Genomic DNA, 72,089 nt, shown 5'->3' with positions numbered 1-72,089 from the left:
ACAACAAGATCTTGATCAGATGGACCAATGGGCTGAGAAGTGGCAGATGGAGTTTAATTCAGATAAATGCGAGGTGCTGCATTTTGGGAAAGCAAATCTTAGCAGCACTTATACGCTTAACGGTAAGGTCCTCGGGAGTATTGCTGAACAAAGAGACCTTGGAGTGCAGGTTCATAGCTCCTTGAAAGTGGAGTCGCAGGTACATAGGATAGTGAAGAAGGCGTTTGATATGCTTTCCTTTATTGGTCAGAGTATTGAGTACAAGAGTTGGGAGGTCATGTTGCGGCTGTACAGGACATTGGTTAGGCCACTGTTGGAATATTGCATGCAATTCTGGTCTCCTTCCTGTCGGAAAGATGTTGTGAAATTTGAAAGGGTTCAGAAAAGATTTACAAGGATGTTGCCAAGGTTGTGGAATCTGAGCTACAGGGAGAGGCTGAACAGGCTGGGGCTGTTTTCCCTGGAGCGTCGGAGGCTGAGGGGTGACCTTTTAGAGGTTTCCAAAATTATGAGGGGCATGGATAGGATAAATAGACAAAGTCTTTTCCCTGGGGTCGGGGTGTCCAGAACTAGAGGGCATAGGTTTAGGGTGAGAGGGGAAAGATATAAAAGAGACCTAAGGGGCAACTTTTTCATGCAGAGGGTGGTACATGTATGGAATGAGCTGCTAGGGGATGTGGTGGAGGCTGGTACAATTGCAACATTTAAGAGGCATTTGGATGGGTATATGAATAGGAAGGGTTTGGAGGGAGCTGGCAGGTGGGACTAGATTGGGTTGTTATATCTGGCCGGCATGGACGGGTTGGACCGAAGGGTCTGTTTCCATGCTGTACGTCTTTATGACTCTAGTTCTGGACTCCCCCACCCCAGGGAAAAGACTTTGTCTGTTTATCCTATCCATGCTCCTCATGAGTTTACAAACTTGTGTAAGGTCACCCGTCAGCCTCCGACGCTCCAGGGAAAACAGCCCCAGCCTGTTCAGCCACTCCCTATAGCTGGAGAGAAAGTAAGGAGTGTGAGCATTGGGTAAGGAGAGAGGTAAGAAAAGGCCTTAAGTATTGTCAGCAGAGCAAGATGAGCTGATTGGTGAGGTGGAGAGTGGTTTCTTTTGTTGAGATCAGGAATAAATGTTAACATTATTTTTGATGAATTCAGTTATTGTTCAGTAAAGCAAGACAGAGCAGGGCAGTGAAGCATGTGGAAGCTCAACAACAAATGTTTTTATCCTGGAGAATGGATTTGCAGTGCACATTACCGTGATGTATGGTGACTCTGAGAACCTGGTAGGGAGTACAATGTGGTGACTAACTAGAGAGAGGCTGCAGAGGAGATCTACAAGGATCTCGTAATGGAATGTAGCTATGACGAGAGATTATATAGGAGGGAGCTTGCTTTCAGGAGACCGAGAGATTTAATTCAGAGATCTGAAGTTATGAGAGGCTAGAACAAAGTGAATTGGAAGGATTTTTTTTTAGCAGAGGTCAATAAGCAGGAGTTACAGATTTAAAGTAATTTAGAGGAAGATTAGAGGGGGTTTGGAGTTCATTACCAAAAGGGTTGTAGACATAGAAGCCTTTACTGCTTTTTCAAACACATTTGGAAAAGGGATGTGCTGTCACTTCCAGCACTATGGGGTTAGGCCTGATTGCTCTGGATGGAATACATACAGTGGGGCAACTGGGTCTTCCTTTGTGCTACAGCTCTTCTATGAAAGGATAAAGGCCTCTGTTTGAAAGTCCTACATTACAGCGATGTTTAATGAAGTATTTCAGTGTCTGGAAAGCACCTTTTATGACATCTGTGAACCATGAGGTTATAGAAATCCGCGTTGTTAGTGCACAGTCGACACTGCACCACCAGATGTCCTCACTGTGCTTTACAAACCTTGTTGTAAGAGGCCAATAGGAGAAACAGCAGAATGGAGACAAATGGTGGAGATCAGAAACAAAGGATATGCTTGTCAATCTTCTAAGTCATCTGGCTCCTCCTTTTAACAGCAGATAGCCCATTTGTGCTCTTCAGTGTTAAATGATCCTTCTTCCTCCAATAAAAGTAAAATGTTGTAGATGCTGGAAATTTGAAATGAAGACAGGAAGTGCTGCAGAAACTCAGGAGGTCCGTGGAGAGAAAAATAATGTTTTGAGTCCGGTATGACTCATATATTGTCCTCCCCTCCCCTGTCAACATTCCATAGGGACCACTCCCACCATGGTCCACTCTGGTCCACTCTCCCATCACTACTCACTCCCTCACTCTCCAATGACACTTTCCCATATAATTCCAGGTGTATCACTTGCCCATTCACCTCCCCCCTCCTCTCTGTCCAAGGCTCTAAACACACCTTCCAGGTGAAGCAGCACTTTACCTGCCCTCCACACCATCTAGTCTACTGCATTTGCTACTTACAAGGTGGTCTCCTCTACATTGGCAAGGTGACTAGGTGACTGCTTTTTGGAATACCTCTGCTTTGACCATAGGAATCTAAGAACTAGGAAAGGAATAGGCCATTCAGCCCTTAGAGCCCATGCTACCATTTAATACGATCATGGCTGATTGTATTCCGGTCTGAACTGCACTCCCTTGCCTGTCCCCCTTAGCCCTTCATCCAGCTTTTCATCAGAAATGCATCTATTTCTTTCTGGGATCTGTTGATTGACTCTCCCCCCACTGCACTCTGGGGCAGTGAGTTCCACAGATTCCCAACCCTCTGAGAGAAGGAGTTTCTCCTCATCTCAGTTTTGAACCTACTTCCTCCTGCTCTGTACCTATGACCTGTTGTTTGAGTCTGTGCCACAAGGTGGAGCATCTGTCCCACATCCACCTGATCAATCCTCTCAGCATTTTGTATACCTCGATCAGATTCTCTCTCATTTTTCTGAACTCCAGCGAGTACAAACTCAAGCTATTTACTTGCTCCTCGTACGACAGCCCTTTCATTCCTGGAATCGAACTGGTGAACCTCCTCTGAGCTGCCTCCACATTTTTCCTCAAGTAAGGAGACCAAAACTGGACACAGTACTCAGGTTTGGTCACACCAATGTTGGAGAGTGTGGTGCTGGAAAAGCACAGCCAGTCAGGCAGCATCTGAGGAGCAGGAGAATCGACGTTTCAAGCAAAAGCACTTCTTCAGGAATGTTGCAGGGTGGGGGCGGGAGGTGAAAGAGGGCAGAGAGATAAATATGAGGGTGGGGAGTAGAGCTGGGGGGGAAGGTGGCTGGGAAGGTGATAGGTCGATGGAGAAAGTGTAAACTGCAGATGCTAGAGATCAGAGTCGAGAGTGTGTTCCTGGAAAAGCACAGCAGGTCAGGCAGCATCCTAGGAGCAGGAGAATCGACGTTTCGGGCATAAGCCCTTCATCAGGAATGTTGGTCATGGGGGCTGAGATAGGTGGATGGAGGTGGTCTCACCAATGCCTGATATAATTGTAACAACACTGTCTGTATTTAGGTACAAGGTTTTTAAATAGGTTCTACTGATTTGTCTTTTAATATTTTCTTGTACACTACACTTTCCACAATCTTCAGCCTTAGTTATTAGTTTCTGAGCCTCATTGCCTTCATTTACTCCAAAATTCTACTCACACTTCGATCTTTTATGATTCCTTCCCTCACCATGGTGTTTAGACTGGCCTTGCCTCGCCTATTAACCTACAAATGGACCTCACCACCAGTGATATATTTCCCTCCCCACCCCTATCTGCTTTCTGCAAAGACCGTTCCCTCCGTGACTACCTGGTCAGGTCCACGCCCCCCAACAACCCACCCTCCCATCCTGGCACCTTCACTGGGCGACCGCAGGAATTGCAAAACCTCTGCCCACACCTCCTCCCTCACCTCCATCCAAGGCCCCAAAGGAGCCTTCCACACCATCAAAGTTTTACCTGCACATCCACTAATATCATTTATTGTATCCGTTGCTCCCGATGCGGTCTCCTCTATACTGGGAAGACTGGACGCCTCCTCGCAGAGTGCTTTAGGGAACATCTCTGGGACACCCGTACCAATCAACCCCATCGCTCCGTGGCCCAACATTTCAATCCCCCTCCCACTCTGCCGAGGACATGCAGGTCCTGGGCCTCCTCCACTGCCACTTCCTCACCACCTGATGCCTGGAGGAAGAACGCCTCATCTTCTGCCTCGGAACACTTCAACCCCAGGGCATCAGTGTGGACTTCACCAGTTTCCTCATTTCCCTTCCCCCACCTCACCCCAGTTCCAACCTTCCAGCTCAGCACTGTCCCCATGACCTGTCCTACCTGTTCATCTCCCTTCCCACCTATCTGCTCCACCTTCCACTCTGACCTATCACCTTTACTCCTTCCTCCATCTACCTATTGCACTCTCAGCTACCTTCTCCCCAGCCCCACTTATCTCCCATTTATCTCTCCACCCGCAAGGCTCCCAGCCTCATTCCTGATGAAGGGCTCCTCCCCGAAATATCGATTCACCTGCTCATCGGATGCTGCCTGACCTGCTGTGCTTTTCCAGCACCACTCTAATCTTGCTTATTAACCTACTAACCTTTATCTTCTGGTCACATTCTGACCTGGTGCTTTGGTTCCCACTCCCTTGCCTTATTAGATCAAATCCATTGGGATGACCCTCACCTCGCAGCTGCTTGCTATTTCAATATACAATCTTAAGTCCCGTGCTAACGGTTCAATTCCCGCCTCAGGCGACTGACTGTGTGGAGTTTGCACGTTCTCCCCGTGTCTGCGTGGGTTTCCTCCGGGTGCTCCGGTTTCCTCCCACAGTCCAAAGATGTGCGGGTCAGGTGAATTGGCCATGCTAAATTGCCTGTAGTCTTAGGTAAGGGGTATATGTAGGGGTATGGGTGGGTTGCGCTTCGGCGGGTCAGTGTGGACTTGTTGGGCCGAAGGGCCTGTTTCCACACTGTAAATAATCTAATCTAACATTTCAGTCCTCCACCTTCTGCAATGTTCCAAGGAACCTCAGTCCAATCTGGATGAACAGCATCTCCTTTCAGCTGAGGTACTTTACTGAATTCAGGACTTAGCATTGAGTGGAACAATTTCAGAATCTGACCGCTGTACTCATTTTTTTTTCCATTACTCACTCCAGCACAACTATGTCTTGTTGGCTTCCCTCTCTGCACCGTGAACCTATTTTCTACTTTTCACACCTTCACCTCAATCTATTTTCTGCATCTATCACCTCTTTGCCAGCAGCATAGCAGCCTTTATCTTTTGTATCTTTCAGTATCTGTTCCACTCACTGTCCCTCTCCCTCTTCCATTTGCATAAAAACTGTAAATTTTTATATGCTCTCAGTTCTAAAGGAGAATCGTTCCTGTGCCTGTTAAGCCCTTCAACCCTCATGTACACAAAAATGACACAGTTTTAGAGACCCCACTCTTTTTTAATCTCTATTGTACATGAGGGCTATAACCTCTCTCCAGGCACAAAGCAAAGGAAAATCCTAGAATGTTACTGCCCAGAATGAGGTCATTTGGCCCATCATACCTCTGCAAGCTCTTTGAGAAGGATATCCAACTTAGTACTATATCTCTTGTCCTTCTTTACTGAATACTATTATGTTTGTGTTGTAAGGAGAGGCTGGATAGTTTGGGACTTTTCTCCCTGGAGTATAGGAGACTGAAGAATGACCTTATACAGGTCTATAAAATCAGGAGAGGCATAAATTAGGTAAATAAGCCAGCAGCTATTGGGTTGAATGGTGGCTCAATGCTGCCACACAACGCTAGGGACGCAGATTCGATTCCAGCCTCAGACGACTGTCTGTGTAGAGTTTGCACATTCTCCCCGTGTCTGTGTAGGTTTCCTCCAGGTGCTCTGGTTTCCTCCCACAATCCAAAGGTGTACAGGTTAGGTGAATTGGCCATGCTAAAATTGCCCGTAGTGTTCAGGGATATGTGGGTTAGGTGCATTAGCCAGGGGAAAATGTAGGGGAATGGGTTTGAGTGGTATACTGTATGGAGGGTTGGGGTGGACCTGTTGAGCTGAATGGATTCTGGATCAGTGGTGCTGGAAGAGCACAGCAGTTCAGGCAGATTCCAATGAGCAGCGAAATCGATGTTTCGGGCAAAAGCCCTTGAGCTGAATGGCCTATTTCCACACTGAAGGAATTCTATGATCTATTCTAGCTTTTCCCATGGTAGAGGAGTCTAAATCTAGAGGGCAAAGGTTTAAAGTGAGAGGGGAGAGACACAAAAAGGCCCAAAAGGCAATTTTTTGTCACATAAGGAGTGCTGAGTGTCTGGAACAGGCTGCCTGGGGTAGTGGTGGAGGTGACTACAATGTTGTCATTTAAAAAACATTTGGACAGGTACATGGATACAGGGGTAGGTGCGGAGGGATATGGACCAAACACAGGCCAATGGGACTAGACTTATTGTGAAAACTGGGTGGCATGGACAAGTTGGGCTGAAGGGCCTGTTTCCATGCTGTAATCCGTTATGACTATAAAAGGGTGACACGGTGGATCAGTGGTTAGCACTGCTGCCTCACAGCACCAGGAATCTGGTTTTGAATCCAGCCTCAGGCGACCGTCTGTGTGGATTTTGCACATTCTCCCTGTGGTCTGTGTTGGTTTCTTCCCACAATCCAAAGATGTGCAGGTCAGGTGAATTGGCCATGCTATGTTGTCCACAGTGTTAGGCTTATTAGTCAGAGGGGAATGGGTCTGGGTGGGTTACTCTTCAGAGGGTCAGTGTGGACTGGTTGGGCCGAAGGGCCTGTTTCCACATTGCAGGGAATCTAATCTAAATTATCAATCTGGCTTTGATCTAATCAACTTTTGGAAGTCATTGCTGAAACAGCCTCAGTCAATGAAGGAACAGACCCAGGGCGATGGAGTTGACTCTTGACTACCCGCTGAGATGAGCAATAAATTCTGGTCTAACCAGTGGTGCCCTCAGCCTGTGAGTGAATTACAAAAGATCACCAGTGAGATACAGCCTTCAGACTTCAAGAGGATGAGACAGAGATTATTGGACTTCTTCACTGTTTTGAGATTGGCTGACTGACCAGTGAGAAAGCAGCCCATTACACAGTCATTAAAAAGTTGAATTGAAAGCAGCATATTATTGCCATCCCTTAAAGATACAGTGGCTGCAAGAAAATAATGGCTCAGCAAAGTGCTTGCTTGAGATAATGGAGCTGTTACCGCAAAACCACATATCTCTCCAGGTGTTTTATTCTGGCACCAAAAAGATGTCAAGTCATTGGAGGCAGAGCAGGAGAGATTTGCTTGAATTATATGAGACGGGTCATGGAAATTCAGTTCAGTGAAGAAACTGGGGAAGCTGGGCTTGCTGTCTCTGAGTCTTTAAGGGAGATACGATAGAGGGGTTCAAAATCAAAGGGGTTTGCGTGAACAGCAGGGATAGTAACCAGGATACACAGACTTAAGGTGAAGTGCTAAAGGACTGGGGGTGGGACATTTTCTGCAGCAAAGTGGGTTGTTGTTTGGAGCGCTGAGTTTGAAAGGTGGAAACAGTCTCGACAGTAACTTTCAAAAAAGAAATAATTAACTACTTCAAGGGAAAACAATTACAATGTTGTAGGGCAAAGGGACTAATTGGAAAGCTGTTATGATGTGGTAATCCAGACGACCATTTACTGCATCATTTATAAATGAGCAGATCATTGAACATAGAATCCTACACACAGAGACAGGCCCTTTGGCCCAAACTGGTCCGTGCTGACCAAAATGTCCATCACACTAACCCCATTTCCCTGCACTTGGCCCATATCCTCTAGTCCTTTCCTATCCATGGATTTGTCCAAATGCCTTTTAAATGTTGTTAATGTACCCACCTCAATCACTTCCGCTGGCAGCTCATTCCATATGTGTACCACCCTCTGGGTAAAAAAGTTGCCCCTCAGCTTCCCATTTATTCTTTCCCCTCTAACCTTAAACTGATGCCCTCTAGTCCTTGATTCCCCAACCCTGGGAAAAAGGCTGAGTGTATCCACCCTAATAACATCATTTATTTAATGGGAATATGAAATGACGAGGATCATTTTCCTTCCCCTCCAAGGTTAGGTTTGAAATCTTTGCAGTTTGAACAATTGGACTGTGATTCTTCTTTCAGTGTGACTGGGTCAAGATCCTGGAATTCCCACCCTAAGTGCATTGTGGGCCGACCTACAGCACATGGACTGTAGTGATTTAAGAAGGCAGCTCACCCCCACCCAAGGGACAACTTGAGACGGGCAATAAATGGTGAGCCCAACCAGTGTTGGCCATGTCCCATGATTGAATAAACAAAAGGACAATGAATGCTTTGACTTAAAGATAACATGAACAAATGAATAAGGAGCAGGATTATACCATTGGTGCTCCAGCCTGCTCCACCATGCATGCAACCACAGACCTGTTTCCATTTCCTTCCTTAACAAAAATGTATCCACCTCTGTCTTAAAAAATATCCAATGGCTCAATCTCCACAGCCTTCTGTAGCAGAATTCCAAACTAGCACAACCCTCTGACAGAGAAAAAAAGTTCTCAGTATCTCTGTCCTAAAAGCGAATTTTTAACGAGTGTTTCTTATTTTTGGACTCACCTACACGATGGAAGATCATTGTGGTGTCCACCTTAAGGAGAACATCCAGGGTCGCCGATGTCCGAAGGGAAGTTGGACTAGACCCGAAACATTAGCCTTGTTGTTCTCTCTACAGAGGCTGCTCAATCCTGCCTGCAATCTGTGTTTATTTCAGATTTACAGAAAAAGCAGCATTTGGCTTCCATTCAGGGTCTTACACAATTACACACTTAATGTACACTTATATACTGAATCTTATCAAGTTACCTCTCAGACTCCTCTCAACTCCATATGAAATAAAACCCAGGAGTAAAAAGTGAGGTCTGCAGATGCTGGAGATCAGAGCTCAAAATGTGTTGCTGGTTAAAGCACAGCAGGTCAGGCAGCATCCAAGGAACAGGAAATTCGATGTTCCAAAACGTCGAATTTCCTGTTCCTTGGATGCTGCCTGGCCTGCTGTGCTTTAACCAGCTACACATTTTCAGCCATGAAAGAAACCCAGCTTATCTAGCATTTTGTCAGAAGACAATGTCAAGCAGCTGACCAGATTAGATTAGATTCCCTGCAATGTGAAAACATGCCATTTGGCCCAACAAGTCCACACTGACCCTCCGAAGAGTAACACACCCAGACCTATTTCCCTCTGACTAATGCATCTAACACTATGGGCAATTTAGCATGGCCAATTCACCTGACCTGCACATCTTTGGACTGTGGGAGGAAACCGGAGCCCGGAGGAAACCCACGCAGACACGGGGAGAATGTGCAAACTCCACACAGTCGCCCGAGGCTGGAATTGAACCTGGGTCCCTGGCACTATGAGGCAGCAGTGTCAACCACCAAGTCACTGTGCTGACCAAAATAACAGCTTTTAGGCAGCACCACATCTCCAAACCTCTCCCTCCACCCAGTCCTACAGCCACACTGCACTGTCCCATGCAACAGCAGAAGGTGTAACACCTGTCCCTTTACCTTACCCCTCCTCACTATCCAAGGCCCCAAACACACCTTCCAGCTGAAGTAGCGCTTTTCCTGCCCTCCACACCATCTAGTCCACGGCATTCGCTGCTCACAATGTGGTCTCCTCTACACTGGGGAAACAAAGCATAGACTGGGTGACTGCTTCACAGAATGTCCACGTTCTGGCTGCAAAACAGACCCTGGGCTTCCAGCTGCCTGCCACTTTAACATCCCTCCCTGTTTCCTGGCCAACATCAGGCTTGCTGCAGTGCTCTAGTGAAGCTCGGTACATGCTGGAAGAATAGCATCTCATTTTTCCACTTGGGGACCCTGCAGCCTGCTGGAGCCAACATCAAGTTCAACAATTTTCAGGCCCCAGCTTTCCCGGTCCTTACCCCAAACGTCTCACACCAGCCCTTGTTATCCCATGGTCTGCCCTTGTTATCCCATGGTCTGCCCTTGTTATCCCATGGTCTGCCATTACATACAAGTTGCTAGTCACTAACCGTCCCCATTAATAGTTGTTCACCCTCCCAGCCTGATCTTTATTCACTCCTTTGTCTGTACAACTGTCTTCTCTCTCTTTGGGCTCTAACCCTACCTATCGATAGAACATAGAACATGACAGCACAATATAGGCCCTTCGGCCCTCGATGTTGTGCCGTGCTGTGAAACCAATTTGAAGCCCATCTATCCTACACTATCCCATTCTGGTCCATATGACTATCCAATGACCATTTAAAGGTGGTGAGTCTACTACTGTTGCAAGCAGGGCGTTCCATTACCTTACTACTCTCTAAGTAAAGAAACTACCTTTGACAACTGTCCTATATCCATCACCCCTCAATTTAAAGCTATGTCCCCTCGTGTTAGCTATCACTATCTGAGGAAAAAGGCTCTCACTGTTCACCCGATCTAGCCCTCTGATTATGTTATATGTCACAACTAACTCACCTCTCAATCTTCTTCTCTCCAATGAAAACAGCCTCTGTTCCCTCAGCCTTTCCTTGTAAGACCTTCCCTCCATAGCAGACAACACCCCAGTAAAGCTCCTCTGAATCCTTTCCAAAGCTTCCACATCCTTCCTATAATGCGGTGACCAGAACTGTATGCAATACTCCTAGTGGGGCCGCATCAGAGTTTTGTACAGCTGCAACATGACCTCATGGTTCCAAAACTTAATCCCTCTACCTATAAAAGCTAACTCACCACATGCCTTCTTAACAGCCCTATCAACCTGGATGGGAACTTTGAGAGATCTATGTACATGGACACCAACATCTCTCTGCTTATCTACACTGCCAAGAATTTTACCATTAGCCCAGTACCCTGCATTGTTGTTAGTCCTTCCAAAGTGAATCACCTCACACTTTTCCACACTTTAATGTCATCCGCAAATTTACTAGCCCATCTTTCTATGCCCTCGTCTATATCATTTATAAAAATGACAAACATTAGTGGACCCAGAACAGATCCTTGCAGTACACCACTAGTAACTGAACTCCAGGATGAATATTTCCCACCAACCACCCCTCTCTGTCTTCTTTCAGCTAGCCAATTTCTGATCCAAACTGCTAAATCACTCTCAATTCCATGCCTCCATATTTTGTGCATTAGCTGACCATGGGGAACCTTATCAAACCCCTTACTGAAATCCATATACACCACATTAACCACTTTACCCTCATCCACCTGTTTGGTCACCTTCTCAAAGGACTCAATAAGGTTAGTGAGGCACAACCTATCCTTCACAAAACCATGTTGACTATCCCTAATCAACTTATTTCTCTCTAGATGATTATAAATCCTATCTCTTATAACCTTTTCCAACACTTTACCCAAACCGAAGTAAGGCTCACTGGGCTATAATTACCAGGATTATCACGACTCCCCTTCTTGAATAACATTTGCTATCCTCCAGTCTTCTGGTACTATTCCTATAGACAATGATGACATAAAGATCAAAGCCAAAGGCTTGGCAATCTCCTCCCTGGCGTCCCAGAGAATCCTAGGATAAATCCCATCTGGCCCAGGGGACTTATCTATTTTCACACTTTCCAAAATTGCTAACACCTCATCCTTGTGAATCTCAATCCCACTTTGTCTAGTAGCCTGTTTCTCAGTATTCTCCTTGACAACTTTATCTTATTCCTCAGTGAATACTGATGAAAAATATTCATTTAGTGTTTCCCCTAACTCCTCTGACTCCACGCACAACTTCCCACTACTGTCCTTGACTAACCCTAATCCTAATCCTAACCCTAATCCTACTCTAGTCATGGAGTTGGGAGGCCATGTTGCGGCTGTACAGGACATTGGTTAGGCCACTGTTGGAATATTGTGTGCAATTCTGGTCTCCTTCCTATTGAAAGGATGTTGTGAAATTTGAAAGGGTTCAGAAAAGATTTACAAGGATGTTGCCAGGGTTGGGGGATCTGAGCTACACTGAGAGGCTGAACAGGTTGGGGCTGTTTTCCCTGGAGCGCTGGAGGCTGAGGGTGAACTTATAGAGGTTTCCAAAATTATGAGGGGCATAGATAGGATAAATAGACAAAGTCTTTTCCCTGGGGTCGGGGAGTCCATAACTAGAGGGCAAAGGTTTAGGGTGAGAGGGGAAAGATATAAAAGAGTCTTAAGGGGCAACTTTTTCACGCAGAGGGTGGTACATGTATGGAATGAGCTGCCAGTGGATGTGGTGGAGGCTGGTACAATTACAACATTTAAGAGGCATTTGGATGGGTATATGAATAGGAAGGGTTTGGAGGGATATGAGCCGGGTGCTGGCAGGTGGGACTAGATTGGGTTGGGATATCTGGTCGGCGTGGACAGGTTGGACCAAAGGGTCTGTTTCCATGCTGTACAGTTCTATAACTCTATGACTCTAATTGCCTTTCCCCTGGCTGTAACTCTTGCTCTGTGGTATATGCCTATCCCTTTCTATTACTAAAGTAAACACAACTGAATAGTGGTCACTATCACCAACATGCTCACCTACCTCCAAATCTAACACCTGGCCGGGTTCATTACCCAGTACCAAATCCAATGTGGCCTCGCTCCTTGTTGGCCTGTCTACATTCTGTCTCAGGAAACTGTGTCTAAAGTTTTGAACTATAGTACCCCCAGTCAATATTTAGAAAATCAAAGTCCCCTATAACAACTACCCTGTCACTCTCACTGCTATCGAGGATCATCTTTGCTATCCTTTCCTCTATATTTCTGGAACTATTTGGAGGCCTATAGAAACCTCCCAACAGGGTGACCTCTCCTTTCCTGTTTCTAATCTTAGCCCATAGTACCTCAGTTGATGAGTCCTCAAATGTCCTTTCTGCCACTGTAATACTGTCCTTGATGAACAATGCCTCACTTCCCCCTCCTTTACTATCTTTTCTGTTTTGACTGAAACATCTAAATCCCGAAACCTGCAACAACCATTCCTGTCCCTATCCTACCCATGTATCTGAAATGACCACATTATCGAAATCCCAGGTACCAACCCATGCTGCAAGTTCAAAATTGATTACTCCTTACCCCCTCCCCCCACCCTTTCTAACATTATTCCAGCTGCCATCAGTTTTGAGGAAAGATCACTGGACCTGAAATGCTAACTCTGATTTCTCCTCCCACAGAGGCTGCCAGACCTGCTGAGCTTTTCCAGCAACTTCTGTTTTTGGTTTGTGCAGCTAATTGGGTCATGGTGAATGGTGAGATCTATCAGTTCCTGGATGCTGAAGCAGCCAATTGTTGCTCTGTCCTAAATCAGCCTTTACCTTGATCATGACACATTGAATCCATCATTACAAACTAATGGACAGTGTACTCAGCATGTGAATATATTGGTATTTACTCCACAATCTGAGCTCATGTTGGAATTGTGTGATGCTTCTTCCTCCTAACTCTCTCTTTACCCCAACTCTGAACTTGTTTCAAACCTGTTCAAGCTCTAACTTCTTTTGGTCCTGACCCAAAGGTCATTCTGTCTGAAACATGAGCTCTGTTTTTCTCCCTCCACAGGTACTGCACACGTGTTCAGAGCGTTCTCTGTTTTATTAAACATTAAAGTATCACAGTCTCTGAGATATTGTTGGCCTGCAGTTCCCTGGTCCTAATAACGTTCTCTTTCCTCCGCAAGGTGGCAAGTGAGATATCTCTGCGTGCTGTCTCATTCACAAAACAATACAGGATTGGATCCAGGATGCAGTTGAAGCAAATGAGAGCCACTGATAGTCGATAAGGGATGAAGATGTGTTGTACAACGTTGCAGTCCTTCTCCATGATGCTTCGGACCAACAACGTGGCATGGTAGGGGAAGAAGCAGATGGTGAACCCCACTGTAATGCTCAGCATCAGTTTTACTGCCCTTCTCTTCTCATGGTGCAGGGTGGAGACACTGTTCCTCACCGAGTTGTAAATGCTGCAGTAGAAGATGAAGATCAGAGCAAACGGGAGCAGGAATCCAAAGGCAATCCTGAAATAGTTGAGATTTGCTTTCCAAGGCTCAATGGGGTAGATATCGTAGCACAACTTGTGACTTTTGGAATTGTTGGAAATCTCTGGTTTCATCAACAGTTCAAGATTGAAAGCTGATTGGCTGAGCCAGGCAACACAGCTAATTGTGATTGCTGTCCTAATTGTGCGGAATCTGGTCATTCTCAGGGGATGAACAATGCCGAGATACCGATCAAAGGAGATACAGCACAGGAAGGTGGAGCTCGCATATAAATTGGTGTGGGTCAAAAAGGAGCAGATCTGACACATGGTAGCTCCAGCCCTCCAGTTGTCATCATGCAGAGTGAAATCAATCCAGAAAGGCAGGGTTAGTATGTAGAGTAGATCAGCTACAGTTAGATTGAAGAGGTATATTCCCAGTTCATTCTTGCGTCTCACTTGCTTATAGGCTGCGTACAGGGCAATGCAGTTTATGGGCAGGCCCAGGATGAACACCAAGACATAGACAATTGAAAATAACCATTGGTCGAAGGAATATTGAATGGTGCATGTGTCATTCTATTGATAAAATCAAGAAAAGAGTGAGTGAGAGATGAAGGAGAGAGAGAGATATACACATATACTCAACAGGAAACCCACAGGAAACTCACCCAACTAGCACTTCCTCATTCTGGTAAAAACAATGACTGTAGATGCTGAAAACCAGATTCTGGATCAGTGGTGCTGGAAGAGCACAGCAGTTCAGGCAGCATCTGAGGAGCAGCGAAATTGACGTTTCGGGCAAAAGCCCTTCATCAGGAATAAAGGCAGAGAGCCTGAAGGGTGGAGAGATAAGCTAGAGGAGGGTGGGGGTGGGAAGAAAGTAGCATTGAGTACAATAGGTGAGTGGGGGAGGGAATGAAGGTGATAGGTCAGGGAAGAGGGTGGAGTGGTTAGGTGGAAAAGGAGATAGGCAGGTAGGACAAGTCCGGAAAAGTCATGGGGACAGTGCTGAGCTGGAAGTTTGGAACTAGGGTGAGGTGGGGGAAGGGGAAATGAGGAAACTGGTGAAGTCCACATTGATGCCCAGGGGTTGAAGTGTTCCAAGGCAGAAGATGAGGTGTTCTTCCTCCAGGCATCGGGTGGTGAGGGAGCGGCGGTGAAGGAGGCCCAGGACCTCCATGTCCTCGGCAGAGTGGGAGGGGGAGTTGAAATGTTGGGCCACAGGGCGGTGTGGTTAATTGGTGCGTGTGTCCCAGAGATATTCCCTAAAGTGCTCTGCTAGGTGACGTCCAGTCTCCCCAATGTAGAGGAGACTGCATCAGGAGCAACGGATACAATAAATGATATTGGTGGATGTGCAGGTAAAACTTTGATGGATGTGGAAGGCTTCTTTAGGGCCTTGGGTGCAAGTGAGGGAGGAGGTGTGGGCACAGGTTTTACAGTTCCTGCGGTGGCAGGGGAAGGTGCCAGGATGGAAGGGTGGGTTGAAGGGGGGCGTGGACCTGACCAGGTAGTCACGGAGGGAACAGTCTTCGTGGAAGGCGGAAAGGGGTGGGGAGGGAAATATATCCCTGGTGGTGGGGTCTTTTTGGAGGTGGCGGAAAAGTCGGCGGATGATTTGGTTTATGCGAAGGTTTGTAGGGTGGAAGGTGAGCCCCAGGGGCATTCTGTCCTTGTTACGGTTGGAGGGGTTGTGTCTGAGGGTGGAGGTGCGGGATGTGGACGAGATGCATTGGAGGGCATCTTTAACCACGTGGGAAAGGAAATTGCAGTCTCTAAAGAAGGAGGCCATCTGGTGTGTTCTGTGGTGGAACTGGTCTTCCTAGGATCAGATACGACGGAGGCAGAGGAATTGGGAATACAGGATGGCATTTTTGCAAGAGATAGGGTGGGAAGAGGTGTAATCCAGGTAGCTGTAGGAGTCGGTGGGTTTGTAAAAAAATGTCGGTATCAAGTCGGTCGTCATTAATGGAGATGGAGAGGTCCAGGAAGGGGAGGGAGATGTCAGAGATGGTCCAGGTAAATTTAAGGTCAGGGTGGAATGTGTTGGTGAAATTGATGAATTGCTCAACCTCCTCGCGAGAGACGAGTTGGGGGCCAATGCAGTCATCAATGTAGCGGAGGAAGAGGTGGGGAGTGGTGTTGGTGTAATTATGGAAGATCGACTTTTCTACATAGCCAACAAAGAGACAGGCATAGCTGGGGCCCATACGTGTGCCCATGGCTACCCCTTGGTCTGGAGGAAGTGGGAGGATTCGAAGGAGAAATTGTTAAGGGTGAGGACCAGTTTGGCCAAACGAATGAGAGTGTCTGTGGAAGGGTACTGTTGGGGACGTCGGGAGAGGAAGAAACGGAGGGCTTGGAGGCCGTGGTCATGGCAGATGGAGGTGTAGAGGGATTGGATATCCATAGTGAAGATGAGGCGTTGGGGGCCGGGGAACCGGAAGTCTTGGAGGAGGTGGAGGGCGTGGGTGGTGTCTCGAACATATGAGGGGAGTCCCTGGACTGGGGGGATAGGAGAGTGTCGAGGTAGGTAGAGATGAGTTCACTGGGGCAGGAGCAGGCTGAGACAATGGGTTGGCCAGGGTGGTCAGGCTTGTGGATCTTGGGAAGGAGGTAGAACCGGGCAGTGCGGGGTTCCCGGACTATGGGATTGGAAGCTGTGGGTGGGAGATCTCCTGAGGTGATGAGGCTTTGTATGGTCTGGGAGATGATGGTTTGGTGATGGGGTGGTGGGGTCGCGGTCGAGGGGGTGGTAGAAAGAGGTGTCCTCGAGTTGGCGTTTGGCTTCAGCGGTGTAGAGGTCAGTGCGCCAGACTACCATTGCATCCCCTTTATCCGCTGGCTTGATGGTGAGGTCAGGATTGGAGCAGAGGGATTGGAGGGCTGCGCATTGTGAAGGTGAGAGGTTGGAGTGGGGGGAGGGGCGTAGACAGGTTGAGGTGGTTAATGTCCCGGCAGCAGTTGGAAATGAAGAGGTCAAGGGCAGGTACTAGGCCAGCGCGGGGTGTCCAGGTGGATGCAGTGTGTTGGAGGTGGGCGAAGGGGTCCTCGGAAGGTGGGCGGGAATCCTGATTGTGAAAGTAAGCTCGGGGGCTGAGGTGACGGAAGAATTGTTCAACGCCACGGCGTGTATTAAATTCATTGATGCGTGGACGGAGGGGGATGAAGGTGAGTCCTTTGCTGAGGACTGATCATTCATCCTCAGTGAGGGGGAGGTCTGGAGGGATGGTGAAAACTCGGCAGGGCTGGGAGCTGGGATCTGGTGTGGGTGTGGAGCTGGGAGTGGGGGCGGAGCCTGTAACTGGAGTGGGTGTGATGGTGGGGGGAAGGGGGGTGGAGTCATGAGCAGGGGTAGTGTTCCCCTCGGGGTTCTGGGGGGTGGGGATAGTGACAGTGGGGTCTGTGGGGGGCGTGTCAGCAGAATGCAAGCACTTCCTCATGTCTAAGTACAGACACTTATCTGAGTAATCCAGCATGGGACCAATGCTTATGCCTGAAATGTCGACTCCCCTACTCGTCGGATGCTGCCTGACCGGCTTTGCTTTTCCAGCACCACACTCTCGACTCTGTTCTTCAGCATCTGCAGTCCACACTTTCTCAAAGAGACCTTGGAGTGCAGATTCATAGTTCCTTGAACATGGAGTCGCAGGTAGATAGGATAGTGAAGAAGGCGTTTGGTATGCTTTCTTTTATTGGTAAGAGTATTGAGTACAGGAGTGGGGAGGTCATGTTGCGGCTGTACAGGACATTGGTTAGGCCACTGTTGGAATATTGAGTGCAATTCTGGTCTCCTTCCTATCGGAAAGATGTTGTGAAACTTGAAAGGGTTCAGAAAAGATTTACAAGGATGTTGCCAGGGTTGGAGGATCTGAGCTACACTGAGAGGCTGAACAGGCTGGGGCTGTTTTCCCTGGAGTGTCGGAGGCTGAGGGGTGACCTTATTTACAAAATTATGAGGGGCATGGATAGGATAAATAGGCAAAGTGTTGTGGCTGTAAAGGCTACATCAGTTGGACCACTATTGGAATACTGCATTCAATTCTGGCCACCCTGCTACAAGAAAAATGTTATGAAACTTGAAAGGGTTCAGAAAAGGATGTTGCCAGGGTTGGAGGTTTGAGCTACAGGGAGAGGCTGAACAGGCTGGGGCTGTTTTACCCGAGCGTAGTAGGCTGACGGGTAACCTCATATAGGTTTACAACATCACGAGGAGTTTGGATAGGATAAATAGACAAGGTCTTTTTCCCAGGGTAGGGGAGTCAAAGTTAGAGGGCATGGGTTTAGAGTGAGAGGGGAAAGATTTAAAAGGAACCTAAGGGGCAACTTTTTCATGCAGGGAATGGTGCATGCATGGAATGAGCTGCCAGAGGAAGTGGTGGAGGCTGGTACAGTTACAACATTTAAAAGGCATCTGGATGGGTATATGAAAAGGAAGGGTTTGGAGGAATATGGGCCAGGTGCTGGCAGGTGGGACTAGATTGGGTTGGGATATCTGGTCGGCTTGGACGAGTTGGACCAAAGGGTCTGTTTCCATGCTGTACATCTCCATGACTTTGTGACTACTTGCTTGACACCAAACTCATAACAATAAGATCACAAGAAATGAGAGCTGATGTAGGCCATTCAGCCTATCAAAGGAACTGCTGAATTTGGAAGAAGACTTCCAGGAGAACAGTGGCAATGCTTTATTTTAGGAATGTCCTCTTAACATTCCCGATGAAGTAAAATATCACGGTAACTCATGAGAGATCCTAGCTTGTGACAGATTAAAATGGAGAAGAATAATTTGAGAAAATATCAAAGATATTATGAAAATTTGTTTGGGAACCTGAATTGCCAATGTCGAGGGATTGGAGAGAACACACAAGCCTCCCAATAGCTCATCCACATGTCCTTTCAATCACCAGCTAAACCAAACGTGCCAAATCCTACATTGGGAGAAGGTGAGGACTGCTGATGCTGGAAATCAGAGTCAAAGAGTGTGGTGCTGGAAAAACACAGCAGGCCAGGCAGCATCCGAGGGGCAGGAGAGTCGACGTTTCAGGATTCCTGATGAAATCCTACGTTAGGTATACCTGCCATTTCAGACCCATCAAACTGCAATGGAACAAGTCATCCTTGAACACAATGGATTATTTTCAAAAGAAAAATAAATTGGATAGGAATTGTTGCTAGAAATGACCAACTAACACTTCACACATTCAAATGACTCCTCTGTGGATAGCTGATGAATTATTCAAGTTGTTTTAAATAGTTTAACTGTTCTAATGAAAATATAGAGAAATGTTTTACAAACATAACCAACATGCATCTCCCTCAATACCAACAGTAATTTGTCGCTTTATATTTTAAAAGATGTATAAGATGCTTCGTGTACAGATTGGTATCAGAAATAGAAATGATGTTGAGGTGTGATAACTTATCAGATTCAGTACTATGAATTTCTTTAGATAGTAGTTATCAGTACATCAGTCAAAAGATTCAAAAAAGTCATGTCTATCTGCAGTACAAAGTCATAACTGCCAGAAGGGAAATGAAAGGATTTTAACTCAATGACAGCAAACAAACAGCGATATATTTCCAAGTCAGCAGCATATTTGAATGGCTTGGGAAGGAACACCAGGGAGTGGTGTTGCATGTATCTGCTGCCCTTGTCCTTCCCGGTGCGAGGAGTCTCTGGTTTGGAAGGTGCTATCAAAAGAGCCTCAGGGAGTTGTTGCAGTGAGTCTTGCAGGGAGCACACGCTGCTACTACTGAATGTCAGTGTTGGAGGAAGTGGGTGTTTGTGGATGTGGTGCCAGTCAAGCGGCTGCTTTGTCCTGGATGGTGTCAAATTTCTTGATTGCTGTTGGAGCTGCACCCATCCAGGCAAGTGGGGAGTATTCCATCACACTCCTGACTTGAGACTTATAGGTAAGAACGCCAATATTTCACGCCTTGTGTTATAACTGTTATTTGCTGCTTGTTAGTCCAAGCCTGACTATTGCCAGGTCTTGCTCTATTAGGACATGGACATCAGTTCAGGCAGCATCCGAGGAGCAGTAAAATCGACGTTTCGGGCAAAAGCCCTTCTAGATGAAGGGCTTTTGCCCGAAACGTTGATTTTACTGCTCCTCGGATGCTGCCTGAACTGCTGTGCTTTTCCAGCACCACTAATCCAGAATCTGGTTTCCATCATCTGCAGTCATTGTTTTTATCCATTAGGACATGGTCTGCTTCAGCATCTGAGAAGTCATGAACGTTGCTGAACGTTGTGCAATCATTAGTGAACACTCTGAATTCTTTCTTATTGATGGAACAAAGGTAATTAATGAAAAGAGCCATAGGGAAAGGTTGAACAGGCTGGGGCTGTTTTCCCTGCAGCGTTGGAGGCTGAGGGGTGACCTTTTGGAGGCTCATAAAATCATGAGGGGTATGGATACGGTAAATAGACAAGAACATTTTCCCAGGATAAGGGAGTCCAAAGCTAGAGGGTATAGTTTTAGAGTGAGAGTGGCAAGATACAAAAGGGACCCAAGAGGGAGGTTTTTTGCGCAGAGGGTGGTGCGTTTATGGAATGAGCTGCCAGAGGAAGTGGTGGAGGCTGGTACAATTACAGCATTTAAAAGGCATCTTGATGGGTACACGAATAGGAAGGGTTTAGAGGGATATGGGCTGGGTGCTGGCAAATGGGACTAGATTAGGTTAGGACATCTGGGTGGATGGGCAAGTTAGATCGAGGGTTCGGTTTCCGTGCTGTACATCTCTATGACTGGAGACAGCTGCACCTTGGACATTACTCTGAGGAACTCCTATCATGATATCCTTGGATTGAGATGATTGACCTCCAACAATCATAATCATCTTCCTTTTGTGCTAAGCAGTACTGTACTGTACTACTTCGGCCCTCGATGTTGCACTGACCTGTCATACCAATCTGAAGCCCATTTAACCTACACTATTCCATGTACGTCCATATGCTTGTCCAATGACGACTTAAATGTACTTAAACTTGGCGAATCTACTAGCGTTGCAGGCAAAGCATTCCATACCCTTACTACTCTCTGAGTGAAGAAACTACCCCTGCCATCTGTCCTATATCTATCACCCCTCAATTTAAAGCTATGCCCCCTCGTGCTCGCCATCACCATACTTGGAAAAAGGCTCTCCCTGTCCACCCTATCTAACCCTGTGATTATCTTATATGTCTATTAAGTCACCTCTCAACCTCTTTCTCTCTAACGAAAACTGCATCAAGTCCCTTAGCCTTTCCTCGTAAGACCTTCCCTCCATATCAGGCAACATCCTGGTAAATCTCCTCTGCACCTTTTCCAAAGCTTCCACATCCTTCTTATAATGCGGTGACCAGAACTGTACACAATACTCCAAGTGCGGCCGCACCAGAGTTTTGTACAGCTGTAGCATAACCTCATGGCTCCGGAACTCGATCCCTCTTTTAATAAAAGCTAAAACACTGTATGCCTTCTTAACAACCCTGTCAACCTGGGGGGCAACTTTCAAGGATCTGTGTATATGGACACCGAGATCTCTCTGCTCATCTACACTACCAAAAATCTTACCATTAGCCCAGTACTTTGCATTCCAGTTACTCTGCCCAAAGTGAATCACCTCACACTGGCCACCATTAAACTCCATTTGCCACCTCTCAGCCCAGCTCTGCTGCTTATCCATGTCTCTCTATAACCTACAACATCCTTCGTCACTATCCACAACTCCACCGACCTTAGTGTCATCTGCAAATTTACTAACCCACCCTTCTATGGCCTCATCCAGGTCATTTATAAAAATGACGAACAGCAGTGGACCCAACACTGACCTTTGCAGTACACCACTTGTAACTGGACTCCAGAATGAACATTTCCCATCAACCACCATCCTCTGTCTTCTTTCAGCAACCCAATTACTGACCCAAACTGCTATATCTCCCACAATTCTGGATTAGTGCATTCTGCATCCAAGGTGCAGCCTGAACTGCTGTGCTCTTCCAGCACCACTAATCCAGAATCTGGTTTCCAGCATCTGCAGTCATTGTTTTTACCTTATATCTCCCACAATCCCATTCCTCCGCATTTTGTACAATAGCCTAATGTGGGGAACCTTATCGAACGCCTTGCTGAAATCCATATACACCACATCAACCGGTTTACTCTCATCTACCTGTTTAGTCACCTTCTCAAAGAACTCAACAAGGTTTGTGGGGCACAACCTAGCCTTCACAAAACTGTGCTGACTATCCCTAATCAAATTATTCTTTTCTAGATGATTGTAAATCCTATCTCTTATAACCTTTGCCAACACTTTACCAACAACTGAAGTAAGGCTCACTGGTCTATAATTACCAGGATTGTCTCTACTCCCCTTCTTGAACAGGGGAACCACATTTGCTATCCTCCGGTCTTCAGGCACTATTCCTGTAGAAAATGACAATTTAAAGATCAATGCCAAAGGCTCAGCAATCTCCATCCTGGCTTCCCAGAGGATCCTAGGATAAATCCCATCCGGCCCAGGGGACTTATCTATTTTCACACTCTGCAGGATCTCTAATACCTCTTCCTTGTGAACCTCAAACCCACCCAGTCTCGTAGCTTGTATCTCAGTATTCTCCTCGACAACATTTTCATTTTCTAGAGTGAATACTGTTGAAAAATATTCATTTAGTGCTTCTCCTATCTCCTCTGACTCCACACACAACTTCCCACTACTATCCTTGGTTGGCCCTAATCTTACTCTCGTCATTCTTTTATTCCTTAAATACTTATAGAAAGCCTTAGGGTTAACCCTGATCCTATCCGCCAACAATTTCTCATGTCTCCTCCTGGCTCTTCTGAGCTCTGTCTTTAGGTCTTTCCTGGCTACCTTGTAACCCTCAAGTGCCCTAACTGAGCCTTCACATCTCATCCTAACATAAGTTTTCTTCTTCCTCTTGACCAGACATTCCACTTCCTTTGTAAACCGCAGCTCCCACACTCTACAGCTTCCTCCCTGCCTGACAGGTACATACTTATCTAGGACACACAGGAGCTTTTCCTTGAATAAGCTCCACATTTCTAATGTACCCATCCCCTCCAGTTTCCTTCCCCATCCTATGCTTCCTAAACCTTGCCTAATCGCATCGTAATTGCCTTTCCCCCAGCTGTAACTCTTGCTCGGTGGAGTACACCTATCCCTTTCTATCACTAAAGTAAACATAACAGAATTGTGATCGCTATCACCAAAATGCTCACCTACTTCCAAGTCTAACATCTGGTTGGGCTCATTACCCAGTACCAAATCTAATGGGGCTTCGCCCCTTGTTGGCCTGTCTACATACTGTGTCAGGAAGCCCTCCTGCACACACTGGACAAAAACTGACCCATCTATAGTACTCGTACTATAGTGTTCCCAGTCAATATTTGGAATCGAGAATCATCTTTGCTATCCTTTCCTCTACATCTCTGGAACTATTCAGAAGCCTATAGAAAACTCCCAACAGGGTGACCTCTCCTTTCCTGTTTCTAACCTCAGCCCATACTACCTCAGTTGACGAGTCCCCAAACATCCTTTCTGCAACTGTAATATTGTCCTTAATCAACAATGCCACACTCCTCCCCTTTTACCATCTTCTCTGTTCTTACTGAAACGTCATGACTCCAACCAGTTGGGAATTTTACCCTGGACTCTCACTAACTCCAGTTTTGCTATGGCTGCTTGATGCCATATTTGGTCAAATTTATATTGAGGTCAAGGACAGCCACTATCACTGTGTTTACACCAAGACTCAGGTGAGGTTAGAAACTAAGTGGCCCTGGCGGAACCCAAACTGGGGGTCACTGAGCAGGTTATAGCTGAGCAGGTGCTGCTTGATAGCACTGTTAGTGACCCCTTCCATCACTTTACTGATGAGCGAGAGTAGACTGATTGGGCAGTAGTCTCCCACATTAAATTTGTCCTGCTTTGTGTGAACAGGACAAATCTGAGCCATTTTCTGCATTGCTTCACTACTGCAAAATTTCTGAATGACAAACAGAAAATGCTGAAAGTGGTAATCCTGTTTTACACACAGACACAGACATACCCACATACAAACACATACACTCACCCCACACACATACAGGCACACACACACCACCCTCCCACAAGGAGAACCTGTCCAATATTCGTGATTGAGTTAACATCACTAAAATAGATGATCTGATCATGTTCTAGAAGGACAAGGGCAGCAGATAAATGGGAACACCATCAACTGCAAGTTCTCCAAGTCACTCACCATCCTGTGATGATGCTGTGGCTTTAAGAGTTTTTTTCTCTGTTAAAATAGAGGCTTTAAGACAGAGGCACCAACCTGTCCAGTTAGAAAGCCAATGAATGAAACAGCTTGTGAGGTCTTGGGTTTTTTTTAAAGTTGTAACAATAGGATGTGGTCAAACTCCCATGGAACCAGGATCTTTAGTTTAGCTTTCAGCAGTTACTGTTGGGGTCATGAAGAAGTGGAAACTATTTTTCCCCTCTCTTGGTTAGAGTCAAAAGCTGGGGGCTCTCTGCCTGTTACAGGAGTTGCATGTGAGACAACCTGTTATCTGAATTTGCCGTTTACCAAGGGTATGTTTATGGGATGTTACTATATTGGATTAGTTAATAGTTACTGTATCTGGTATTCTGTTATGTTTTCCATAGAGTCGTTATCACTATTCCTTCTTTCTTTTGTTGTATTTTAACTATAATGGATGAATAAAGTGTGTTTTGCTTTAAATCTGATTTGACCCTAGAACACTGTGGGAAGCTAGGGAAGTGATTGCTGGGCCTCTTACTGAGATACTTGTATCATTGGTAGTCACAGGCGAGGTGATGAAAGACTGGAGGTTGACTAACTTGGTGCCACTGTTTAAGAAAGGTGATAAGGATAAGCCAGGGAACTATAGACCAGTGAGCCTGACATCAGTGGTGGGCAAGTTGTTGGAAGGAATCCTGAGGGACAGGATGTGCATTTATTTGGAAAGGCCGGGACTGAATAGGGATAGTCAACATGGCTTTGAGTGTGGGAAATCATGTTTCACAAACTTGATTAACTTTTTTGAAGAAGTAACAAAGAGAATAGATAAGGGCAGAGCGATGGATGTGATCTATATGGACTTCAGTAAGGCGTTCGACAAGGTTCCCCATGGGACACTGGTTAGCAAGGTTAGATCTCATAGAATACAGAGAGAACTAGCCATTTGGATACAGAACTGGCTCAAAGGTAGAAGACAGAGGGTGGTGGTGGAGGGTTGTTTTTCAGACTGGAGACCTGTGACCAGTGGAGTGCCACAAGGATCGGTGCAGGGTCCACTGCTTTTCATCACTTTTTTACTTTCTTTCTCCCCCACACTACTGCCTAACTGCAGTAGTGCTTATATTTTTCCCCAGCACCCATCTGGTGTGTGTGCAGGTGTGAGACACAATGAAAGACAGCAAGTGTACAAATCTTTATTCAATTTCCACCACCAGGAAGAAAGGAAACTTTCTGGAGTGGCCAGTGACAAGCGGTGCCCTTCACAACAAAGAGCAATGCTGCGTGATCAAAACAGTGAAGGGGGGGAGGGGGCAGGGACTAATACAAAATAGAATTGGAGGGGGAAATAATACACTCCACTCCCTATGGTGCCTACCTCTCCCTGAACAGCTCAAGGGTGTTGGTGGACACCGCATGCTCCTTTTCCAGGGACACCCGGGCTCGGATATAGCCGTGGAAGAGGGGCAGGCAGTCGGCCCTAATGACCCCCACCACAGCCCGCTGCCTGGACCTGTTTATGGCCAGTTTGGTCAGGCCCAGGAGCAGAACTTTTTGTCATTTATATACATGATTCAGAGGTGAGCATAAGAGGTAGAGTTAATAAGTTTGTAGATGACACCAAAATTGGAGGTGTAGTGAATAGCAAAGAAGGTTATCTCAGATTACAACGGAATCAATTCAGATGGGCCAATGGGCTGAGAAATGACAGATGGAGTTTAATTCAGATAAATGCGAGTGCTGCATTTTGGGAAAGCAAATCTTAGCAGGATTTTTACATTTAATGGTAAGGTCCTGGGGACTGTTGCTGAACGAAGAGACCTTGGAGTGCAGGTTCGTAGCTCCTTGAAAGTGGAGTTGCAGGTAGATAAGATAGTGAAGAAGGTGTTTGGTATGCTTTCCTTTATTGGTCAGAGTATTGAGTACAGGAGTTGGGAGGTCATGTTGTGCTGTACAGGACATTGGTTAGGCCACTGTTGGAATATTGCATGCAATTCTGGTCTCCTTCCTATCGGAAAGATGTTGTGAAACGTGCAAGTGTTCAAAAAAGATTTACAAGGATGTTGCTAGGATTGGAGGATTTGAGCTATAGGAAAAGGCTGAATAGGCTGGGGCTGTTTTCTCTGGAGCATTGGAGTCTGAGGGTGACCTTATTGAGTTTATAAAATCATGAGGGGAATGGATAGGGTAAATAGACAAAGTCTTTTCTCTGGGGTGGGAGAGTCCATAAATAAAGGGCATAGGTTTAGGGTGAGAGGGAAAAGATATAAAAGAATCCTAAGGGGCTACTTTTTCACGCTGAGGGTGGTACATGTATGGAATGAGCTGCCAGAGGAAGTGATGGAGGCTGGTACAATTGCAACATTTAAGAGGCAGGTGGGATTTGATTGGGTCAGGATATCTGGGCAGCATGGACAAGTTGGACTGAAAGGTCTGTTTCCATGCTGTTTGTCTCTTTGACTCTAATTGCATTGCATCTGAAACATGTTACATTTATCTTTAAAATAGGAAAAAGACAGGGTCCAATTTGGTCTGGCTCATAACCATCATGACTTGGAAATATATCGCTGCTTCTTCAGTCTCACTAGATCAGAATCCTGGAATTCCTTCCCTCAGGGCATTGTGGGTCTACCTACAGCACACAGACTGCAGTGTGAAGAAGTGAACATGTGAATAAAAAAATCATGATCACATTACTGATTCTTTTTTATTTATTCATGGGGTGTGGGTGTCACTGGCTGGGCCCACCATTTACTGCCCGTCCCTAGTTGCCCCTTGAGAAGGTGGGGGTGAGCTGCCTTCTTGAACCGCTGCAGTCCATGTGCTGTAGGTAGACCCACAATGCCTTGAGGGAGGGAATTCCAGGATTTTAACCATGAGATCATGTTGTGTTCAATTTGCAATTGGCTGTCGTATGGTACATTAGAACAGTGCCTACACTTCAATGAACACTGCTTTATCATCTAGAATACTCCAAAAAAGATGGTATTAAAATGCAAGTTGCTCAATTGTTGACTTTCACATTCACCCAATACTTCTTCAGAGTAATTAAAAATACAAAGCACTTGTTTATTTTATTCCCCCAACTAATTTTCAGGAAGTGGGTGTTGCTGGCAAAACGAGCACATTTTATTGCACATTCCCCAAAAGTCCTTGAGAAGGTGCTGGTGAGCTGTCTTTCTGAACTACTGTAATGTACAATAGGTTGTTGTTAGGCAGAGAAATGAAAGATTATCGAATGTCAATGCGAATGTGGAATTCAAACTACAGACGGATCAGCTAGGTTAGTATCGAATGGCAAAGCAAACTCAATGATCTAATAGTCTATTTCTAGAGGGATTAATAGAGTTTTGAAGTACAAAAGTAGGAAGGTTATGTTCTTCATGTATAAGACACTTGTACAGCCTCAGCTGGCATATAGTGTACTTTATTGGTGCTGCTTCACAAACTAAACCCCTTTTGTTAAGAGAAAACTTCTCTTTTGAACAAATGCCTGACTCTTTGAAATGAAGCCAAATGGTCACTGGTCTGTCTTTTCTGTCAGTTGCAAACTCAACAGAACAAACTTTCTATCAATTCACACAACTATCCTGTTAGGCACTTGACTGGACCACATGCTTTCTTGGAATTGATGTATTAAGTTATAAGACCATAAGACATAGAAGCAGAAATTAGGCCATTCAGCCCATCAAGTCAGCTCCACCATTCAATCATGGTTGATAAATTTCTCAAACCCATTCTCCTGGCTTCTCCCCATAACCCTTGATCCGTTTGACAAACAAGAACCTATCTATCTCCGTCTTAATTATACTGTTTCAAATGACTTTCTCACCAAAACAAAAAAAATTACCTTCATAGAATGTAAGTCAAATTCTCCTTAAAAAATTTCAAAATCCAAAATAATAATAATAGATTATACATGCCTTTCAACCTGGATTTATACACGTTTACACTTTTATAGACTGCAGGATAGATTGAGAGTGCAGTTAATAAAGTATTTAATCCTGGGTTTTATCAATAGGGCAACAGATTAAAATAGTAAGGAGATGATGTTGAATTTGTACATGGCACTAGTTAAGCCTCTGCTGGATTATGTTAGAACATGGAACCAGAAATTACAGTGCAGTGCAGGTCCTTCGGCCCTCAATGTTGCGCTGACCTGTGGAACCAATCTGAATTTTGTCCAGTTTTGGGCGTTGCACTTTTGGATGTGAAATTTATGAGGAGAGTGCAGAAAAGACTCAGGATGCTTCAGTTATGAAACTTCAGTTATGAAGATGAATCAGAGAAGCTAGGGTAGTTTTCTTTTTTTTGCAGCAGAGAATGGTGGGAGCTGGGCAGGAGTGAAGTCGGAGCGCAGAGGGGAAGGTGGGTGAGTGTTATTTAAGTAAGTGTGTTCTAGGCCCCAGGTCCTACACAGTAGGGCCTCCTTCCCACCCTCCTCCTCTAACCTAAATTAAAAGTCCACAGACTTGCAACAAAACACAGGGGTCGAGGTAGTTTCTGTTGAGAAAAGAGCGAGTCTTTGGCTCAGGAGTCTTCGACAAAGAAGTTGAGAGAAGTGATTACGCCACAGTTGGAGGGTGAAGACATGACTGCCAAGCTGATTCAGTGTACTGTGTGCATGTTATGGGAGGTCAGGGACACTGGTGTAGCTGGCTCGTATAACTGTGGAAAGTGTGTACATGTTCAGCTTCTGACAGAGCATATTGCTGCACTGAAGAAAGAACTAGATGACCTCAGGCTCATCCCAGAGAACGAGATCTTTCTGGACAGGACCTTCAGCGAGGTTATTACACTGAGCATACCAGAAGAGAGTAGAAGGGAGAAGATGATGAGGAAGGCAGAGATGAGGCAAGTGCAAGAGACCCCGGGGGAAGTACCTGTCAGGAACAGGTTGAATGTCTTGGAAACCATAGAGATAGACATCACTGCCAGTCCGAGAGGCGGTCAGGTCTGCCAATCAGAAATTGGCATGGAGGCAGAGGCAAGGAGTCGGACATTGCACAGAGCCGTGGTAATAAGGGATTCCATAGTGAGAGGGACCGAAAGGGGTTTCTGTGGCAACAGGTGGGATTTGAGGATGGTGTGGTGCATTCCGGGTGCCAGGATTAAGGATATCGCAGACAGAGTGCAGGAAATCCTCAAGGGCGAAGGTGAAGAGCCAGACATGGTGGTGCATGTCGGCACAAATGACTTCGGAAAGAAGAGGAGGAACATGCTACAGCGGGACTTTGGAGAACTCAGAAAAAGGCTGAAAAGCAGGATGTCCAGGGTGGTTATCTCCGGTTTGCTTCCAGTCCCCCGGGCTGGAGAGGACAGGAACAGGGAGATAATGGACTTGAACGTGTGGCTGGGGAACTGGTGCAGGAAGCAAGGATTTAAATTCTTGATCACCGGGGTATGTTTAGCGGTAAGGATAAATTATACAAGAGGGACGGGTTGCACCTTAATAGGTGGGGGGACCAGCATTATGGCAGGTAGGTTTACCACTGCAACACTGGTGTGTTTAAATAGCGGGGGGAGTGGACAAACTGGAAGTTTAAGAAGGAAGTTAAAGGGAAAGTTAGAACAAGAGAATTCAAGAAAAACAACGGAATCAATGGAGCAGAAAACTCAAAAAAGGATCATGCTGTAAGGTCAAGTGAAATAGGGATTGATAGGAAGGGTGAGGGGAGTAACAAATTAAAAATATTAGATATGAACGCACGAAGCATTAGAAATAAGGTGGATGAGCTTGAGGCTCATTTAGAAATTGGCAGTTACGATGTTGTGGGGATAACAGAGACGTGGCTTCAAGTGGACAGGGGCTGGGAAATGAATATTCAAGGCTATATGTGCTATCGTAAGGACTGACTGATTAGCAGAGGGGGTGGGGTGGCCCTGTTGGTAAGGAATGGTATTCAGTCCCTTGCCCATGGGGAAATAGAATCAGGGGATGTAGAGTCAGTATGGATAGAGCTGAGAAATTTTAAGGGTAGAAAGACCCTAATGGGAGATATCTACAGGATCCCAAACAGTAGCCTGGATGTAGTGTGTAAGTTGAATCAGGAGCTGAAATTGGCCTGTCGCAAAGATATTACTACAGTTGTTATGGGGGATTTCAACATGCAGGTAGACTGGGAGAGTCAGGATGGTATTGGACCCCAAGAAAGGGAGTTTGTGGAGTGCCTCAGAGATGGATTCTTAGAGCAGCTGGTGCTGGAGCCTACCAGGGAGAAAGCAATTCTGGATCTGGTATTGTGTAATGAACTGGATTTGATCAGGGACCTCGAAGTAAAAGAGCTATTGGAGGGAGTGACCACAATACAATAAGCTTCAATCTGCAGTTTGAAAGGGAGAGGGTAGAATCGGAAATGACAATATTTCAGTTGAATAAGGGGAACTATGGAGCTATGAGAGAGGAGCTGACCAAAGTTCAATAGTGCAATTCCCTAGCAGGGATGACAGTGGAGGAACAATGGCAGGTATTTCTGGGTATAATGCAGAAGATGCAGGGTCAGTTCATTCCAAAAAGAAAGAAAGATCCTAAGGGGAGGCATGGGTGGCCGTGGCTGACGAGGGAAGTTAAGGACCATATAAAGACAAAAGGGAAAAAGTATAATATAGCAAAGATAAGTGGGAAAACGGAGGACTGGGAAGCTTTTAAAGAACAACAGAGGATAACTAAGAAGGATAAAAGAACTAAAGAGGATAACTAAAACTAAATACGCAAAGAAAAAATAAAGTACGAAGGTAAACTGGCCAAAAATATAAAGGAGGATAGTAAAGTTTTTTTTACGTATGGGAAAAGAAAAAAAATGGTTAAGACTAAAATTGGGTCCTTGAAGACAGAAACGGGTGAATTTATTACGGGGAACAAAGAAATGGCAGAAGAGTTGAATTGGTACTTTAGATCTGTCTTCACTGGGGAAGACACGAGCAATCTCCCTGATGTAATAGTGGCTGAAGGACCTGAACTGAAGGAAATTTATATTTGGCAGGAAATGGTTTTGGAGAGACTGTTAGGTCTGAAGGCTGATAAGTCCCCGGGACCTGATGGTCTACATCCCAAGGTACTAGAAATCGTGGAATTGTGGATGCTTTGGTGATCATTTTCCAATGTTCTATAGATTCAGGATCAGTTCCTGCGGATTGGAGGGTGGCTAATGTTGTCCCACTTTTTAATAAAGGAGGGAGAGAGAAAAAAGAGAATTATAGACCAGTTAGTCTGATCTCAGTGGTGGGAAAAATGCTGGAGTCAATTATAAAGGACGAAATTATGACACATCTGGATAGCAGTAAACAGGATAGGTCAGAGTCAGTGTGGATTTATGAAGGAGAAATCATGGTTGACTAATCTTCTGGAATTTTTTGAGGATGTAACTGTGAAGATGGACAAGGGAGATCCAGTGGATGTAGTGTACCTGGACTTTCAGAAAGCCTTTGATAAAGTCCCACATAGGAGGTTAGTGAGCAAACTTAGGACACATGGTATTGGGGACAAAATACTGATTTGGATTGAAAATTGGTTGGGTGACAGGAAACAACAGAGCAGTAATAAACGGCTCCCTTTCGGAATGGCAGGCGGTGACCAGTGAGGTACCGCAGGGATTAGTGCTGGGACCGCAGCTTTTTACAATGTACATTAATGATATAGATGAAGGTATTAAGAGTAATATGAGCAAATTTGCTGATGACACAAAGCTGGATGGCAGGGTGAAATGTGAGGAGGATGTTAGGAGATTACAGGGTGACCTGGACAGGTTAGGTGAGTGGACGGATGCACGGCAGATGCAGTTTAATGTGGATAAATGTATGGTTATCCACTTTGGTGGAAAGAACAGGAAGGCAGATTACTACCTAAATGGAATCAATTTAGGTAAAGGGGCAGTACAGAGGGATCTGGGTGTTCTTGTACATCAGTCAATGAAAGCAAGCATGCAGGTACAGCAGGTAGTGAAGAAGGCTAATAGCATGCTGGCCTTCATAACAAGAGGGATTGAGTATAGAAGTAAAGAGGTCCTTCTGCAGCTGTACAGGGCCCTGGTGAGACCACACCTGGAATATTGTGTGCAGTTCTGGTCTCCAAATTTGAGGAAAGACATTCTGGCTATTGAGGGAGTGCAGCGTAGGTTCACAAGGTCAATTCCCAGAATGGTGGGACTATCTTATGTTGAAAGATTGGAGCGACTGGGCTTGTATACCCTTGACTTTAGAAGGCTGAGAGGGGATCTGATTGAGACGTATAAGATTATTAAAGGATTGGACACTCTGGAGGCAGGAAACATGTTTCCGCTGATGGGTGTGTCCCGAACCAGAGGACACAGTTTAAAAATAAGGGGTAGGCCACTTAGAGCAGAGTTGAGGAGAAACTTCTTCACCCAGGCTAAGAACAAATGGGTGCAGATCAAAGTAATAGAGAAAAGAAGCACACGTGACATGAGGAAAGTCTTTTATGTGCAGATGAATGGTTAAAGATTGGAATACACTTCCTAAGAGTTTAGAGAATACACTTTGATTAAGAGTTCCAGCTGGAATCAGACTGTTTTATGAAATGTTTATGAAGAACATGCAGAGCTATGAGGGGACAGCAAGAGAATAGCACCAGGTTTAGAGGAGATCAGAGAAAACTTTATTTCATCCAGAGGGTGGTGGGTATCTGGAACTCACTGTCTAAAAGGGTGGCAGAGTTAGGAACACTCCAGATATTTCAGACCTATTTTGATGTACACTTGGAATGGCACAGCATACAAGCTCACAGCATGTAGCCAAGTGCTGGAAAAGGTATTAGAGTAGATGGATGTTTGTTGATTGGTGATGGTGTGGACACCAAGGGCCAAAGAGTCATGCTGTAAAAACTGTATGACTCACTATAAGTCTAAGTGAATTACTCATTTGGAGAGTTGACACAGATACGTTTGTAAAGTTTTATGAGTGAGTAAAATGAACAGTGTCTTGAATTTGGCTGTCAGATAGAAGATCCTGAAGTTGTTTTTCAGCAGCCATATATTGAGGGGAAAGAAGGTTTTATCTTCACTTTGAGCATTTTTTTGTCAAAGTCATGGCTGGTGCTAAATGTGAGATAGGAAGGTGGTTTAGGACTGTTGAGCTTACCTTGTTGAAAGGAATTTAAGGCTGTCTTTGCTGACACTAGTGCATGCACACTGTGCACCAGTTTGTGTGAGTAACAGGATTGCGGGGGACACAAATATAAACAACTTGTTGTCACTGTATGTGGGGATAGAGAGAGGAGGCAGAGGAGCAGGGTCCGACAGGCAGGGGACGGGGAAGTTAATGGGACATGAGTATGAGGGACAAGGGGAGGGTATGGGGGCAAGAGGAGTTGTGAGCCTCCTGGACATTACCCACCCCTTTGCTGCCTGTCCTCTCTCCCTCTTCCTCACACTGCCATCCTGTGTCCTCACACCTTTCCCCCCCCCAACAATTCTCGACCTCTCTCGTTCCACTGCAGTCCCCTACCAACATTCTCTCTGCTCTGTTTCCCCTCCCCGTGACCTCTCCTCCCTCTGTTGAACTCTGTTTCAAAATCACAATTCTTCCCTTTGCATATGATGTACACAAAACATTGAACATTATAGCGCAGATGTTGTGCCGCCCTGTCATACTAATCTCTGTCATACTAATTCCTCATAAGACATTCCTCCCCTACCAGGCAACATCCTAGTAAATCTCCTCTGCACCCTTTCCAAAGCTTCCACAGCCTTCTTATAATGCGGTGACCAGAACTGTACACAATACTCCAAGTGTAGACATTTACATGAATGGTGCACATGCATGTTTCTGGATTAGCACACACGTGTGTGGAGTTGCTGTGGGGGTCATGTTATGATTCAGAACCAGACCTCCGGCAGATATATATCAAGGAGACAGCCTAGACCATACCTTTTATCTTATTTAAAGGCGAGTGTAAAGTGCTGTGTTCGGGATGTAATTCAATTCATCACACTACTTGGCTTTAAGCCAAACACACCTTATTCTTACACTACAGTTTAAATACAAACAAAGGAAAGAAGTCTAACTTTTAACCCTACTGGAAAAATTAACAGAATAATAGATTATTTATCTATGAAATGGTGGCTCAGTGGTTAGCATTGCTGCCTCACAGTCACAGGGACCTGGTTTTGATTCCAGTCTCGGGCAACTGTCTGTGTGGAGTTTGCACATTCTCCCCCTTTTTGCGTGGGTTTCCTCTGGGTGCTCTGGTTTCCTTCCACAATCCAAAGATATGCAGGTTGGGTGGATTGGTCATACTAAATTGCTAATAGTGTTGGGTGCATTAGTCAGAGGGAAATGGGTTTGGGTGGGTTACTCTTCAGAGAGTCAGTGTGGACTTATTGGGCTGAAGGGCCTATTTCCACACTGTAGGGAATCTAATCTAATCTCAAAAGAACTGTTCCAATATAATAACATCCTCTAAACACACCCTTGGCCAAGGCAAATTCAGTAAAACAGATTGTCTCAAAGGCAACAAAGACAGAAAGATGTAACAGCTTTCACAACTGGCTTCAACACCCCAACAACTACCGAAAACTAAATTAAAACCCTGGTTCTGTGCAAGCCTGACTCCACCCATTCAGGCTGCTTCTATTGTTCCAACTTAAAATAAAAACCCAAGGCCTCACACACTGTTTACGTTATTGGGTCTGAGTAGACTGCTCTTCACCTCTTTCTCAACCTCTCTTCATAAAAACATTGATAAAATACACCTCTTAAAGTAGCATCACAATCAGAGAGATTTGAAAAAAAATGTCACGTAAGTTACCTAAATCACTTTCAGGAACAGAAAAAAAACCCAAATTATTTACACAGCATTTTTAGCACCTCAAAACCTTTACAGCAACGTATTTGTGGTGATTGGAACCAGGTGGATCTCATGGACTATGAGATCCTTAACTGGGGTTGTTAACCCAGGCCAATCAGTGATCATCTGGCTGACACATACAGATGGAGAGGAATTTGTTAAGTGGGTACAAGAAAATGTTCTGATTCAGTATGTGGATGTACCTGCAACAGAAGGTGCAAAACTTGACCTACTCTTGGGAAATAAGGTAGGCATTCTGGATCAGTGGTGCTGGAAGAGCACAGCAGTTCAGGCAGTATCCAAAGTGCAGCGAAATCTACGTTTTGGTCAAAAGCCCTTCATTAGGAATAAAGGCAGTGAGCTGGAAGTATGGAAAGATAAGCTAGAGGAGGGTGGGGGTGGGGAGAAAGTAGCATAGAGTACCACGGGTGAGAGGGGGAGGGGATGAAGGTGATAGGTCAGGGAGGAGAGGGTAGAGTGGATAGGTGGAAAAGGAGACAGACAGGTAGGACAAGTCCAGACAAGTTGTGGGGACAGTGCTGAGCTGGAAGTTTGGAACTAGGGTGAGGTGGGGGAAGGGGAAATGAGGAAACTGTTGAAATCCACATTGATGACCTAGGGTTGAAGTGTTCCGAGGCGGAAGATGAGGCATTCTTCCTCCAGGCGTCTGGTGGTGAGGGAGCGGCGGTGAAGGAGGCCCAGGACCTCCATGTCCTCGGCAGAGTGGGAGGGGTAGTTGAAATGTTGGGCCACAGGACGGTGTGGTTAATTGGTGTGGGTGTCCCAGAGATGTTCTCTAAAGCGCTCTGCTAGGAGGCGCCCAGTCTCCCCAATGTAGAGGAGACCACATCGGGAGCAACGGATACAATAAATGATATTGGTGGATGTACAAGTAAAACTTTGATGGATGTGGAAGGCTCCTTTAGGGCCTTGGATAGCGGTGAGGGAGGAGGTGTGGGCACAGGTTTTATAGTTCCTGCGGTGGCAGGGGAAAGAGCCAGGATGGGAGGGTGGGTTGTAGGGGAGCGTGAACCTGACCAGGTAGTCATGGAGGGAATGGTCTTTCCGGAAGGCGGAAAGGGGTGGTGAGAGAAATATATCCCTGGTGGTGGGGTCTTTTTGGAAGTGGCGGAAATGTCGGTGGATGATATGGTTTATGCGAAGGTTTGTAGGGTGGAAGGTGAGCACCAGGGGCGTTCTGTCCTTATTACGGTTGAAGGGGGTGGGGTCTGAGGGCGGAGGTGCGGGATGTGGACGAGATGCATTGGAGGACAACTTTAACCACGTGGGAAGGGAAATTGCGGTCTCTAAAGGAGGCCATCTGGTGTGTTCTGTGGTGGAACTGGTCCTCGTGGGAGCAGATATGGCAGAGGTGGAGGAATTGGGAATACGGGATGGCATTTTTGTAGGGTGGGAAGAGGTGTAATCCAGGTAGCTGTGGGAGTCGGTGGGTTTGAAAAAAATGTCAGTGTCAAGTCGGTCATCATTAATGGAGATGGAGAGGTCCAGGAAGGGGAGGGAGGTGTCAGAGATGGTCCAGGTAAATTTAAGGTCAGGGTGGAATGTGTTGGTGAAGTTGATGAATTGCTCAACCTCCTCGTGGGAGCATGAGGTGGTGCCAATGCAGTCATCGATGTAGCGGAGGAAGAGGTGGGGAGTGGTGCCGGTGTAACTACGGAAGATCAACAAGTTCTACGTAGCCAACAAAGAGACAGGCATAGCTGGGGCCCATACATGTGCCCATGGCTACCCTTTGGTCTGGAGGAAATGGGAGGATTGAAAAGAGAAATTGTTAAGGGTGTGGACCAGTTTGGCCAAGCGAATGAGAGTGTCGGTGGAAGGGTACTGTTGGGGATGTCTGGAGAGGAAAATCGGAGGGCTTGGAGGCCCTGGTCATGGCGGATGGAGGTGTAGATGTAGGCAGGTGACTGAGGTGTCAGTGGGGTAGCACTCTGGGGTCAGCGACCAAAATTCTATTAGTTTTAAAATAGTGATGGAAAAGGATAGAGCAGATCTAAAAGATAAAGTTCTAAATTGGAGAAAGGCCAATTTTGATGATATTAAGCAAGAACTTTCATAGGTTGATTGGGGATGGATGTTCATAGATAAAGGGACAGCTGGAAAATGGGCAGCCTTCAGAAATGAGATAACAAGAATCCAGAGACAGTATGTTCCTGTTAGAGTGAAAGACAAGGCTGGTAAATGTGAGGAATGCTGGATGACTATAGAAATTGAGGTTTTGGTCAAAAAAAGGAAAGCATATGTCAAGTATAGACAGCAGGGATCAAGTGAATCCTTTGAAGAGTATTAAGGCAGTAGGAGTATACTTAAGAGAGAAATCAGGAGGGTAAAAAGGGGATATGAGGTAGCTTTGGCAAACAGGCTTAAGGAGAATCCAAAAGAATTACATTAAAGACAAAAGAGTATCTAGGGAGAGAATAGGGCCCCTAAAGGTGAGGAAGGCAGCCGATGTATGAAACCGCAGGAGATGGGGGAATACTAAATCAGTATTTTGCAATCAGTGTTTACTATGGAGAAGGATATGGAAGATACAGAATGTGGGAAAATAGATGGTAACATCTTGAAATGTGTCCATATTATTGAGGAGGAGGTGCTGGGATGTCTTAAAATTAAAATTAAAATGCATAAAGGTGGATAAATCCCCAGGGCCTGATCAAGTGCATCCTAGAGCTCTGTGGGAAGCTAGAGAAGTGATTGCTGGGCTCCTTGCTGAGATATTTCTATCATCGATAGTTACAGGTGAGGCGCCGGAAGACTGGAGGTTGGCTAACGTGGTGCCACTATTTAAGAAAGGTGATAAAGAAATGCAAGGGAATATAGACCAGTGAACCCGACATTGGTGGTGGGCAAGTTGTTGGAGGGAATCCTGAAGGATAGGATTTACATGTACTTGGAGAGGCAAAGACTGTTTAGGGATAGTTAACATGACTTTGTGCATGGGAAATTGTATCTCATTAACTTAATTGAGTTTTTTGAAGAAGTAACAAAGAGGATTGATGACGGCAGAGCAGTGGACGTGATCTATATGGACTTCAGTAAGGTATTTGACAATGTTCCTCGTGGTAGACTGGTTAGCAAGGTAAGATCACATGGAATGCAAGGAGAACTAACCATTTGGATACAGAATGGGCTTGAAGATAGAAGACAGAGGGTGGTGGTAGAGTGTTCCCTTTCAGACTGGAGGCCTGTGACCAGTGGAGTGCCGCAAGGATCGGTGCTAGATCCACTGCTTTTTGTCATTTACATAAATGATTTGGATGTGAACATAGGAGTTATGGTTAGTAAGTTTGCAGACGACACCAAAATTGGAGGTGTAGTGGACAGTGAAAAAAGTTATCTCAGATTACAACAGGATCTTGATCAGATGGGCCAATAGGCTGAGGAGTAGCAGATGAAGTTTAATTTAGAAAAATGTGAAGTGCTGAATTTTGGAAAGGCAAATCACTTAATGGTAGGGAATGTTGCTGAACAAAGAGACCTTGGAGTGCAGGCTCATAGTTCCTTGAAAGGAGAGTCGCAGGTCGATAGGATAGTGAAGAAGGCATTTAGTATGCTTTCATTTATTAGTCAGAGAATTGAGTATAGGAGTTGGGAGATCATGTTACAGCAGTGCAGGGCATTGGTGAAGCCATGTTTGGAAAACTGTGTGCAATTCTGGTCTCCTTCCTATCGGAAGAATGTTGTGAAACTTGAAAGGGTTCAGAAAAGATTTACTAGGATGTTGCCAGGGTTGGAGGATTTGAGCTATAGGGAGAGGCCGAATAGGCTGGGGCTGTTTCCCCTGGAGTGTCGGAGGCTGAAGGGTGACCTAATAAATGTTTATAAAATAATGAGAGGCATGGATAGGGTAAATAGACAAGGTCTTTTTTCTGGGGTGGGAGAGTCCAGAACTAGAGGGCATAGGTTGAGGGTAAGAGGGGAAAAGATTTAAAAGGAACCAAAGGGGGAACTTTTTCACGCAGAGGGTGGTGTGTGTATGGAATGAGCTGCCAGAGGAGGTGGTGGAGGCTGGTACAATTACAACATTTAAAAGGAATCTGGATGGCTATATGAATAGGAAGGGTGTGGAGGGATATGGGCCAAGTGCTGGTAAATGGGACTTGATTAATTTAGGATATCTCATCGGTGTGGACAATTTGTACTGAAGGGTGTGGTTTTGTGCTGTACACCTCTCTGACTCTATGACTATATATAAACAAAGTTAAAAGCCACACAACACCAGACAGTAGTCCAACAGGTTTATTTGAAAGCACTAGCTCAGGTCAGATGCCACACCTTCAATGCATTATCTGAGCTGAGATGGCACCTATTGTTAAAGCTATCCTGAGAATGTAACTTTTAAAAAGTTCTGAGATTTATATATGAAAGAACTGAAACTAACATGATCATTCTAACAGATCAAAGACTCAAGCTAAGTTTGTTTAATATTACATTCTATGATACTGCAATCCTGTTGCTATAAATCCTGTGTCTTATGATTCTGCTCCACAAACACCTGATAAAGAGGCAGAACTCCAAAAACTAGTACCTCCAAATTAACCTGTTGGACTATAACCTGGTGTAGTGTCCACACCAGTCCAACACTGGCAGCTCTAAGTCATATTTATAAACAGGGGATTTGGAATCTCCTTAGTTTGGGAGACTGATTCTGAGCTGGCTGGCCACAGCCAGTTTACTGTGCACCAGTAAATAAAAGTTGACTTGATGTCAGGATATGCAGTTATTTCTATATATGCCAAAGTTTAACATGAATCAAAGAAGAATTCGAATTAGATTTTATTGTCACATGTACTCAAGTACAGGAGTACAGTGAGAAATGAATAATGTCACCAGTTCTGGTGCCATCTTAGATGTAAAGGGAAAACAACTTAGGAACAAAGTAGAAAAATAAAGAAGTAAAGCTTTTTTTTTGGATTCACTCTAATCTTCTCAGCCAAGGATATCTCGTGCTCCCTTTTCACCCTCCTGATTTCCTTCTTCAGTAAACTCCTGTATTCCTATATACCTCCAGGGATTCCCTTGATCCCAGCTGCCTGTACCTGAGCCATGTCTCCTCCTTTTTTCTGGTCAAAGCCTCGTTATCTCTTGTCATCCAGGGTTCCCTATTCCTGCTGACCTTGCCCTTCACCCTCACAGGAACATACGGACTTTGAACTCCAGCTATCTCACTTTTAAAGGCCTCTCACTTGCTGGAGGTCCCTTCGCCTGCAAACAAACTACTCCAATCAACCCCTACAAGCTCCTGTCTAATTCCATCAAAGTTCACTCTGCCTGAATTTAGAACATGCACCTGTGGACCAGTTTTGTCCTTCTCCATAACTATTTAAAAATTAATAGAACTATGGTCATTGGTCCCAAAGTGCTTCCACGCTGTCACTTCCATCACCTGTCCTGCCCTATTTCCCAAGATTAGACCATGTTTTGCCCCTTTTCCAAATAGCACACTCCATATACTGCTTGAAGAAACTTTCCTGAATGCACATTACACATTCCACCCCATCTAAGCTCTATGCGTTATGGCAATCCCAGTCTATGTTAGGAACATTAAAATCTCCTACTACGTCAACTCTATTACTCCTGCAGGTCTCCCCAGTCTCCCTGCAATTCTGTTCCGCTTAGCAAGTTTTGAGAAGATTTGAAGCTCAGGTTGATGATATGGATGTAAGTTAGCTCGCTGAGCTGGAATGTTTGTTTTCAGATGTTTCGTCACCATGACTAGGTAACATCATCAGTGAGAATCTCCAGTGGGGGCCTGTAGTACAACCCCAATAACGTCATTGCCCCCTTCTTATTTCTTAGTTCCACCCACAAAGCCTCATTGGATGATCCTTCAGTTATTTCATCTCTGATTACCGCTGTGATACTCACCTCAATCAAAAATGCAACCCCCCCCTCCTTCCACCATCTCTGTCCTGGCTAAAGCACCTGTGCCCTGGCACATTAAGCTGCCAGTCCTGTCCCTAGGTGAAGGGCTCCAGCCTGAAACATTGATATTCCCGCTCCTTGAATGCTACCAAACCTGCTGTGTTTTTACAACAACACACTCTCAACTCTGTCCCTCCCTCAGCTATGTTTCTGTAATGGCTATAATATCCCAGTGCAATTTAATCCAACAGGCATTCCTTGCTCCCTGTCATGTTCCAGTCTTACTGGTTTCTTCACTTTACTATTTCTGATTACTGTACCTCCTTCCAGCCTCGAACTTGCCTCCCTGCTGTTGAGGATCCCCTTAAATCTAGCTTAAACCCTTCCTTGCAGCACTGGCAAATATAGCTGCCAAGAAATTGGTTTCCCCCTCAGTTCAGATGCAACCTGTCCCCAGAAAAATATCCCAACGATCTATAAATCTGAATCCCTGCCCCCTACACCAATTCTTTAGCCATGCATTCATTTGTCATATCCTCCTGTTCTCACCCTCACTAGCTTGTGGGACTGGAAGTAATCCGGAGATTACCATCGATGAGATCCTGCCTTTTAACTTTTGTTCCTGGCTCTCTATGACCACTCTGCAGGACCTCATCCCTATTTCTACCGATGTCATTTGTCTAAAGAGGATCCTTAAGTATATTAAAGGAAAAAGAATAACTAGAGGACCCCTCAAGGACCAAACTGTATGTGTAGAATCGAGAGTGTGGTGCTGGAAAAGCACAGCATGTCAGGCAGCATCCGCTCAGCAGGAGAATCGATGTTGTGGGCAAAAGCCTGATGAATGAATAATGATTAAAGAGTATAGTGGAACAGAGTGACTTTGGTGTTCAGATGCACAGGTCTCTGAAAGTGAAAGCACTGATAGACAGGGCAGTGAAGAAGGCTTTGGGCACACTGGCTTTCATCAGTCAACCAGTTTTGTCCTTCTCCATAACTATTTAAAAATTAATAGAACTATGGTCACTGGTCCCAAAGTGCTCCCACGCTGTCACCTCCATCACCTGTCCTGCCCTATTTCCCAAGATTAGGCCATGTTTTGCCCCTTTTCCAAATAGCACACTCCATATACTGCTTGAAGAAACTTTCCTGAATGCACATTACACATTCCACCCCATCTAAGCTCTATGCGTTATGGCAATCCCAGTCTATGTTAGGAACATTAAAATCCCCTACTATGACAGCCCTATTACTCCTGCAGGTCTCCCCAGTCTTCCTGCAATCATGTTCCTCTTAGCAAGTTTTGAGAAGAGTTGAAGCTCAGATTGATGATATGGATGTAAGTTAGCTCGCTGAACTGGAATGTTTGTTTTCAGATGTTTCGTCACCATGACTAGGTAACATCATCAGTGAGAATCTCCAGTGGGGGCCTATAGTACAACCCCAATAACGTATAGAAGTTGGGAAGATATGTTGCAGTTATATAGCACGTTGGTGAGGCCACTTGGAATATTGTGTTCAGTTTTGGTCACCTTGCTAGAGGAAGGATATTATTAAAATGAAAATAGTGTAGAAGAAATTTTACAAGGATGTTGCCAGGACTCAATAGTCTAAATGATAGGGAGAGGTTGGACAAGCTAGGACTTTTTTCTTTAGAGAGTAGGAGATTGAGGTTGGGAGGGTAGGGGGGTGGGATACTCCATAGAGGTGTCTAAGACCATGAGAGGCATGGATAGGGTGAATGCAATCAGTCTTTTCCCCAGGGTTGGGGAATCGAGGACTAGAGGTCATCAGTTTAAGGTTAGAGGGGAAAGAATAAAAGGGAATCTGAGGGGCAACTCTTTTACACAGAAGGTGGTACGCATCTGGAATGAGCTGTCAGTGGAAGTGGTTGAGGTGGGTACATTAACAACATTTAAAAGGTATTTGGACAAATACATGGGTAGGAAAGGATTAGAAGGGTATGGGCCAAGTGCAGGGAAACGGGGTTAGTGTGGATGGATATTTTGGTCGGCATGGACCAGTTTGGGCCAAAGGGCCTGTCTCAGGGCTGTAGGACTCTATGACTCTAAGTTAGAAGTTAAACATTACAGTCCTTCTTAGTATAAAGTAGAAAAATAAATTAATAAAGTTACAAGTTAAAATATTGTCACTCTTAGTACAGATTAAAGATTAACTCAATAACCTAATTTAAACAGAAGCAAGCAATGTATTTCCCAACAAAAATAAATGAGGTTAAAGATTGGTACAGCATGTTCAAACGGGTAGATTTGAAGGAATGTCATGGAGGAGTTTAGAGTAAAACGAAAACAGGGGGACCAAATTCTGGAGCCTAGGGCATAGGTCACATAGCAGAACATGTTTACAGATATGCTGTTTGAGAAAAGTTTAACTATTTCTCAGGATATTGGGTTATCTTTCTGACTTTCCCACATGGAGCATAAGTTCCTTACAGCATGCACTGGGAAGTTTTATATAATTTTACGTAGAAAATAAACATGATGTGCTTTCAAAGCCCTGTTGGTCATAACAGGTGGCACTAACCCATGGAAAGAGCAAAAGGCAGGAGATAAGCTGTAGGTCGTGAGTTAGCAGCTGAACCTGAGATTTTCTGCTCTATGTTCACGTGTCTCTGATATTCTTCTCATCCTGAAATCCCAGCTCAAAACTAAAAATCATTAACCAAAAAAAGCCACGATGCCTTTGGTTTTACACAGTTTGCTTAAGACTATGTCTGGCCAACTCTTGTGCATGACTAAACACTTACCTTATAAAGTATCCCAATATTATTCGTTGTAGTAGTTGTCCGTTCAGACATTCTTCCAAACATGCTTTAAATGCACTGAGCGTTAACAGAGAATGAGCAGGAAGCAGATGATCTCACAACTGGGTGGGAGTGCGCTCGTTATAACAGGAAACCACTGAATGAACAACATCTTGCAATATGTGATCAGAAAAGGGATGTAAGTGTATCTTCACATGGTTTTATGAGTGGGGATCTTTCAGTTGGTAGTGGAAACACATCAAGGTAAGTTGTATTCGGCTGGGTCTAGCAGAGGAAAGGAAGTTCAAATATCGCCTGCACTACCTATATTGGCTCATAGAATCCCTACAGTGTGGGAGCAGGCCATTCAGCCCATCAGAACCACACATATCCTCTGAAGAGTATTGCACCCAAACCCAATTGCCTGCCCTGCCCCTGTATTTTCCATGGCTAATCCACCTAAGCCACATAGCATGGCCAATCCACCTAACCTGCACATATTTCTATGTCTATGTCCACTCCTACATCTTATGGTCTTATGAATGCGGGTAAGTGGAGTTGAAATACCCATCAGCCACAATTGAATGGCGGAGTGGACTCGATGGGCCGAATGGCCTTACTTCCACTCCTATGTCTTATGGTCTTATTTAGACTGTGGGAGGAAACCGGAGCACCTGGAGGAAACCCACACAGACATGGGGAGAATGGACAAACTCCACACAGTCTGCCGAGGCTGGAATTGAACCCAGGTCCGTGGCACTGTGAGGCAGTAGTGCTAACCACTGAGCCACCGTGCCTCCCAATGCCTGATCAAGCATCGCCTGAATTTTAAAATTTGCATCCTCGAGTTCAAATGCCTTCATGGCTTCATCTCTCCATATCTTTGAAATTTCCTACTGTCCCATCCAACCTTCAGAGTTACCTGCACTCCTCTCAGTTATAGAGTCATAAAGACCCTACAGTCCAACTCGTCCATGCTGACCAGATGTCCTAAATTAATCTAGTCCTATTTGGCCCATATCCCTTCCTATTCATATACCCACCCAGGTGCCTTTTAAATGTTGCAATTGTACCAGCCTCCACCACTTCCTCTGGCAGCTCATTCCATACACACACCACCTTCTGCGTGAAAACATTACCCCTTAGATCCCTCTTAAATCTTAAACTCAATGGGCTAAATGGCGTTCCATGTAGTTCTGGACTCCCCCACCCTGGGGAAAAGACCTTGTCTATTTACCCTATTCAGGCCTTCATGATTTTATAAACCTCTATATGGTCTCCCCTCAACCTCCGATGCTCCAGGGAAAACAGCCCCAGTCTATTCAGCCTCTCCCTATAGCTTAAACACTCCAACTCTGGCAATATCTTTGTAAATCTTTTCTGAACCCTTCAAGTTTCACAACATCTTTCCTACATCAGGGAGACCAGAATTGAATGTAGTATTCCAAAAGTGGCCTAACCAATCCTGTACAGCCACAACAATGACCTTGCACCTCCTTTACGCTGACCAATAATGGCAAGGATTTTCTTCATTGTCCTGACTACCACTTACAATGAACTATGGCCTCTCAGCCTGATTGCGTGTCACAGGTGAGTGTGCCTAGATGCTAAATTCTGGAATTCCCTTCTTAAACCTTTCTATATTTCTCTTAACAGAAGGATAGGTGCTGTCACAGCAGCAGCTTGTGTTGTGGAGGGACCTCCATAGTGCTGCTAGGTAGGCAGTTCCAGGATTCAGTGCCAGTGAGGATGATGCCAAACTTCAAAGCATGATGATGTGGTTTGGAGGGAAACTCATTGGTGGTGGTGTTCACAGGCATCTGCTGCCGAGGTGGCAGAGCTCCCAGGATTGCTACCAAGGGGTCTGGGTGGATTGTTGCATTGAATCTTATGGATCATACCTACCTGCTGCCTGTATGCATTGGTGCTGGATGGGGAGGCTGAGCAAGTGTACTGATTTTAGTCATCTACCTCAATATCTCACCAGGCTCAGTGTTAACGTTTCTTCGATCGTTCATTGGGTGCAGTGTATTTGACCATTTTACTACATGCAGGGCAATATTTTGAAGCAGAGTTATTAAATCTGAGGGTGTGGCAGTGCCAATGACATTCCAGTCATGAGTCGGCATGATCGTCCTGCTCCCCAAAGGAGAGTCTGGGCCTCCAACCAGGATCTCACCATCCCTTCCCCACAGTCAAAACACGACTTGGCAAGTTGGAACCAGAACTGGCTTCGTGGTAAGAGACAAAGGGTGGTGGTGGAAGGCTGTTTGTGTGACTGGAGCCCAGTGTACTGTGAGTGTACCACAGAGATCAATGCTTGTTCCCTTATTGTTCATGATACAGAGGAAAATGTTGGGGAGATGATGAGTAAGTGTGCGGATGACATGAAATGGGTGACTGACAATGAGGAGGAAAGTATTAGATGGCACGACAATGAGACAGACTGGTCCCATAGGCAGATGGGTGTTAGATGACATTTAAGACTAAAAAATGCAAGGTTATGCATTTTTGAAGAAGTAACAAGACAAGAGAATATTCAATAAGTGGCCAGGACACTAGGAATTTCAGATAAACAGAGGGATGTTTGTCCACACATCTCTGAGTGTGGCAGGGCAGGCTATTAGGATAGCTAGGAAGGCATACGGGACACTTACCAGTTGTGGCATGATTATAAGAGCAGGGAGGTTATGTTGGAGCTGTCCAGGACTTTGGTTAGACCACAACTGCTGTATTGTGTGCTCTTCTGGTGACCCCAATATAGGAAGGCTTTGATTGCACTGGAGCGGGTACAGAGGAGATTCATCAGGATGTTGCCTGGGAATGAAGATAAAAGAGAGGCTGGATAAGCTCAGGTTGTTTACTTAAGATGAAAGAAGGGCTGGAAGGGGACCTGACTGAGTTGTATAAGATTATGGAGCATGGAGCAGGTGGAGAGAAAGTAGTTGTTTCCCTTAGTTGAAAGGTCAAGAACAAAGGGGCATAATTTTAATGTGAAAGGGTGGTATGTGCATGGAATGCTCTGCTTGGAAGGGATGTTGAGGCAGGAATCCTCACAATATTTTGAAAAGAAAGAACTTGGATGACCACATGAAATATCATAACTTTCAAGGCTATGGGCTGAGTACGGGAATACGGGACTCTGTTGATCGAGTGTTGCTTTATGGATTCAGGCTCCAAGGGCTGAAGGACCTGTTCTGTGCTGTATGATTCTACAGTTTATGACTTATCAAAGAGTGCTCTGCAGGATGCCTAATGTCTCATCTCATTCAACTCCTTCTCCAAGTTTATTCCAGTCAGAGCATCCAATGGCCAAAGCATACAAGGCTATTGGCCAAGTGCTGAAAAATGGAATTAGATTAGATTAAATTCCCTACAGTGTGGAATCAGGCCCTTTGGTCCAACCAGTCCACACCAACCCTCCGAAGAGTAACCCACCCAGACCCATTCCTCTCTGACTAATGCACCTAACACTATGGACAATTTAGCATGACCAATTCACCTGGACTGTGGGAGGAAATCGGAGCAAACCCACGCAGACACGGGGAGAATGTGCAAACTCCACACAGGCAGTCACCGAGGCTGGAATTGAACCCAGGTCCCTGGCGCTATGAAGCAGCAGTGCTAACCACTAAGCCACTGTGCCACCCCAAATTAGAATTAGAATAGCTAAGTACAGACTTGATGGGCCAAAGGGCCTTTTTCTGTACTTTAGGCTTCTATGACTCATTGATTAATATGCATACAGTTTCCTACTGTGCCTCCTGTTAATGAGGCCTGCAGGATCCACTTATTTGTTGCCAAGAATAGAGGTGTCAATCTCCACCGGTATCTCTGAAGGCAAACATCAGATTGCAGGCTCTAAAGCCTCTCTTAAACAGCTTGTTGCCTGGAGTACAGGAGGTTTATCATCTCCTGTTCTGCTTGCTCTGCCCCCTCCTTCACATCTTGGTCCAATGAAGACTGGCCCCCATCTAAGACCTTCAACCCCAAGACATTCCCTCTCTGCAATATCAGACAATGATGACACTCTGAGGAAATGTTGCTTGAAGCGAACAGATAACAGCCAAAACTTTCCAGCTCTCTTAAACAATGCATTAGCTATCTCCCTAGAAAATCCCAGATAATCCCACTGGGTCTCTGGAAGGAGCTGAGTCTGTAGAAATTCAATGGTTATGGTGCAGGCACAAACTCAATGGGTACCCACTGATCATAGCTCACTCTGCAGCATGGTACACCGGTCAGCAATGAGCCTCTCAGTACAGCTGCCATTGTCGTTGACATCAATGCTTTGACTGGTGGAGGTATTTCACACATGACTAGAACATTCTGGACTGTGATTGGGCCAGGGCATCCTGAATCCCGTCCACTAGTCACCTTTCTGAGGCTTGCCAGCCAGATATTGGCCTGGGTTTTGTTGGTACTGTGACACTGATGTCTCTGGTGCACCCTCCCTTTGAACCATTCCAGTTCAACAGAGGGATTCAGCAGGACCAGGTGTAAGAGCGCACTGGTTGGTTGCCCATGTTATTCTGTGCTGTCTTTGAAGGTGCCATGAGCCTGTTAACTATGGCCACTTCTTGTTGAATTCAGAATGCCTCATTAAATTATATTTGGTGAAATGAGGGCAGACGGAGCCTCAGTTTAATGCTTCATCTGCAAGACACAACAGTGCAGTACACCCTCAATGCTGCACAAGAGTCAGCCTGACTCTATTTCCAAGCCTTTGGATTAAGAGTCAAGCTTTCCAAGTCAGAGGCAGGAGAGCTAACTACTGATCCACATCCATCACTGACAAACCTGTTGGTGCTGCTGCCGGAGGAGAACAGCTTCTATTGGCCCCAGGATAAAAGTATTTTGCTTTTGATTTTGAAAAGCTTTTGAAAATCAAATGCTTTTGATTTCATTTGATTTCCTATTATCACATGCACCTAGGTACAATGAAAAGTGTTCTGCTTGTAGTTAAGGAAGATTGTACCATGCAAAATGGATGAGGGGCAACCACACAGAGCGAGGAATACAATGTTACGGCAGCAGAGAAGGAGCAGAAAGAGTGAGATCAACGTTAAATTTGAAGTTTGAGGGGTCCAATCAACAAGCCTGATAACAGCAGGGAAGAAGCTGTTCTTGAACCTGTTGGCACATGTATTTTAGGTTTTGGATCTTCTGCCCAATGGAAGAGGTTGGAAGAGATTGTAACCAGGGTGAGGGATCTTTATGCTGGCTCCCTTTCTGAGGCGGGGAGAAAGTGAGGACTGCAGGTGCTGGAGATCAGAGCTGAAAATGTGTTGCTGGAAAAGCGCAGCAGGTCAGGCAGCATCCAAGGAACAGGAAATTCAACGTTTCGGGCATAAGCCCTTCATCAGGAGGCAGTGAGAAATGGAGATGGAGTCAATGGATGGAAGGTCGGTTTACATGATAGTCTGGGCTGTGCATACAACTCTCTGTGGTTCCTTAGGCTCCTGGACAGAGCAGTTGCCATACCAGGGGCACCCAGACAGTATGCTTTCTCTGGTGCATCTGTAAAGGTTGGTGAGGGTCCCTGTTGGCATGCTGAATTTCCTTAGTCTCCTGAGGAAGCAGAGATGTTGTTGTGCTTTGTTGACCATAGCATTGATGTGGGTGGAACAGGCTGAAGTTGGTGATCGTCATTCCTCGGAATTTGACTCTTTCCACCATCTCCACTTCAGCTCCATTGATGTAGATAGGGGCATGCCCTCAACCTTCCTTCCTGAAACTGATGACCAGCTCTTTCATTTTGCTGATGTTGAGGGAGAGATTGCTATCTTTACACCATGCCACCAAGCACTCTACCTATTTCCTGGATTCCACCTCGTCAATTGTTTGAAATCCAACCTACAGCAATGGTGTTGTCAGTGAATGTTTACTTTGCTATTTTGTAACATGCTGGTTTCCATTCAGAGATGTCTTCCTTTCTTATGTTATATAATGAGTTAACATCTGAGTGTGAGAAATTAAATGGTATACAATGCTATTTACCACAACTCTTATGGGCAATTGTTGGAGGAAGGGCTAAGGATTAGAAACTGCAGTTTTCATCTGAACAGGGTGGGAGGTATTAGGTGCATCAGTTATCAAAGTCATAAAATCCCCACAATGCAGAAGGTAGCCATTCAGTCCATCAAGTCCACACTGGCCCTCCAAACAGCATCCCATCCAGACTCATCCCCCTAATCCTGCATTTCCCATGGCTAATCTGCACATCTTTGGACTATAGGAGGAAATCGGAGCACCTGGAGGAAACCCACGCAGACACGGGGAGAATATGCAAACTCCACGCAGACAGTCACAGAGGCGGGAATCAAACCCAGTTCGTTGGCACTGTGAGGCAGCAGTGCTAACCACTGAGCCATTGTGCCATCCAAGCACAAGTTTGGACATAGCTCCATCTCCTGCTCCCATTTCCCTCTATCAATTTGTCAGCCTGCATTCCCGGGAAAGTAAACAGGAGAAGCAATTCACCAGACTTGTAAAAGGTGCCGATGGTTTGTTATTGGCCACTTCTCACTTTTGTCCAAGATCATTTTCATCCTTAAGGTGAGAATTGAGCTGAGAGGTTTTAAGAACCAAAAGTAGTGGTTCTAACTCTGAGCCTTGTTGAGTACTTCCCAGCCTTCTAGTTTGACCATAACTTCTCTATCAAATACACTGTGGGGCAGCATGGTAGCTCAGGAGGTTGAACAGTTCATCAACTTTACCAATACCTTCCACCCCAACCTCAAATTCACCAGGACCATCTCAGCAACCTCTCTCCCCTTCCTTGACCTCTCCATCACCATCTCTGGCAACCGACTAATTGCAGACATATACTACAAGCCCACCAATTCCCACAGCTACCTGGATTACACCTCCTCCGACCCTACCTTCTGTAAAAATGCCATCTCTCATTCCCAATTCCTCTGCCTCCACATCTGTTCCCAGGATGATCAATCCCACCTCAGAAAATCACAGATGTCCTCTTTCTTCCACGATCACAACTTCCCTTCCCACATGGTTGACAATAACCTCCAGCGCATCTCCAACACTTCACACACCACCGCCCTTGAACCCCACCCCTCCCAAAGCAACAAGAATAGCACTCTCTCGGTCCTCACATTCCACCCCACCAACCTCCGCATTCATCACATTATCCTCCGCCACCTCCAAATGGACCCCACCACCAAAGATATTTCCCTCCTACCCCATCAGCATTCCTGACAGTCCATTCCCTCTGTGAGTTCCTCATCAGGTGCATGCTCCCACCAGCCCATACCTCATGTCACCTTTCCCTGTCACCGCAGGAAGTGCATAGCCTGTGCCCAGACCACTCCCCTCACCTTCGTCCAAGGCCCCAAAGGAGCCTTCCAGATACGTCAGAAATTCACCTGTACTTCTACCAATGTCATCTACTGCATCTGTTCCACCCGGTGTGGTCTCCTCTACATTGTAGAGACAGGACGTCTTCTTGCAGATTGTTTCAGAGAACATCTCTTGGACACCCCCACTCACCAACCCACCGCCCTGTGGCAGAACACTTCAACACCCCCTCCCACTCTGTCAAGGACATGCAGGTCGTGAGCCTCCTCCTTCGCCAAACCCCAATCACCCGACACCTGGAGGAGGAACACCTCATCTTCTGCTTTGGGACCCAGCAACCACATGAGATAAATATAGATTTCAACAGCTTCCTCATTTCTCCTTCCCCCCCCAACTTTATCCCAGTCCCAAGTCTCCAACTCAGCACAGTCCTCCAGATCCATCCATCATTCTCCCCCCCCCGACCTATCACCTTCTCCCTCACCTTCATCCACCATTCCACTTTCCCAGCTACCTTACTCCAACCCCCCCACCCCCACATTTATCTCTCAACCTCCTGGCCCACAAACCTCATTCCTGATTAAGGGCTTATACCTGAAATGTTGACTCTCCTGCTCCTTGGATGCTGCCTGACCTGCTGTGCTTTTTCCAACAACACTCTCTCAATTCTATGAATTCCTCCTGGATTTCCTTTACCTGCAATTTGTTTCTGAATCCAGGTCATTGATGTGAATTAGTTTCACTGAGGATGAAACTCCTGGAGTTTAAGCCAGGATGGGGTTTGTTGTGCAAACATCCTAGCACAATGTTGAGTTTCAAAATTAACATTTAGGACTCTTGTGGTGTCATGATAGTCTCCCTACCTCTGGGTCAGAATGTCTGAGTTCAACTTGCACTTACCCTGGGAATTTACCATAGCATATCCAAAACATTTAAAAACCAAAAGTGGTGGTCCTAATTCTGAGCCTTGTGGAATATCACTGAGTACTTCCCACCTCTCCACTTTGACTATAACTCCTCTATCAAGTAGCAGAGCAGGTTTTATTCTGCCCAACACTTGGCAGTAGGCTCAGCTAACAGCCTTGAAATTCTTTGGTCGTACACACCTGAGTATGGCTTGAAAAAGACACTTTATATCAAAGATTTTTATCTTGCACTCCTCAGGATAATTTGCAAGAAATGCCAAAATAAAAGGGAAACAACTTTTCTTATATCATCTGAGAAAAGAATGATGATTGATTGGCATGTGGGTCTTGTTGCTAGAGGCATTGCCATGGCAAATGCACCAATTGGATGATGAGGGCAGAGTGGTGGACATGATCGTTATGGACTTCAGTAAGACATTCAACAACGTTCCATGTGGCAGAATGGTTAGCAACGTTAGATCATATAGAATAAAAAGAGAACCAGCCAGATAGAAGACAGAGGGTGGTGGTGGAGGGTTGCTTTTCAGACTGGAGGCCTCTGACTGGCAGTGTGCCACAAGGATCGGTGCTGCGTGTGACTATATGAAGTATGGTTAGTAGGTTTGCAGATGACACCAAAATTGGAGGTGCAGTGAACTGGAAAGAAGGCTACCTCAGAGTATAATGGGATCTTGATCAGATGGGCCAATGGGCTGAGGATTGACAGACACAGTTTAATTTAGATAAATGTGAGCTTCTGAATTTTGGAAAGGCAAATCAGAGCAGGAATTACACACTTAATGGTAAGTAGGGGATGCAGATTCATAGTTCCTTGAAAGTTGAGTTGCAGATAATGAAGAAGATGTTTGGTATGCTCACCTTTATAGGTCAGCGCATTGAGTATTGGATTTGGGAGGTCATGTTGTGGTTGTACAGGACGTTGCTGAGGCCACGTTCAGATTCCTGCATGCAATTTGGGCACCCTGTAGAGGAAGGATGTTGTGGAACTTAAACGGCTTCAAAAACGGTTTTCAAGGATGTTGTTGGACTGGAGAGTTTGAGCTACAGGGAGAGGCTGAATAGAATGGGGCTGTTTTCTCTGGAGTATCGAAGGCTTAGGGGTGACTTTATGGAAGTTTATAAAATCATGAGGGGCATGGATACAGAAAATAGTCAAGGTCTATCTCCAGGGTAAGGCAGTCCAAAACCAGAAGGCATAGGTTTAAGGTGAGAGGGGAAAGATATAAAAGAGATCTAAGGGACAACTTTTTCATACAGACAGTGGTGCGTGTATGGAAAGAGCTATCAGAGGAAATAGTACAATTTGTTATGGACTCGGCCAGACCACTCAAAAAATTCTTGAGCAGGCAAATCAGACCATGACCTTGCAATTTGTTTTGGTAAGTGTACAGTGAAAATTACCCAGAGGAAGTTAGCCAGGTTGACTACCAGGTTTTAAAACAGACAGAAATTTATTCACAAAATTACACAGTGAAACACGAAGAACAGATCTCAGTCTATCCAAACTAGCCTGAAGTATGCTGTTCTGAATATACACAACAGTTCCAATAAACAAACCCCCTTTAAAAAAAAGTTAAAAAATGGAACACATGCTTACAGGTTGAAGTTAGAAGGGCAGAAGGAGAGAGAGAACCTAATTCCACACAGCCGAACTCCTAACTAGTTCTGGACTGAACTGCTCAGCTAGAGAGCTGACCACTCCCCTTTCATTATACAGATCATGTTCTAAAACATGACCAGTTTGGTCTGAAGTCATATAAACATACAAACAAAAGGCCTCTCAAAATCCTTTTTCATCTCTGTACCAAACCAGTCACTCCGGACCCCTCTGAAAAAAACTAAGGACAGAGTATCTTTGAGAAAAGGAAAAGCTTTTAGAAAAAAAAGGGACTAGCTTTGTGACAAATTACAACATTTAAAAGGCATCTGGTTGGGTAGATGATTGAAAGGGTTAGATGGATATGGGCCAAGTGCTGACAAATGTGACTAGATTAATTTAGGATATCTGGTCAGTGTGGACAAATTGGACCGAAGGACTTTATGACCTTATGGCTCTATAACTGACAGTTAATTGCCAAAGTTTGTTTAAATTTTAAATCAGGTTGGTTGACTTTGCTTGATCAAGATCATTTTTGAACTGAAAAGTGCTCAATTTATCTCAAATTATTTAGGAGGGATAAGGTATCTTGAAAGTGTGAGCAACAGCTAAGGCTAGCTGTTTCATGTTGCTATTGTCTAGTACCCATCTCACAGTACTTCACAGAATGCTGCCTAGAAGCCAAAGTGATGTTCTGCCCATTATACGGATGTGTAATGTGGTATATGAATTTCAGCATTGGTGTGAAACTTTAAAATTCATTCATGGGATTTGGGTGCCATTTGCTGGGCCAGTGAGTTTTGATAAGATTTATGGGCCAGCATTTATTGCTGATTGCTAGTCATTGGCGAGAAGGTGGTGGTGGCCTGCTGTCTTAAACCACGAAGTTGAAGATGCTCGATGCACATCCAGAGGATTGTCAGGTTGCATCAAACAGTTGAACGCTTTGGCTGCTGGCAACAAGCAAGATATTGGCTGTACCATCACCAGCCAATGCTGGCAAAACGCAAAACACAAAACACAGTGCCCAAATGTCATACCCAATTCTGTGATTGGACAGCATTTGCTGAGCCATTCTGAGTTTGTTAGGCTGACAAACAATTGTCAGGTTTGCAAAGTGGCATTCCCATTTACAGATGTGGGTACTGCTGACTACACCATTGCCATGGGTGTACAGTCAGATGTAGGTAGAAGTGGGTACTGCAGATGCTGGAGATTAGAGTCAAGGTTAGAGTGGAACTGGAAAAGCAGGATGAAGGGCTGATGAAGGGCTCCTGCCCGACTCTCCTGCTCCTCGGATGCTGCCCGATCTGCCGTGCTTTTCCAGCACCACTCTCATCTTGACTGTAGTCATATGTAGACCAGGCCAAGTATAAATAGCTGATTTCTGTCCTTAAAGGACATGAGTGAATCAGTCACATTTTCCCCAACAATCATTGGAGTCTTAATTCCAGATTTTTATTCAATTTAAATACACTATCTGCCAGGACAAGATTCAAACCTAGATCCACTGAACAGTACCTGAATCTCTGGATGAATAGTTTCGTAGACTACGATGATGCCATTGCCACCCCTTGTAGTTACTGGAAAGTTTTCAGGGCGGAAAGAACATATAAAAACATGATGCCTGTCTCATTTCAACAAAACAGGGGACAAGCTCACTTCTCAAGGCAATGCCAGTGATAAATTAAAAGTCAACTTGTCTGGTTTAACATTTAAACAAAGCTTGGCTGTTAACTGTCGGATATCATTTAACACTTGCATTTCCCATTGTAACACCTCTACCTAACAAAGTCCATTTGCCAACCAATCAGTAGTCTCTTCTCAGACAGTATTTTTAACAAGAAATGCTTTTCCTTTACATTGGTATTCTTGTGATTTGTCCTGATGTGTGCAAGATGAAAAGTTTTAATAAAATGTATAACTTTTCAGCAATATTCAACCCTTGATGTTTAATCAACGAAACAGGACTTAATCAAAGTTTAGCTGGGAAGAAAATTCCTCCAACAAGAAAGATAGGTTGTATCCTGACTAACTCCAAGTTGCCAGGTCTCACAAAGATCCTTTAGCCTGTTTAGAACTTCCACTTCATTGATATTTAACTGACTGATTTTGCCCGGTTTAATCTTGCCCAGGGATGGCATGTTGTTCATGATATCTTTGTGAAGACTTGGCAGAAGCAGACAATTATAATGATCACTAACGTGTGCTAATATGCTGTGTCTTGCTATAGTTTGTATTGATTACTTTTACCTTCTTCTTGACTGCCCTATTGCCGAAAGAATATATGAGTACGCTTTTTACAACAAAAAGAAAGACTTGCATTTGTATAGTCCCTTGTACAACTTTTAGAGATTCCAAAATGCTGTCCAATTACTGAAGCATAGTGATTGCTGTGATCCAATAATTGGGATAGTTAATTTCCAAACAGCCTATTTCTATAAATAACAATGATTGATCTGCTATATTGATGTTGGTTGAGGCATTAATATTGACCAGAACAGTGGGCGGCACGGTGGCACAGTGGTTAGCACTGCTGCCTCACAGCGCCTGAGACCCGGGTTCAATTCCCGACTCAGGCGACTGACTGTGTGGAGTTTGCACGTTCTCCCCGTGTCTGCATGGGTTTCCTCCGGGTGCTCCGGTTTCCTCCCACAGTCCAAAGATGTGCGGGTCAGGTGAATTGGCCATGCTAAATTGCCCGTAGTGTTAGGTAAGGGGTAAATGTAGGGGTATGGGTGGGTTGCGCTTCGGTGGGTCGGTGTGGACTTGTTGGGCCGAAGGGCCTGTTTCCACACTGTAAGTAATCTAAATACCAGGGCTAACTCCCTGGCTTTTCTTTGAGTGCGCAGATGAGAGCTTGGTTTAACAGCTCATCCTAAAGAAGTGAACTCTGGTAGTGAGGGCTTCTTCCATACTGCGCTGGGGTCTCAGCGTAGATGGTCGCATTGAACTGAAACAAATAATCTGTTTCAGAGTTGAGAATGCTTCCAATTGAATGACAGCTGGCACTTTGTCAGAATTCTCTATTAACACATATTTTCCGATCACACAGCAACCTTTGTGAATCCTTTCTTCATTGTTGTATGACTGTTCATCTAGAAAACTCCATGTCTCTGGTCATGGGTTCTGTGGGTCCTTGTGTGACTAACAAGCTTGATCCTCGAGTTGCAATTCCTACTGCACACTTGGCAGGTGTTGCCAGAAAATGGAAGTGGTCCTTGGCCTTGATTGACGTTCCTTTCTCCACTTCTTTGTCAGCACTTCCTCCTTCCAATGGGTGTTCCATTTCTTTCGCAAGAATTTACAGCCTCTCAGACTGATACAGCCCAGAGATTGTTCAGTCCATTGTGCCTTCTCTTTTGGAAAAGTTATGAAGTTAATCAAATTCCACTGCACTTTCCACATAATTCAGCAAATGTTGCTCTCTCAATATTTAACTCATTTCTTATTGAAAGTTATTGCTGTTGTTACACTTTCAATATCCATTTGAAACTGAGCTGAGAAGTAATTTCATAGAGATGTACAGCATACCAAACACCTTCTTCTATCCTATCTAACTGCGACTTCACTTTCAAGGAGCTATGAACCTGCACTCCAAGGCCTTTTTGTTCAGCAACACTCCCGAAGACCTTACCATTAAGTGTATAAGTCCTGCTAATACTTGCTTTCCCAAAATGCAGCACCTCGCATTTATCTAAATTAAACACCATCTGTCACATCTCAGCCTATTGGCCCATCTGATCAAGATCCTGTTGTAATCTGAGGTAACCTTCTTCACTATATCTCCAATTTTGGTGTCATGAGCAAACTTACTAACTATACCTGTTAAGCTCACATTCAAATCATTTATATAAATAATGAAAAGTAGTGGACCCAGCACCGATCCTGTGGTACTCCACTGGTCACAGGCCTCTAGTCTGAAAAACAACCCTCCACTACCACTCTCTGTCCCCCAACTCTGAGCCAGTTCTGTATCCAAATGGCTAGTTCTCCCTGTATTCCATGAGATCTAACATTGCTCATCAGTCTCCGAGTCCATATAGATCACATCTAACGCTCTGCCCTCATCAATCTTCTTCATTACTTCTTCAAAACACTCTCTCAAGTTTTTGAGACATGATTTCCCACGTGATAAAATGCTGAATGTCTCCAGAGATCTGTGGAGGCTAGATCACTGAATATATTTAAAAGATACTTGAAGCATGGGATAGATTGATCATGATCTTATGAAATGACAGGGAAGGTCTGAGGAACTGAATATTCTATTGCTTCTATTTCTTATGTTCAAGTGGTGCATTTCAAATCACATCAACTTACCACTTTAAAAATTCTTTCCCCTTAGGTTGCCCTTGGATCTGTTCATCCTTAATTCTCATTCTCTTTCCAATCGTTCTTCCACTGGAAGTAGTTTAGAATGGAACAGAATAGAAAACTGGAAATAGTTTCTCCTTATTTTCTCTATCCTTTATGCTTTTGAAAACCTGGGTTAGATTAGAATTGATTTGATTTATTGCTGTCACATGTACTTAAGTACAGTGAAAAGTTTTATTTTGCAAGTAGTATAGGCAGATTATTACATACAAGGACATACAGATCTTAGGGCGCTTAGACAGAGTGAGGCACACAAGGTTACAGTTGCACTGGAGTTGCACAAGATCAGCAGTAAATGTGAAGTTAAATCTCCGCTTAGTTTTTCCCGCTCCAAAGGAAATAGCTTCAGTTCCTCCAGTGTCTTCATATAACTGAAGCCTTCCTGGTGTCATTTGAGTAAATACCTTCTGCACCCTCTCAAAGGCATTGATGGTGACGAAACGTCTGGAAATGAACCTTCCAGCTCAGCGAGCGAACCTACATCCAGAACCTCAACGTGAGCTACAAATCTTCTCAAAGCTCACTCTCACCGATGTCTTCCCTAAAGTGTAATGCTTGGCAGAGTGCTTTATAAAGGCGAGCTTGCTTTTATACATCTCACCTCTATTTATAAAGTCAAGCAGTCCATATGCTTTTTTGTAGAACACTTTCAACTTGTCCTGTCATTTCTCAGAGACATGTACACACATGCCAGATCTCTCTGTTCCTCCATGCCTTTTAAAATTGCATCATCCCACTTATATCTCTTAGATTTTCCTCCAAGAATCAAAAGTCACACATCTCTAAATTAACTTTCACTTGCCTAGTGTCTGCCCAGTTCCTCAAAATCCTCCTCAAGCCTGCTGCTATTTTCCTCACTGTTCACTGCAATTTGAAGTTGGTGTCTTTTGCAAAGTTTAATATTAGCTTCTGTACTTTTAGATCACTCCATTCCTCCATGTGATTTTAGACAAGAAACAAAGCTAATGTCATATATTCCAGTCTGATGCGTGGCCTTTCACACATGCAGCTTAGCAGGACCACCTGCTAGAACATGCACTCACAGAAATCCCAGCCTTCCAGGTGCAATAACTGAGCTGGAATCTGAGCAATTGCAAGCATAGCCTAAACATGTCATTACCTCGAAGTTAATCGGAGACATCCATGCCACAGAATGTACAGCCAGTGGATGCTAGTTGGCCGTTACTTTGCTTTTATTTCATTCCCCATGATGGATGCCGATGGTTTTGGACCTATACACATCGCAGATTAGAAGAATCTTATTGAAATATAACAGATGCCAAGGGGACTCACCTATTCCAGAGGTGTGTAATGGCATTTCCAAGCAGGTTTATTAGAAAAATAGGTTTGATAGTGTATGTAGGACACAGTTTAAATATTAGGGTCTCTCATTAAAGAGAGAGCTGAGTTTTGCTTGCTCAGAGAGTCCATAATCTTTGAAAGTCTCTTCCCAGAGAACATGGGAACACTTTTGAGGTTGAGATAGATTTTTAATCCACAAAGGAGAGAGAGGTTGTGGAGGCACAGAAAATTAAGTGGGGTTGAGCCTGTGATCAGGTCAACCTTAATTTATCAAATAGTGCAGCATACACAAGGGATTTAAATGTGTATAGCTGCTCTCATTTCTTGCGTATTTTATACATGTTTCTGAAATAACCCAGGAAGCTCAACCTTAAAGGAACATCATTTCTTGTTGAACACTAAAATAGAGCCACATACACAGGTTACTCCCAGCCCTGGGTTTGCTTTCTTTCAATGTATCTGGAAATGCTCTTACACAGAACAGAATGGTTTTCCCACCACTAAATCATTGTGACATTTTCTCAACTACTGACCACGACCTGTGTAGCCAGTTAAATATTTACAAGCAAAGCCCACTATTGACATTCCAAACCTTTAAACATAAGAGGAGATAGGAAGAGTGGGCAGCAATCAAATCAAAATGGGGTTAGAGGGCAAAGGGAGTCTGCTTTCTTTCTCTAACACTCATAAGTACTATCATGCACAACCGAGCACCTTTCCCACCACCAAATCTCCATGACTTTTTAAAACTACTAACACCAACACCAGTAATAGGGGTCTGCTTTACATATTTTCTAATTAACTGGATCAATGAAATTATTACACTCCTCTGGATCAGTGGTGCTGGAAGAGCACAGCAGTTCAGGCAGCATCCAACGAGCAGCGAAATCGACGTTTCGGGCAAAAGCCCTTCATCAGGAATAAAGGCAGTGAGCCTGAAGCATGGAGAGATAAGCTAGAGGAGGGTGGGGGTGGGGAGAGAGTAGCATAGAGTCCAATGGGTGAGTGGGGGAGGGGATGAAGGTGATAGGGCAGGGAGGAAAGGGTGGAGTGGATAGGTGGAAAAGGAGCTAGGCAGGTCGGACAAGTCCGGACAAGTCATGGGGACAGTGCTGAGCTGGAAGTTTGAAACTAGGATGAGGTGGGGGAAGGGGAAATGAGGAGCAGGTGGGACCTGAACCAAGGCCCTGGGCTCAGGGACAGGGACACTGTCACTGCACCACATGACCCTATAGGGGTCTTAGTTTTTATATGCCCAGAAGTGTTGCCACACGCAACGGAGTAACTTTCCCACCACCAAAATTACCATTTTTAAAAATGTTTTCTTTGCTTTAACTACTGACTAACCAACAGTAGTCACCTGTGTAGGCAATTCAGCATCAACACACAGAGTCCACTGTGGGCCATTTAAATAATTAAAAGTGCAGGGGGTATGGAACATGGGAGGTGACTAAATCAAGATGGAGTTGGAGGGGGAAACAAAGCAATGTTTCCCCTGAGGTGCATATCTTTTCTCTCACGGTGGCGAGCGTGTTAATGGACACTGCATACTCCTTCTCCATGGACACAAATGTAACCCCAAAGAGAGGCAGAGAGTTTGCAAAAATGACCCTGCCACAACCTGCTTTCTAGCGGAGTCTGCCTTATTTTTATTTGAAACTACTAACCACCACCAGTAACTAATGTGTAGCTAATTAAATGTTTACAAGCAAAACCCATTACAGACAATGCAGTGTCAAAGGAGGTTGAGATATGTGTCATTTTAAAAACTTAATCTACTTTCCCTAACCAACCTGTTCAGAGATGTTATTACAGTATGATCTCTGAAGAAGATGGGACTTGAACCCAGGTTTCTCAGTCCAGGGATAGGGGCCACTGTGCTGATGAGTTCCAATAAAAAGGATCGTTGCCCAGAGAACTCATACCCAGTCAGCTCCACATAGAGATTAGGGATTTCCCATGGGCCTTGTAGGGGTTATCACAAGGCCCAACTTTATGTATGTTTCCATTTAATATCCCCTTTGTTATATTATGTACAAATATCTACCACATTTCAATATGGATTCCTGCAGAAGTGGTCTATTTATCTTTATCCCTTAGATCTGAACAAGTACTCTGATGTTTTTCATAATTAATGCTGTGCCTTAATTTTAACTACTTAGCATTTCATCCCTCCTGCATCCAATTCCTATTTACCAAATTCCTGTAGTCACTCTGAGCAAGCTAATCCACGTGTATGATTCATTTAACTTTCACCCAGCTCTGTGCACGCCACCAAACTGTACCTTTCAAAACGTATCACTCGTTTAATTATGCTGAGCCTTCTTAAAATTGCACATGCAGCTTCTGAACTCTGGCACTTTTGAACTTTAGATAGTACTGAATTGAGTTCTGTGGTTACCCGTTTGTGTCTGCTTCCAGTTTCTGGTTTATTCATGAATATACGTCAAGATCCTACAGTGTTGTGACTACTTCTTCTTTCTGGCACTTCCTGTGATGTACTATATCTTATCTGTAACATCTCAGATTTTACATCAGGTCAAATTAAGTCACCCAATCAAACAAATTCCAAATTCTCAGCAGTTATTTCGCCAAGCTGGCAGGACGGATGAGCGCTTCAATCCCTGAATACGCTGAGGCATTACATGTTGATGCTCCTTATTGCTTTGCTCCATAATTAACAGAGAATGGTGCACCTCAAACTACATAACCAGTTATTTCTCGATACCAGTGTCCCTTGTGCACTATAGCCAATTGCTTTCCTGTAATTTTCACATTTTCACAACAAACCATTTCCTATACTTCGGGATCCTCCTCAGGATGCAGACAGACATAGAGTACAAAATTATCATTCATTTCCCAACCATCACTCAACTTTCCTACAGCTGAGGAATAGAAAATTTGAAGACCGGAACCTCAAACTCGAGTTGATGTTCTCATCAGAGAGCAATGACCTTCTTATAAGCTGCTAAGGCTTGGATAACCTTCAGAATCAAAGAATCCCTACAGTATGGAAGCAGGTCATTTGGTCCATCAAGTCCATGCCAAACCTCCAAATGGCATCCCACCCAGGCCCACCCCTACCTGTAACCCTGCGTTTCCCAGAGCTAATCCACCCAACTTGCACATCTCTGGACACTATGGTCAATTTAGCATAGCCAATCCACCTCAGCTGCACATCTTTGGACTGTGGGAGGAAACCAGAGCACCCAGAGGAAACAAAACACACACACACACACAATGTGCGATCTCCACACAGTTGTCTGAGCCTGCAATTGAACCCAGGTCATTGGTGCTGTGTGGTAGCAGTGCTAACCACTGAGCCACCACGCTGACCATTGGATTGGGTGGATTGGCCATGCTAAATTGGCCCATAGTGTCCAGAGATGTGCAGATTAGGTAGATTAGCCATGGCAAATGGGGGGGGGGGGGGTATGGGGACAGGGTGGATGCTCTTTGGAGGGATGTTGTAAACTTGATGAATTGAATGGCCTCTCTCCGCACTGTAGGGATTCCATGAAGATCCTTTAAATCTGGTGGTACAAGAGAAACATTCTCTCCCACACTAGCTTGATCAGTGTTGATGTACGTAATCATTCAGAATCAGTTAAGCAGGGCCTTGGCTGCTTCGTTTCTTTGGCTTTCCTCATGTGTGAGATATGGATGTCACTGGTCAGACCAGCATCTGTGACCACCCCTATATGTCTTAGAACTTACAGGCTCTGAGGGCAGTTAAGAGCTAACCTCATTGCTACGGGTCTGGAGTCACATGTAGGCCAGGCCACGTAAGTACAGACGATTTCGTTCCCCAAAGAACATTAGTGAATCAGATGAATATTCATCTCAATCAACATTAGTTCCATGGTGACCATCAGACTAATTTTTATTGTAGATTTTTACCATCTGCCATGATGGGATTCAGCCTATGTCCTGAGAGTATTACCCTGAAGCTCTGGATTATTACTACAACGACATTACCACAATGCCGAAACCCTAGGACCATTTCATTAATATCACCACTTGATATTACACCCCAAGTAAGTGCTCTATCTCGAATATGGTCAGAGCTGGAGATTGCCAGGAGGACATGGGAATGCCTAAGGAATAGCCTCAAAGCAACATTGACAAAATTAAACTTAACCACTGATTCATGGGAGCCCTGGCTTGTAACTGAACAGCACACTGAAGATTTAGTCAAGAAGGCAGCAACCTTCTGGAGAGAGTGCACAAACTTTCAACCTCTCATTCACCAGAGTTTTTTGAGGACCATCTCCTCACTTTGCGACAGAGTCTCCACATAAGTGCCATCTCAGAACTCATTCAACTCAAGTGGAAACAAAAACAGAAATTACTGGAAAAACTCAGCAGGCCTGGCAGCATCTAGATTAGATTACTGATTAGATTACTTACAGTGTGGAAACAGGCCCTTCGGCCCAACAAGTCCACACCGACCCGCCGAAGCGCAACCCACCCATACCCCTACATTACCCCTTTACCTAACACTACGGGCAATTTGGAATGGCCAATTCACCTGACCTGCACATCTTTGGATTGTGGGAGGAAACCAGAGCACCCGGAGGAAACCCACGCAATTCTCTCCACGAAATCTGTGGAGAGAAAGCAGAGTTAACGTTTTGGGTTCAGTGACCTTTCCTCAGAATGGATTGTAGCCAAGGAAAGTGTTGGTATTTGTGCAGAAGATATGGTGGGATGGTGGAGGGGAGCGCAGAATAAATGATAGGTGGAGTTGGAGTTCACAGAGAGAGTATAGCAGCTGTGCAGAGTAATGGGTAAAGGTCAGCCCAAGAGAATGAGCTAATAAGAAGCATTAATAGCTGACAATAGCTTGTGAGTGGTAGCAGCTCATTTGATGACAAGACTCAGTGTGTGGGGACTCGGGCAAGGACTTGAGAGAAGGGGCTCAGGCCCTAAATTTGTTCAATTCGATATCGAGTTCTGAAGGCTGCAGATTTCCAGAAAAATGGAATACTGCTCTTTCAGCTTGCGCTGAGTTCGCTGGAGCACTGCAGCAAGTCTGATGGACATGTGTTGGGCAGGGAACACTGTGATCTGTTGAATTGGCTGACCACAGGAAGCTCAGGGTCATTTCTGTGGAAAACGGTTGTCCAGTCTGCACTTTGCCTCCCCATGTAGAGGAGACCACATTGTTAGCAGTGAATATAGGAGACTAGATCAAGTGAAGTACAAGTTGTGGGGGTGCACAGAAGTGGGAGGACTGGACAAAGGTGTCCTGGAGGGAATGGTCCTTGTGAAAAGCTTACAAGGGAGGGGAATATATATCTGGTGGTGGTATCCCATTGGTGGTGATGTACAGTACTCCTCAGATAGCTATTCCTACTGCACACTTAGGGCCATGCAGTGCCATATGCATACTTGCGACCTCTCCCTCCATCAGCACTGCCTCACACTGGCTCAGAGATGCTCTGCCCCAAGCTTCACTGTATCCTTCAGCTCATTCAACTTTCTAACAAGAAACATTTTCTTTTCCTTTCAGCCATTAAGGAACCCAAATTGTAACAACTCAGAGACACCCACATCCCTCTAAAACCTTTCTCTCTTCCCCTTCCCTCTGACTCTATCTCCTCTCCCAACCTCACCTCCTGTCCTGCATTTACTATTGCTTTTGACATTCCTCTGTCTGATGCTAAACATTCTGTAGTCAGCAAAGGTCTCAGTTTTATCCCTCTGTGCAGGTTCAATGTTCCTTAAAAGTGGAATCACAGGTAGATGTGATCATGAAGAAGGCATTTGGCACATTTACCCTCATTGGTTAGTGTACTGAATATAGGAGTTAGGATGCCACATTGTGACTGTACTAGACATTGATCATACCATATATGAAACACTGTTCAATTCTGGTCTCCCTGCTAGAGGAACAATGCTATTTAACTTGAAAGGGTTCAGAAAAGGTTTACAAGGATCATAGCATCATAGAATTCCTACAGTGTGGAAACAGGCCATTTGGACCAACAAGTAACACCAGCCCTCTGAACAGTAATCCACCCAGACCAATTACTCCACATTTGCCCCTAACTAATGCACCTAACCTACACATCCCTGAACTCTATGGGCAATTTAGCATGGCCAATCCACTTGACCTGCACATTTTTGGACTGTGGGAGGAAACCAGAACACCCGGAGGAAATCCACACAGACATGGGGAGAATGTGCAAATCCCACACAGACAGTCACCCGAGGGTGGAATTGAACCCAAGTCCCTGGTGCTGTGAGGAAGCAGTGCTAACCACTAAGCCACCGTTGCCAGGGTTGGAGGGTCTGAATAGGCTGGGGCTACTTTCCCTGGAGGATTGGAGGATGAGGAGTAACTTCATAGAAGTTTATAAAATCATAAGAGGCATGGGTAGGGTGGACAGTCAAGGGTAGGGGAATCCAAAACTAGAGGGCATACACCTGATCCACTTCTGATTTCTCCCTTCCTTTCCTCAACATTACTATTTCAATTTCAATTTGTCATTAATATCCACTACAACTCAGTAACTCCCTGTTACCATGATGATACATTTTCACACCCAGCTTCCTGTAAAGACTCTATTTCATTCTCCCAGTTTCTCTGCCTCTGTCGTGTCTGTTCTGATGATTCCAATGTTGATTGGGGGGCATCTGAAATGTCTATCTTCTTCCTCAACTGAGGACTCCCCACCACTGTTATTGATAGGGCCGTCAGCTGTGTCCAACCCACCTCCCACACTTCAGCCCTAAGCCTTTTCTTCCCTCCCACAACAACAGTGTCACTCCTGTCCTCACCTACCATCCCACCAACATCTACATAGAAAGGATAATAAGTCGCCAATTCCACTACCTCCACAGGATGCCATCACTAAACACATATTCTCCTCTCCTCCCATGTCAGCCTTCCGCAGGGACTGTTCCCATCGCCACATCTTGGTCCACTCCTCCTTCACTCCCAACACCTCCACAACACTTCCCTTGCAATCGCAGAAGGTGTAACACCTGCCTGTTTACTTTCTCCCTCCTCAGTATCCAAAGTCCTAGACACACCTTCCAGGCGAAGCTGCACTTCACTCAGTCTAGTCTCCTGTATTCTTTGCTGACAATATGGTATTCTCTTCATTGGTGACCGCTTTACAGAACATCACCATTCTATCTGCAAAAAGGACCCTGACCTTACTGAGACCTGCCAATTCAACACCCCACCCTGTTCCCTGGCCAACATCTCTGTCTCAGGCTTGCTGCAGTGCTCCAGTGAAGCTCAGTGCAAGCTGGAAGAGAGCACCTCATTTATTGTTTGGGAATCCTGCAGCCTTCTGGATTCAGTAACGAGTTCAACAATTTTAGGAGAAAATGAGGACTGCAGGTGCTGGACATCTGAGTTGAAGAGTGTGGTGCTGGAAAAGGACATGGAATAAGGTGTTCAGGCCCTAAAATTGTGGAATAGTGTGGTGATGGTAAAGCACAGCCAGTCAGGCAGCATCCGAGGAGCAGGAGAATTGACATTTCGGGCATAAGCCTTTCAACAGGAATTGCTTGAAATGTCAACTATCATGCTCTTCGGATGCTGCCTGACTGGCTGTGCTTTACCATCACCACACTATTCCACAATTTTAGGGCCTGAACACCTTATTCCATGTCCTTTCCCCAATCCCCACACACCAGGCCTTGGCATAACATAGACGACTACCACAAACAATTTATCGCCAACCACTAACCATTTGCAGCCATTTATTCTCCAAGGCCGATCTTTACTCATTCCTCTGTCTGCCCAACTGTGTTTTTCTCTGTCTGGGCTCCATCTCCACTTACTGCTTACTCCTCCCTTCCACTCATCTTTAACATTAAACTGTACCAACGGTTTCCTACCTACTATCAGTTCTGAAAAAGTGTCACTGGATGCTGCTGGCCTTGCTGCATTTTTCCAGTAATTTCCGTTTTTGTTTCTGATTTGCAGCATCTGTAGTTTTTTTTTGTAAGGTGGAAGCAAGTAATCCTTGATCTAGGGAGACAGTCGAAAAGAAACTTCTGAAACCCCTTTAGTGTAATAAATATTGGCTTATAGATTGTCAGTAACAACACTTGATTCTTCTTATGCAAATGCCATTTATAACTGTATGATAAAAACTGGGCAAATCATTTGTGAGGTAACCAGGAGTGTGGATGAAAGACTTTAGCAAGGCTTTTGATAAGGTTCCCCATGGGAAACTGATCAAGAAACTAAGATGCACTAGAATCCAAGGCAAACTGTCTTGGATCCAAAATCCAAGATTAGCTGAGAAGTGGGTAGTAGCAGGGATGTTTCTATTTCTGGAAATCTGTTTTCGGAGAAGTTGCACAGAGTTGGTGCTGCGGCCCTTTCTGTTTGTCTGAGGTAATGCATTTTGGGAGGGATAATAAGACAAGAGATTTCACTGAGTGGTAGCACAATGCAATGCGTGGAAGGTCAGAAGAAACTTAGTGTACACAGCCAAAGATCCCTAAAGAATGGTGAGATATAGTTGTTAAAAAAACAACTTTTACATTGCTATTGCTCCTCATTCTGGGCTGTGGGTTTTGCTGCCTAGGCCAACATTCGTGGCTCATGACACTTTTGGAATCTAAATGAATGAGAGGCAAACTTATTGAAACATATAAAATTCTTAGGGGACTTAGGGATAGATATGGAAGTTTGTTTCCCCTTGTGGGAGAATCTAGGACTTGGATTGTACATTTAGGACATAAATGAGCAGGAGTTTCTTCTCTCGGAGGTTCATGTAGAGTTGTTCTGTGGAGTTGTTTACCGATCTTTAAAGTATATTCAAGACTGTATTAAGAGAGGTTTTAATTAGTAAGGGAATAGAGGATAATGGAAAAAAGGCTGGAAAGTGGAACTGAGGATAATCAGATCAGCCATGATATCTTTGTAAGGTAGAACGCTGTCAACTGAATGGCCCAACTCTACATTTACTTCTTATGGATTAACAGTCGGCCATTTATTTATGGCAAGAGGTGTGGAGTTGAAGAGATATACTCAGAAATCATAGAATAGAATTGCTACAGTGTGGAAACAGGCCCTTTGGCCCAACAAGAGTAACCCCCTAAACCCATTTCCCCTGAGTCATTTATCTAACCTACACATCCCGTACACTATGGGTAATTTAACACAGCCAGTTCACCTGACCAGCACATCTTTGGACTGTGGGAGGAAACCCACACAGGCACAGGGAGAATGTACAAATTCCACACAGACAGTCGCCCAAGGCTGGAATCGAACCCGGGTCCTCAGCACTATGAGGCAGCATGCTAACCACTGAGCCATCATTGCCCTTTTGCAGGTAAAGGGGGTAATGCACCAAACGCTTGTGATTTCAAATAAGCCTATTGGATTATAATCAAATGTTGTGTGATTTCTGAACCTGTCCACCCCAGTCCAACACCGGCACCTCTGCATCAGAAATTATCAAAACATTGTGAGGGTCTTGAACTCAATGAGTGAAAGAATGGTTGAGTCTAAAACTTTTGACATATTTAAGCAATATTTATGTATTTGCTTGTCCTACCATCATCCTCCTGGCAAACAGCTGGAAGATAGGATTAGTATAGGCTGATCCTTGTTGACTAGCTTGGACACATTGGCAGAATAGTTTCCTTCTGTGCTGTAAATGTCTATGAGTCCTCATGTGTTGTCAGAAGTATATAGTTTACTAGAAGTAGACTGTAAAATGTCCACTAAATTCCATGTGGCCTCCACTTATAAATCAAACTGAAATGATTCTTTTTGTGCATTGAAATCATCATTATCACAGAGTGAGCTATTCAGCCAACCATAAACGAGTCAACTGAATTTTATGACAAGCAAAACAAAAATGCTTGTTTCTGTAAATAATTCTTTACCATAAAGTGTGTAATGGAACTCATCAGTGGTACAGACATGGCAGCAAGTAATGGTGCTGCTGCATAAATGCGGAGAGTTCAAGGTGCTTTTCAGGGTCCTCATGGTATACTGCTAGGATCCCGACCTCTGCACTAGGAGATCTAGGTTCAATTCTCATCAGCTCCTGAAGTATACAATAACATTTCTGAACAGGGAGATTAGAAAATATAAATGTGAAGAATTAACTGCAGGAAGGGCATGTAGCTGTAAAATCACCTGTTAATTTCAAATGATGATTAAAAGAATTAAAATGGTAGCCCTGTTAGGACTCACTCTGCAAATGATGCACAAGGTCTCTATCTGAACCCTACGTGGAACACAAAGGGTTTCTATTAAGGGAGCAAGCATGGTTAAAGAGGGAAAACCAAAGGAAAAGTGAAAAGATGATCAAGCTTAAAACGGCACACCTTTATGAACATAAAAAATAGGTCAATTGGATCTTTGAATCTTCTCCACCATTTTGGAAGATCATGGTTAATCTGATATATGTAGTGATCCAGCCTCAAATGCCCACTAGGGAAGACAATTCCAAACACTAATGACCTTCAGGGAAGTAAGTTCTTCTAATCTTTATCTTAAATGGGAGACCCGTTTATAAAACTCTGCTTCCCAGTTTCGAGACTCCTGCACAAGAGTCTCTCAGGGCAGAATTATCCCAGCATATGAATGATAAGGGTACAGCAATAACATTGAGAAAATACATTGAATATGAAAAACAATTATTGATGTGAAGATTATTCACTTTGAAGGAAAAAAAAACCTCGATTTTCTCCTCAAGGATTCAATGGCTAGACGATAGTCTTGCTAGTAAATAGCGAGGGCCCAATATGCATTATTACCTTTTTTATATGCAGGATGCGAGTGTCTTTTAGGGAAGATAATCTGCTGTTGATTCCTGATCTGGCCTATACATGACTCCAGATCCACAGCAATCTGGTTGATTTATAACCAATCATAGCTTATAGGAGCAGAAGTAGGCCATTCAGCCCATCAAGTCAGTTTTGCCATTCAATGAGATCAGAGCTGATTTAACAAATCTTCAACTCCATACTCCTGCCTTTTCTTTCTAATCGCGATTCCCTTACTGCTTAAAAATCTATCTCAGCCATGAATATACTTAATGGCCTAGCCTCAATATCCTTCTGCATTAAAGAATTCCACAGTTTCATTACCCTCTGAGAGAGGGAATCACTCCTCATCTCTGTCGCAAATAGGATGAAGGTGTCACAGGCTAGGCCAGCATTTAATCCCCATTCCAAATTTCCCAGAGGTCAGTTAAGAGTTAACCACATTGCTGTGGGTCTGGAGTTACTTTTAGGCCAGAGTGGATATGGATAGCAGTTTTCTTCCCTCAAGGACATTAGTGAACCAAGGTTAATCCAACAATTGACAGTGGATTCATAGTCATCATTCAACTCTTAATTCCAGATTTTTACTTGTATTCAGTAAAAATGGGATTTGAACCTGGGTTCCCAGAACATTACCTGGACCTCTGGATTAACAGTCAAATGATAATACCACAAGGCCATTCTCTCCCCACTGGAGAGGTTGAGATTATGCCCTCTGGTCCTCGATTTTCCCATTAGGGGAAAAAAACCTTTCTGCATTTACCCTGTCAAAGCGATTAAGAATCTTGTCTGTTTCAGTAAGATCGCCTCTCATTTTTCTAAACCTCAAGGAGCATAGGCTCAATCTACTCAACCTCTCCTCATAGTCCAGTATCTCTGTACCTGATTATCACCTTCTCTGGACTCCCTCCAATACCAGTATATCTTTCACAGACAAGAGGCTAAAACTGTTCACTGCTCCAGCTGTGGTCTGACTCGTGCCTTGTATAGATTTAGCAAAGCCTCCTTACTTCTATATTCTATTTCTTTGAAATAAAGGCCAACTTGCCATTTTTTCTTCCCTATTACCCACTGAATTTGGATGATAGCTTCTGGTGATTTAATGTCTCCTAAATCCTTCTGATCTGCAGCTTTCTGCAGTCCTTCTCATTTCAATACTACTCAACTCTTCTATACTTCCTGCCAAAGTGCATAACCTCACATTTTCCCCACATTATATTCCATCTGCTGTCTTGTCCACTTGCTTAGCCTGTATCTGTCTCTCTGTGGACTTTTTGTGTCATCCTCACCTTTCGCCTTCCTGCCTGTTTGTGTCATCTGCAAACTTTGCTTCAGTATGTTTCTTGTTTTCTTCCAAGTCATTAATATATATTATAGATAATAGTGGTCCCAGCACTGAATCCTCTGGCACTCCGTTAGTTACAGGTTGCTATGCTGAAAATGTTTGCCCTATTCCAACTCTCTGTCTTCAATTAGTTAGTCAGTTTTCTAACCATGCTAATATGCTACCTCCAACATCATGGGTACTTATCTTACTAAACAGCTTAACGTGTAGTACCTTATCAAATGCCTTCTGCAAGTCCAAAGATATTACAGTTTTGCCTTTATCTATCCTGCTTGTTATCTCCTCAAAGAATTCTAATACATTTATCTGGTTTATTTTCCCTTCATGAAATCATGCTGATTCTACTTATGTTATGTCTAAATACTCTGCTATTGTGTACTTTATAATACTGATACTTTCCCAATACAAATGAAATGCCAGTGAATTTCCCCTTTTCGGTTCATGGAAACTGTCACTTTTAATCTTTGGATAAGGACCTTTATAAGTGTGAAGCAGTCATCTGCCTTCTGCAAACAATGGAAAGGACAAGAAGTAGTTAAATGGAAAAGCAGCAAAATGATTATGTCAGCAAATCCTGCAGACAGGGACCACTGAACAGCCTCCAAGTCTTTCCCTCTGTAGATAACACCTTTTATTGTTTTAGTCTGTGTTCTATATGGAGAGGGGTTACAGTTTGAACTAGTCAAGTAACATGTCAATGGTTAATAGCAGTTAATCAGTACTTACAATTTTTTTTCTAATTAAGTAGCAATTCTTATTAAGTACAGAAACCTAGTTTGTCCTTTCTGTCAACCCACATTGATATGACAGGAAAATTAAAAAGCTGTAACTTGTGATGAATTTGGGAGTACTGGAC

At 44.6% G+C, this 72,089-nt stretch overlaps 1 protein-coding gene across 1 annotated transcript; it reads right to left on the bottom strand.

The window, feature by feature from the left end:
• Positions 1–13,539: 13,539 nt before the first annotated feature.
• LOC132818231 (ovarian cancer G-protein coupled receptor 1-like) lies at positions 13,540–43,698 on the bottom strand. The gene is made up of 2 exons (XM_060829010.1): positions 43,621–43,698; positions 13,540–14,490 (listed from the first exon to the last, which is right to left on the bottom strand). The coding sequence occupies exons 1-2, from the start codon at positions 43,681–43,683 to the stop codon at positions 13,540–13,542; spliced, it is 1,014 nt and encodes a 337-aa protein (XP_060684993.1). The 5' UTR covers positions 43,684–43,698.
• Positions 43,699–72,089: the final 28,391 nt, after the last annotated feature.

The sequence above is a fragment of the Hemiscyllium ocellatum genome, chromosome 8, assembly GCF_020745735.1.
Source record: "Hemiscyllium ocellatum isolate sHemOce1 chromosome 8, sHemOce1.pat.X.cur, whole genome shotgun sequence".
In the NCBI taxonomy this organism is placed as follows: domain Eukaryota; kingdom Metazoa; phylum Chordata; class Chondrichthyes; order Orectolobiformes; family Hemiscylliidae; genus Hemiscyllium; species Hemiscyllium ocellatum.
This window is presented reverse-complemented; position numbering and strand designations above follow the sequence as displayed.

Excerpts from the sequence above, each read along its gene's own strand:
- LOC132818231 (XM_060829010.1), bottom strand. The coding sequence starts at position 43,683 with ATGTTTGGAAGAATGTCTGAACGGACAACTACTACAACGAATAATATT. Across the intron at positions 14,491-43,620 it reads ATATTGGGATACTTTATAAG|AATGACACATGCACCATTCA; the intron begins GTAAGTGTTTAG and ends TTTTATCAATAG.